Genomic DNA, 70,737 nt, shown 5'->3' on the forward strand with positions numbered 1-70,737 from the left:
GTCATTGCTAATTTGTCCTCTGGGACTCTGATCGGGCACCACTCTCTCCAGGAAATCTTCCTCGATTTCCCTAAGCCAGGTTAGGTGCCCAGCTAGGTACTCCCATGGCACCTGTGCTCCCCTGTAAGCTCACCCTAACCCCACAGTAATGCAACTGCCTGGTCACTGGCGAGTGCATTCCTAGGCTAGGGACCCCTGTAGGGAACAGACCATGTTTTGTTCTCTTAGCATCCAGCTGGGGCCTGGTACATAATAAGCGGTCGGTAACAATTGGATGAGGGAATTGATAACTTAATGACACTAATGCTTGGGAAACCCTGAGGCCTTGGATCTAGAGGAAAAACCCACAAGGGAAGAGGTGAGCCAGCCCACGCGGTCTTCTCTGCCCCAATAGTACTGCCACAGGGGCCTGCCGCCATCAGCTGTCATCGCCAGGGCGATGAAGGACACCCACTGGGGAACTGGTCAGAACATCACTGGGCATTATCAGTGCTGCTCAAAGTGCGCCCTTCCTCATGGCCGTGGGAAGCAGGCAGGACTGCAGTATCAGCCCCTTTGAGGAAAGTCTAAGACCCAAGGTGGTTCAGTGAGGTCCCCAAGGTCCCCAAGGAGGCAGTGGTAGCCTTCCGACTCTCAGCGCAGTTTGTCTGGCCCACCCTTCTCTTACCAGCTGCTGGACCCTGGGGTGCCACTTAGCTCTGTCACGCTCTCCTTCACCTTCTCCAGTTCCCACCGGCTCCTGTCCAGCTGCGGCTACAGAGCCTGAGAGAGCCAGGCCACCTGGCCCACGGCCTTCTCCTCCCCCACAGCCTCCTTCCCAGTCTCTCTGGAGGGACATTGGCCGGTACCTGCTCAGCCAGCCCTGTGGCTTCTGGGAACTTCAGCCCCAGCTTGGCCTGTGCTCTCCAAAGCTTGGTAAGCTCTTAGCTCCAGGAACGTCAGGCTGTGGCTCTATAACCCAACACAGCAGTTATTCATTTCTTTTCTAAGCTTTATTACATTTCATTTTCTTTTTCTGCCGATTCCAGATGGATATTGGGTTGTTTCCAGTGTGTGGCTATCGTAGGAGCCACAGTCCTGCCATGAATGTTCTTCTACATGGGGCATGTATATAAAAGTTTCTCATCTATACTATATACGTAGGAGTGGGATTGCTGGGTCAAAAGGTGTAACTCCTATAATGGTTAATTTTATGTGCGAACTTGGCTGGGATAAGGGATGCTCAGCTAGCTGGTAAAACACGGTTTCTGGGTGTGTCTGGTGGAGGGGGCGTTTCCAGAAGAGATCAGCATTTGACTCTGTAGACCGAGTACAGAAGGCGGTCCTCACCAATGCAGGTGGGTACCACATAATCCATTGAAAGCCTGAATAGAACAGAGAGGCAGAGACGGGCAGATTTGTGCTCAGCATAAAGCTTGACATCCGTCCGTCGTCTGCTTGTGGATACTGATGCTCCTGCAGACTCAGCCCAGGACTTATACCACTGTCTCCTCCAGTCCTCAGTTCTTGGGCCCTCAGTTTTGGACTAGAACTTCAGTACCAGCTTTCCTGGGCCTCCAGCTTGCAGACAGCAGACTGTGGGATGTATCAGCCTCCATGATCCCTCATGATAAATCTCTGGTTCTGTTTCTCCGGAGAGCCCTCACCAACACAATTGCCAAGGTCAGCTTGATCGGGTAATGGCAGATTTTCCCTAATTTACAGCCTTCCCAGCAGGGGGTGAGAGTCCCCATGTTTCACAGTCTTACCAACACCTGAACAGACCGCTGACTTTTGCCAGTCTGATAGAGGTGAAGGGTTATACAGTTGTGTGTTTGATGTTACTATGTGTTTAATTGTGTGTTTATTTTTTTTAAATTTTTTAACTTAAAAATTTTTTTTTAATGTTTATTTACTCTTGAGAGAGAGAAAGAGAGAAAGGGAGAGAGACAGACAGAGCATGAGCAGGGAAGGGGCAGAGAGTGAGGGAGACACAGAATCCGAAGCAGGCTCCAGGCTCTGAGCTGTCAGCACAGAGCCCGACTTGGGGCTCAAACTCACAAACAGTGAGATCATGACCTGAGCCGAAGTCGGACGCTTAACCGACCGAGCCACCCAGGTGCCCCTTTAATTGTGTGTTTAAATGTCATAAATTAGGGCCAAGAGTTTAGGGTTACAAACGAAATTGAACATTTTCCCTGTGTATTTATGAGCCAGTATTCATGCTACTTTTTTGAAGGGTCTAGTAGTTTCTTTTGCTCATTTTTCTCTTGAGATGTTTGTCTTTTTCTCATCGATTTCAAGACACTGACACTAATTACGGGCAATAATTCTCTGACAGATATTTGTGCAGCAAATCTTTCTCCAGCTCTGTGGCTTATTCTTTCACACACTTTGTTGTCTTTGGGTGAAAACACAGCTCTAATTTTAATGTAGTCAAAATTTTTACTCTTTTCCTTTACGGCTTTGCTTTTGGCATCTTGTTTAAGAAACCCTTCCCTACCTCAAAGTAATATAGAAATTTTCCTACCGTATCTTCTAAGATTTATAGTTTCACCACCCAGAATTTGTTTTTATATGTAGGAGAAAGTAGCAATTTAACTTCACTTGGATAACCAGTTGTCCTGGAATAATGTATTAAAGAATTGACTCTTTCCTGTTGATTTATAACGTCCACTGTGTCATAAATCAAGTTTCCAAATAGGCATGTGTCTGCTTGTTCTGTTATTCCTAGAAGTCTATTGATAACACAAAAAACACACTGTTTTAATGTCTGTAGAGGTAATAAATCTTGATAACTGACAGGGCAAGTGTCTTTCTTTTTTTATTCTTCTTCAGGAATGTTTTGACTTTTTTTTTTATTCTGTTCATCCACATAAATTTTAGAGTTGCTTTATTAATTTGTATGAAAAACCCTGCTGGGATTTTTTATTGAAAATGCATTGAATCTATCGATGGATCTGGGAAAAATTGACATCTGGGTAATATTATCTTCTTATCCAGAAATGTAGTATGTCCATCTACCTATGCCTTTAACATTTTTTCGATAAAGTTTTATAATTTCTCCATCTGTGTTTTGCACATCTTCTCTTGGATCTATTCCCAGGTATTTCATATTTCCTATTCTAAAATGATATCTTTTTAAAGGTACATTTTCTAATTGTGTGTAGCTGTTTTATGAAAATACAAATTATTTTTGTATATTATTTCTTTTATCCAGAGTTCTTGTTAAATTCTCTTTTGATCTGTATAATTTGTAGACCATTTTGCATTTTGTATGTAGGCATTCCTATTGTCTATAAGTAAATGCTAGCTTTGGTTCTTCCTCTCCAATTCTTGTATATTTATTTGTTTTTTGTTTTTTTTTTTTTGCACTGGCTTCCTAGCCCAGTGTAATGTTAAGTGTAAACAATGACAGTAGGCATTATGTCTTTCTTCAGCTTTTTTGTTTTTATATGAAATTTATTGTGAAATTGGTTTCCATACAACACCCAGTGCTCATCCCAAAAGGTGCCCTCCTCAATACCCATCACCCACCCTCCCCTCCCTCCCACCCCCCATCAACCCTCAGTTTGTTCTCAGTTTTTTTTTTTTTTCAACGTTTATTTATTTTTGGGACAGAGAGAGACAGAGCATGAACGGGGGAGGGGCAGAGAGAGAGGGAGACACAGAATCGGAAACAGGCTCCAGGCTCTGAGCCATCAGCCCAGAGCCCGACGCGGGGCTCGAACTCACGGACCGCGAGATCGTGACCTGGCTGAAGTCGGACGCTCAACCGACTGCGCCACCCAGGCGCCCTTGTTCTCAGTTTTTAACAGTCTCTTATGTTTTGGCTCTCTCCCACTCTAACCTCTTTTTTTTTTTTTTTTCTTCCCCTCCCCCATGGGTTGCTGTTAAGCATCACACTCTCCAGTTCCATCCACGTTGCTACAAAAGGCCATATTTCATTTTTTCTCATTGCCACGTAGTATTCCATTGTGTATATAAACCACAATTTCTTTTTTTTTTTTTTTTTAATTTTTTTTCAACGTTTATTTTATTTTTGGGACAGAGAGAGACAGAGCATGAACGGGGGAGGGGCAGAGAAAGAGGGAGACACAGAATCGGAAACAGGCTCCAGGCTCTGAGCCATCAGCCCAGAGCCTGACGCAGGGCTCGAACCCACGGACCGCGAGATCCTGACCTGGCTGAAGTCCGACGCTCAACCGACTGCGCCATCCAGGCTCCCCTAAACCACAATTTCTTTATCCATTCATCAGTTGATGGACATTTAGGCTCTTTCCATAATTTGGCTATTGTTGAGACTGCTGCTATAAACATTGGGGTACAAGTGCCCCTATGCATCAGTACTCCTGTATCCCTTGGGTAAATTCCTAGCAGTGCTATTGCTGGGTCATAGGGTAGGTCTATTTTTAATTTTCTGAGGAACCTCCACACTGCTTTCCAGAGCGGCTGCACCAATTTGCATTCCCACCAACAGTGCAAGAGGGTTCCCGTTTCTCCACATCCTCTCCAGCATCTATAGTCTCCTGATTTGTTCATTTTGGCCACTCTGACTGGCGTGAGGTGATATCTGAGTGTGGTTTTGATTTGTATTTCCCTGATAAGGAGCGACGTTGAACATCTTTTCATGTGCCTGTTGGCCATGTCTTTCTTCAGCTTTAAAGAGAATGCTTTCAACATTTCAGCCGCAATTATGATATTTGCTGCAGGCTTTTGTAGGTGCCCTTTATGGACATTATGGATGTTTACTTCTTTTCCTAGTTTGCTAAGAGTTTTTAAAAATCACTAATATAACAGTAGCAAAACGTGTATTACCACGTGCAAGGATTGTTCTAACTGCTTTACATATATAAATTATTTTAATCCTCACAACAAACCTATGAGGAAAGTACTATTATTATCTTTATAGATAACAAGGAAATGGAAGCTCGGAGAGATTAAATAACTTGCCGAAGGTCACAAAGCTCCTTAATGATATAGGCATTCAAAAGTAGGCAGCCTGGCTCCAGAGTCTGTGTTTGTAACACTCTCTAGTACCTGTCATTAGATGTGGAATTTCACTGAACGTTTCTTGTACATCTGTTGAAATGCTTGCATGGCTTCCCTTTTATTTCATCAATGTGGTGAATTACGTTAATCGTTTTTCTGATATGAATCCAACATTGCAACTCTGGTAGAAATCTATCTTGTTCATGGGATGTAAACATTTTTCCTCCTTACTGGATTCAGTTTGTGAATATTTGTTAAGGATTTTGCATCTAGGTTAATGAGTTAGATTGGCCAATAGTGTTCCTCCTTTGCGCTGTCTTTGTGGGTCTGGCACCAGGGTTAGGCTAATCTCATTTACTAAGCTGGAGAGTACCCCTTAGTTTTCTATTCTCTGGAGAAGTGTTTAAAAATTGTAAATGTTCTTCAAACACTTGGAAGAACATTTCACCCACTCAGACTACTGGGCTATGTTTTCTTTGTGGGAAAAATGCTTAGCTACCAAATGAATTTCTTCAACGATATAGGACTATTTAGGTTTTCCATCTCTTCTTTGAGTCTGTTTTGGTGAATGGCCTTTTTCTACAAATTCACACATTTCATTAAAATTTCAAATGTATTAGCATATAGTTTTAAATAGTATTCCTTTTTTCTGCTGAACCTGTAGTGCATCCATTTTCACTCTTAGTGTTTATTTTTGCCATTTCCTTTCCCCCATGATTAATCATAACAAAAGTTTGTCAATTTTATTAACCATTGCAAAAAGATAACCTTTGAATTTAATTATCCCTTCTATGAAGTGTTTTATTTCATTAATTTTTGCACTTCATTATTTTCCTCTAAGTTTTTAAGTACCATTCTGTGTTTTTTTTTTTTTTTTCAGTTTTAAAAAGTTATTTGCTGTGTTAGTGAGGATGGGCTGCCATAACAAACTCCAAACCTCAGTAGCCTAATATGATACAGTTAAGTGGAGAAGCATGGATGAACTTGCTCTATCTGAAGTCATTTAGGAGGTTAAGTTCCTTTCATCGGTTGGCTGCACCATATTGTAGAGCTAGGGAGTCCCACAAAGGATTCTTTGCATCTAGAAAGTGGATGCTTGCAAAGGAAGTTTTAAGGGTTAGACCTGGGAGCTATTCACATTATGTCTGGGCATCCGCCGTTGGCCCATTGATACGGGCACACATGATCATATCAATGGTGGGAGGCTGGATGACTGTCTCTGATATGAATCCTTCTCTCATTGATTTTGAGCCTTTTTTCTTTTTTAGAGTTAGCATATAAGCTATAAATTTCCTTCTACATTTGATTTTCACTGAAGTCTATAAGGTTTTACACATAGTTTTATTAATTTTTATTATTTATTTCTAAATATTTTTTCTTTTCCATTGTGCTCTTTGTGGTTGTTGTTCGAATCATTAATTGTTTAAAGTGTATTTTTAAATTTCCAATTGTGTGAGATTCCTTTCTATCTGTCTTTCATTATTGATTTCCAACTTAACTGCATTGTGGTCGATGTGGTCTACATGATACCAATCATTTAAAGTTTGTTCAAGCTAGCTTCATGACCTAGTACATAGCAATTTTCATAAACATTTTATGCATGCTTTAAAAGAATGCTGTTCTCCATTTGTTGGTCACAATGGTCTATGTGTATCTATTATAACAAGCTCATTAATAGAGTTGTTCACATCTTCTGTATCCTTATTACTTTTTTGTCTGTTTGATACATTAACTGTTGACAGAAGCGTGGTACAATAGCATGATGATTAGTTATTTTTTCTTGTAGTTCTATCAATTTCTGCTTTAGATGTTTTGACACTATATTGAAAATATATCTGGGGGCTCTATGTTTAGGTGCATACCAGTTCAGAATTATCTTTGTACATAATGCTAAGTATTCCAGTTTTTATTTGTTCAAATAAAGTCTTTCTCCCCATCCCCATGGAATTAGGTACATGGCCTCAGTCCAGTATGACTGGAGGTTGCATTTAAATCAAGCCTTTACCTCCATTTCTGTACGTTTGCCTCATTGTCCCTCTTCTTTCATTTTTATCAGTTGAGTCAGGAGAGGAGAAGATATGTGTGTGGTTGAGTCTTTGTATGTGGGTCTATTGAGAAATTGGAAGAGACATTAACATGTTGAAGAATAATCAATAGATATCAATCATCAACAGGAATAATCAATAGATATTTGAGCTCACTATATACCAGGAACTAAGCAAGAAGAGGAGGGTCCAAGAATGAATAAGGGCCAGTCCCCACTTGCACGGAATCAATATCCTAGTTGGAGAGGAAACAGACACATACCTGCGCGGGAACAAAGATAAGAATGATGGCAGACTTCTCAACACAGCTGAAAGTCAAAAGATAATGGAGTGACATCTTTGGAGTATGGAAATGAAAACAAAGAATGACTTAGGATTCTATAGCCCCCAATTTTTTTTCCAAAACTAGGGACTGGGATAATGCAATGTTGGCTTAAGCTGAATCTCCTATGGCACGTGTGGAAAACAGGGTCATTTCTAGACGCACCCCAGCTCTATGGTGAAATCTATACTCTTATTTTTTATTAAGGTTTATTTTTGACACACACACACACACACACACACACACAAGAAACAACAAAAAAAGTCAGTGGAATCTTCAAGATTTCTGAAGTAAAATAGTTACATTTTAGATTTTTTCCTTTTTGAAATGTAATGGGAGCTGTTATATTACATAGTCATTTTGAGTCTTATTACATTCAAAACTAGAATTATTGTTTTAATTTTGATAAGTAATAACATTAAATGTATGAATATTGTATTTGGAATTAAGCACTTGAATTTACTCATTACTTCAGTAACTATTTATTGAGCCTTAGTACGTGCCTGGATTCTATCTACATCCTGGGGATAAGTAATAAACTAAGTTCCTGCTCTCATGGAGAGTTATAATCAACAAATTAACATTTAATTCATTTTATCGGCTCATTTCCCTGAATATAACACCCTGACTTCATCAAGTTTTCTGAGATTCTGATCTAAAGAATTGCTATCCCAAATAGCACAAATCATTTGAAAGAAAGAGTGGTCAGTGACGTATTTTGTCTTTTTACAAAAATTTTTTTAACTTTATTTATTTTGAGAGAGAGAGTGAGTGTGTATGTGTGTGTGTGAGAGAGAGAGAGCGCGCGCAGGGCAGGGGCAGAGAGAGTAGAGAGAGACAATCCCAAGTAGCCCCCTTACTGTCAGTGTGGATCCCCAGGGTGGGGCTTGAACTCACAGACTATGAGATCATGACCTGAGCTGAGACTACGAGTTGGAAGCTTAATCAACTGAGCCACCCAGGTGTCCCTGTATTTTCTCTTTTATAGCTAAAATAACTGTAAAAAAAGAGGAGGGCAGTTCTGAGGGTAAAGATAACAGGTGTTCCAACCTTCTTGCTAGATTGCAGATGGAGTCTCTCCTTTTCCTTTTTTAAACTTTGTTTTGAGAAAGAGAGAGAGAGCATGAGCAGGGAAGGGGCAGAGAGAGAGGAAGAGAGAGAGGGAGAAAAAGAATCCCAAGCAAGGTCCATACTGTCGGCACATAGCCCGATAGTTCAATGCGGGGCTTGATGCAAGGGCTCGGTGCAGGGCTTGATGCCATCAACTGTGAAATCATGGCCTGAGCGAAAATCAAGAGTCAGACACTTAACCAACTGAGCCACCCAGGCGTCCCTGGAGTCTCCTTCTAAATGATGCCATTTACACCTTGTGAAACTTCTCTAGACATTCCCCAGAACAGGACCCTTTGGGACTGTAGATTTAGTTACCTTCTCATGCTTTTGATGGCACTTGGCAGCCCCCTCGTGGCCAAATACTGTAACTAAAAAAATCTTTTGCTATGCTGAGATGCTCAGATGTGAAGTGTACTCATGTTTGAAACTCGCTTTGAGATGTGTAAAAAAATAATAGGATGGATTAATGGATGAGTAGAGAGACGCACAGATGGTTAGGTACGTGATACAGCAGATACAGCAACGCTAATTGTAGAATCCAGGTGATGGGCATATGGATCACAGTATAATTCAGCTTTTCTGTGAACATTTATATGCTAATACATTGAATAAAAGCCTCTTTGGTAGGCTCTGGAAAAAATAAAGGATAAATAAAGACTTTTTTGGATGACTAGTAGCTGAAAAACTACATTGTCAAGAGACCTGCAATACGAGACACGTTCAAACAAGTTCTTTCTGCAGAAGCAAAATGATACCACATGGAAACCTGAACTACACAAAGGAGTGAAGAACACTGAAAATAGTAAATATAAATGGTTTTTCCTCATTAAAAATATCTTTAAAAGACAATTAAGGTTTTTTTTTTTTTTTTAAAAAGTTTATTTATTTATTTATTGTGAGGGGGAAGAGGTAGAGAGAAAGAGAGAGAGAGAGAGAGAGGAAGAGAGAATCCCAACTAGGTTCCGCACTGTCAGCACAGAGCCCAATGGGCGTCTCGATCTCATGAACTGTGAGATGATGAGCTGAGCCAAAATCAAGAGTTGGGTGCTTAACTGACTGAGCCACCCAGGTGCCCTGACAATTGAGTTTTTAAAGCAGAAATAATAATGTATTTGGTGAGAATGCAAACTGGTGCAGCTGCTCTGGAAAGCAGTGTGGAGGTTCCTCAAAAAATTAAAAGTAGAACTACCCTATGACCCAGCAATAGCACTGCTAGGAATTTACCCAAGGGATACAGAAGTGCTGATGCATAGGGGCACGTGCACCCCAATGTTTAGAGCAGCACTTTCAACAATAGCCAAATTATGGAAAGAGCCTAACTGTCCATCAACTGACGAATGGACAAAGAAGATATGGTTTATATATTCATATCTTATCATATATTTATATATTCATATCATATATTTATATATTCATATCATATCATATCATAAATAAATAAATAAATAGACACTACTTGGCAATGAGAAAGAATGAAATCATGCCATTTGCAGCAACATGGATGGAACTGGAGGGTATTATGCTAAGTGAAATAAGTCAGTCAGAGAAAGGCAGATATCATATGTTTTCACTCATATGTGGATCTTGAGAAACTTAACAGAAGACCATGGGGGAAGGGAAGGGGAAAAAAATAGTTACAGACAGAGAGGGAGGGAGGCAAACCATAAGAGACTCTTAAATACAGAGAAAAAACCGAGGGTTGATTGGGGGGTCGGGGAGAAGGGAAAGTGGGTGATGGGCATCGAGGAGACCACTTGTTGGGATGAGCACTGGGTGTTGCACGGAAGCCAATTTGACAATAAATTATATAAAAAATAATTAAAAAATAAAAATTCACTGAAAAAAAAAAAACGTATTTGGGGTTTGTAACTTATATAGAAGTAAAAAGCCATGACAAAACAGCCCAGAAGATGGAAAGAGGAGAAGAGAGTAAGCACGCTATGGTGAGGTTCTTACTCTGTATTTGAAGAGGCATATTCTTTGAATGTAAACTGTGATAAATTAAAGATACGTATTATACCCTAGACAAGTCCAGAATTTTGTTGGCTATGTCAACCCTCCTTTCTCAGGAACTGAGAGAGAAAATGGCAAGAAAATCAATAAGAATATGGCATATTTATAACACCATCAACCAACTTCACCTAATCGATATTTGCATAACACTCCCTGAAACAAAGGCAGAATGCATCTCCTTTCAAGTGCACAGAGAATATTTAACAAGACGGGCCATACTTTGGGCCATGAAACAAATTTCATTAGGTTTTTAAAAAATGTTTATTTATTTTTGAGAGAGAGAGCACGAGCAGGGGAGGGGCAGAGAGAAAAGGGGACAGAGGATCTGAAGCAGGCTCTGTGCTGACAGCAGAGAGCCCTATGTGGAGCTCAAGTTCATGAACCGTGAGACCATGACCTGAGCCGAAGTTGGATAGTCAACCAACTGAGCCACTCAGGTGTCCCCCATTAGGTTTTGAACAGGTTGAATGACAGGGTACCTGGGTGGCTCAGTTGGTTAAGTATCCGACTTCTTGATTTCTTCTCAGGTCATAATCTCACTGTCGTGGGATCAAAGCCCCGTGGCAGTCTCTGCCCTGGGCATGGAGGCTGCTCAGGAGTATCTCTCTCTCCCTCTCCCTCTGGCCCTTCCCTTAGCACACACACTCTCTCTCTCTCAAAAAAAGAATGAAGTAAACAATAAATAAATAAATAAATAAATAGGTAGAATCATAAAAGTGTACTATCTAATTGCAATGGAATTAAGATAGAAATCAAGAAGGGATAGGTCGAAAATCTCACCTATTTCAAAATCAAACAACACACTTGTAAATAATCCACGGGTAAATAAAAAAGTCATAAGGTAAATTAGAAAATATCTTGAACTGAAAGAAAATGAATAACGCATATCAAAACTTGTGGTTTTATAAACCACATAGCTCAAACAGCATTTCAAAGAAAAGAGCACGTTAAATCCAAAGTGAGCCAAAGAAAGGAAATAACAAAGATAAGAGCAGAAATCAATGAAATTGAAAACAGAAAAATAACAGAAAATCAATGAAACCAAAAACTGGCTCTTCGTAAGGATCAATAAAATGAATAAACCTACAGCCAAACTGATTAAGAACAAAAAAGAGAAGACACAAATTATCAATATTAAGAATGAAAGAGGGGGCGCCTCTGTGGCTCAGTCAGTTGAGAGTCTGACTTCAGCTCAGGTCATGATCTCACAGTTCGTGGGTTCGAGCCCCACATTAGGCTCTGTGCTGACAGCTCAGAGCCTGGAGCCTGCTTCGCATTGTGTGTCTCTCTCTCTCTCTGCCCCTCCCCCACTCATGCTCTGTCTCTCAAAAATAAATAAAACATTAAAAAATTAAAAAAAGAAGAATGAAAGAGAAGCTATCACTAGAGATCTTACAGCCAGTAGAAAGGACAATAAGTGAATATTACAAACAACTTTATGCTGATAAATTCAATAATCTGGATGAAACGGATAAGTTCTTTGAAAGTCATAAATTACCAAACATTCAAGATGACACTGATAGCCTGGATAGCCCTATACGCCTATTAAAGAAATTAAATTTGGGGCGCCTGGGTGGCGCAGTCGGTTAAGCGTCCGACTTCAGCCAGGTCACGATCTCGCGGTCCGCGAGTTCGAGCCCCGCGTTGGGCTCTGGGCTGATGGCTCAGAGCCTGGAGCCTGCTTCCGATTCTGTGTCTCCCTCTCTCTCTGCCCCTCCCCCATTCATGCTCTGTCTCTCTCTGTCCCAAAAATAAATAAACGTTGAAAAAAAAAATTTAAAAAGAAATTAAATTTGTGGTTAAATCCTTCCCATAGAGAGAACTCTAGGTCCAGTGGCTTTATTGGTAAGTTCTGCCAAAAACTTAAAGAAGATACTGTATCAATTCTATACAAACTTTCCCAGAAAACAGAAAAGAAGTAGGTAAGACAGATTCCAAAAACAGACCTACCCATATACGGTCAATTGATATTCAGTGAAGGTTCCGGGTAATTCAATGGGGGGAAAGGATAATCTCTTTTTAAAAATGGTGCTAGGCCAACTGGATAATGAAAAAAGAAAGAAAGCAAGCTTTGGCTATTACCTCACACCACATAGAAAACTTAACTCAAAAGGGATAGATCTAAAAGTGAGAATTAAAACCATAAACCTTCGAGAAGAAAACAGGAGAAAATCCTTGGGGCCTTGGGTTAGGAATTATTGTTCTTCATTAACAAGTGAGGAAGGGGGCAAAGACAGGATAAGGAACTGCTGAGGCCACATAACTAGTTAGGTGGCAGAACTAATCTTCAAACCCTAACATTCATGCTCACATGGAATGTACTGGACTGGCAAGGGCTTGGGGGCTTTGTGCGGAAATGAATGAAAATGTCCATGATCTTTCCCTTCTCCTTCACGTTCTGTCCTGGTCATAGAAGTGTGCAACTCCCGGGGCGCCTGGGTGGCTCGGTCAGTTAAGCGTCCGACTTCAGCTCAGGTCATGATCTCATGGCCCGTGGGTTCGAGCCCCGCGTCAGGCTCTGTGCTGACAGCTCAGAGCCTGGAGCCTGTTTCAGATTCTGTGTCTCCCTCTCTCTCTGACCCTCCCCCATTCATGCTCTGTCTCTCTCTGTCTCAAAAATAAATAAACGTTAAAAAAAAAAAAATTAAAAAAAAAAAAAAAGAAGTGTGCAACTCCCTCCCAGGCACACGTGACGTCCCTTGCCCCGGACGTGAGCACTGGTGTCCCCACCGTCAAAACAGACCCCTGCTTTCCACGGTCCTGGGCTGAGTTGTTCACACTGAACCTCCTGCAGTCCTTGAACCCAGCCTGTGCTTTCCCACCTCCAAGCCTGCGCTAATCACGTTCTCATCTCTGCAAGCCCACTTCCTGCTTATCTGCCGAGAAGGTTTCCACCTCCTTTAGGAAGCCCTCCTTGATGCTCTCAGCCTGCAGCTCTCCCCTCCTCTGAGCTCCTCAGGACTTTCTTGGTGCCTTTGTTAGTCTTCTCTCCCTTCCAGAAGGTAGGTGTCTTGAGGGCGGGTCCCAAGTCTGAGTCACCTTTGTACCTCCCTGCACAGCACCTGCTCTGGGCCGTCAAATGGATGAATGTATCTTGAGAAGCTATCACAAGTTGGGGTCTTTTGTTTTTGTATCTCCTTGGAAGGTCAGGCCCCAGCTCCACCCTTAGGAATGCGGAAAGGGCTCTTCTTCCATCTTTGCTATGTGAGCCTTTGTTCAGAGCCAGGCAGGCCGTGGGCACTGGGTCATCCCCTCTGTGGGAACCCCCCTCTTCTCCCTATTGCTGACACTGCGGTCTGAGCTGAAGCCCTGCCCTCCCCACACTGCAGCCTAAAAAGCACTCAGGCGAACAGTTCATACAGGCTGAAGTGTTCAGCCACTGCCTCGTAGTTTCCAAGAACTTCTTTCTTTGCCCGTGGCCCCAGGTTGGCCTGCCGTGGTAGCAAGGCAAAGACGGCAAGAGAAAACCCAAGGAAAACGGCTCTTGTGGGTTTCCCTGGTGGGGGCAGGAGTGAACCACGGCTTATACAAAGTCATCTAGTCTGTCCCCCTGCCTCTGGGGGCCGCTATTGGGCTATTTGGGGTGGACGATTATTTCTCGAATCCAGAAAGCTTCCCCCGGGTCACATAGTCCCACATCTCGGAAAGGAGTTTTTGACATCCACCCTCCTTCATCCCTCCGTGGGGCTTGTGCGCCTTCCTTCCTGCATCTGACTGCAGTTGGGTGTGAGGGGAGGCCAGGAAGATGGAAGCCTGGATCCGGGCAGAGGGAGTGAAGAGCAGACTATGTCAGGCCACTGGCCGGGCTTCAGAGCTGGCACCCTGGGACAGAGTGGGGCTCAGCCTTCCCGGGGCCCCCTCCTTCCTTCTCGTCCCTGGGAACCCTGGAGTATTTCATGGAAGCCCAGGAGGCGCAGAGGCCATGCCTTGGGGACGGAGGGGCACCTTCCGGTGGGAGGTCACATAGAGGTCCTTCCCTGGCAAGGGAGGCGTCCCAGCCTGTCTGTGACACAGGGACTGTGGAGAAAGCGAGGAGGGGCCCACACAGCCCTGGATGAGAGCCAAATCCCCATGCACTTGACGGTCTCTCTCAGCACCTTCTCACGGGGCCCACAGGTCACAACCTGGAGTAGGATTTTTCCCCAACCCAGACTCTTTCTGGTGCCGGGGAGGGACAGGCAAAGGGCAGTCCTGGGTAACACTGGCTCCGTGACCCCTACACTATAACACCCAGGAAAGCCCTTGCTCTGCCGCTCACAGGAGTTTTGCCAAACAGAGGAGCATGGGAGGTCTCTCTACTATGCAGACCCAACAAGTCTCCGCTTTCCTGCCCCGGGAAGCCACTGCTCACAGGCCTGGGCTGCAGAAGGAGGCCAGTCCTCACCCAATTTTTCCCTTGAGCCAGAACCCACCCGTCCTCCCAGCTGGAGCCTGGAGTGAAGGCTCTGCATTGGGAACCTTGCCTCCACCACACCAACCCCAAGTTAACTTGCAAATGATAGGCTTGTATTAGCTTAATGTTTTAATGATGAAAGGCACAGAAGGCACTCCCTCCACACATGCCCTGGATGCCCTGGCCCTCACCCAGGTCCTCTGACCTCCTCATTCTTCCCTCTGGTGTCCACAGCAGGCCCAGCTCTTCCTGCTGTCCCTCTAGGAACCCAGCTCGGGAAAACAAGGACTTGGCCTCCATGTTGCAGACAGGTTCTCTCTGGATTCCCCCAAAGTAGAAAAGAAAGAAGCCCACATAATGAGGGTGGAGGAGGTTCCCTGTCATCTGTTCAGGCACTTGGCTTGGGGTTGAGAGGCTGGATGCCCCCGCTTCTTCTCTTTCTTCCCCAAGGACTCCATGCCCTTCTGGTGAAACATCCCCAGGAAGCCCCTCACTCTGTCTCCCTGGGGCTCTGGGCACTACCAGTGTGCTTCATCCTTTAGGACTGGCTCTCTGGGCCAGTGTGGGCGTCAAGAGGGAAGTTTCAGGAATCTGTCACCATCCGATGGCTGTGGGGCCAGACAGGGCCATCCCAGGGCGAGGTGGGGCTAGGAGCTAGATTCTGCAAGACAAAGCACACCAGAATATTCTGGCTGGTCCCGAAGGAGCAGCTGCCACTTCCCCTCCCACCCCTTTTACATGGTGAAGGTCACACAGAACAGGGTCAGGCCCAGGGGCTCCGCCGTCAGGGGCCATGGGTTCAAATGCAGAGACACCGCGTGCTCTCCGAGCTACGCAAACTCCCTCCCTGGCAACCATCTCCAAACGCTTTTTTGAAAACAGTCTTTTCAGGACTAGGTGTGTGCACACGCTGGGGCGCTTTGAGAGTGGCTTCCCGAGGGCCTTGGCATAAATGCCACAGAGACAAAAGACACGCTGGTTCGGGGCTGAAAGGGCCATTTTTGCCCAAAGGTTGATTCTGAAGAGTTAAAAATGTGTAGGAGTTACTTTCCCCCCCCAACCCCTTCTTCAAAATAGAAGATGTTTAAGTACTATTAAGGAAAAATGGTTTCTTATTAACATATAGTATTTGCTTTACTGAAAAGGAGACTACTGATAAGGAAATCAGTGGGGCTTTTTGGACTTAACGTCTGTATCTGGGCAAATTTTTGAAGGTGCAACACAGAAGGCAGAAGAAGCCTCTTTAGCTCTCAGCTTGAGATGTGTTGCAAGGCCATACTGGGAAGCTTGGGTGGGTGGCACATGGTCCCCTAAGCCAAGAGTTGGTTGTCAAGGATCTAAGTCAATACCTCATTTTGCAGATGGGCAAATCAAGGCCCTGGATGGCAAGAGATGGCCAGCTTAGGTAACAGAGATCCTGGAGAGCCAAGGCAGTTGGAAGAACCTGGTATCCTGACCTGCAGCCCAATCACTCTTGAGGCGACAGGGTGGGCTCCCTGCTCTGACTCTCCTTCCCTTCCCCCTTGCCAGCTTGGCCTTCTGCCAGGGCGGGACGTTTACCTATGACAATGAGGGTGGCGGTGCTGACAGCCTGGCCCAGCGTGTTCTCAGCCACTGCCTTGTACTGGCCGCTGTCCTTGGGGGAGACACTGGGGATGATGAGGGAGCACACGCCCAGCACATCAGTGCTATATACTTCCGGGTTTCCTGCCAGGCTCTGGTCGTCCTTGAACCAGGTGACGCTGGGCCGGGGCCAGCCCTGCACGGCACAGCTCATGCAGCACTCACAGCCCTCAGGCAGCAGGTGGGTCCGCAGGCCCACCAGGAACCGGGGCTTCTGGCTCAGGTCAGGCTCTCGGTAGCTGGGAGCCTTCACCGTGAACCTGTCTGTGGCAGAAACCAGGGCGAGAGAGAGAGAGAGAGAGAGAGAGAGAGAGAGAGAGAAAGGTCAGCAAGCAAGGAAGGGCTGGCTTAGGCGTGAGTCACATGGAATGTAGGCATTTCCTCGGTCCTTTTGCCACATCTTACCTGTAAATTTGGCCCCCACGGCTTGACTCACTTTTTTATCTTTTTCTTAAAATACCTTTTGGGTTTTTTTTTCGACTACAAGCTAATACACATTCACTGTGGACAAACTAGAACGTATAGAAAGTCAAAAAGGGAAAGAATAAAAACCGTGCATAATTTCACTGCCTATCAACGACCAGGGCTAACATTTTGGTGTGGAATCTTCCAGACATTTTTTTTGTGTGTGTTTTAGAAATATGGAATCATGCATTCGATTTCATAATCTGCTTTTTCTAGTAACTACTTTGAAGGCCCACATTTCGTTAACTCTAAAACATACTTGGTTTTCAGAGAAACATTAACCTCTCTTTGCTGTATTGCCTGCAGCTGATTTGTGACCCCGCCCAAAGGCTTCCTGGACACGTGGACACCCACGGCCCTCTGTTCTCTCTGGACCCACCCTGAGTCAAGGACACAGAGGCCCGTAGGCTGAGCGAGGTTCGGAGGTGGTGAGGCGGGGAGTGGGGGAGGCAGGGAGGCGGGGATGAGGGCGGGGCGGCCAGAGATACACTGAGCCGGGCCATACACTGGCTGGGCCACCACTGCCCGGGTTGCCCCCCAGTGGCAGCCCGCATCCCCGAGAGCTCACCTCGCTGCCGGGGGATGCACCAGGGCTGACTGGTGTCTGAGGGCTGGCTGGCCCCCAGCTCGTTCTTGGCCACCACCCGGAAGTGGTACTCGTGGCCGGGGAGCACACCCAGGAGGGTGAAGTGGTTGGTGTGCACGTGGTCGGCCGCCTGGCGCCAGGGCCCGTGCGCCGAGGAGCGTGTCAGCACCTCGTAGTGCAGGGAGACATCCCCGGCCTCATCTGGAGAAGGTTCCCACTCAGCCGTCACTGTCCCAGGCACGTTCTCCTGCAGGCGGATGGGCCCGGGAGCCTTCGGGCATGCTGCTCAAGAAAGCAAAGGGGGCTGAGTTTCAGGGGTACCGAGCAGGGGTCCCCAGGGCTTCTGCATGGCCCTCCCGGAGGTCCCCAAGTCTTCCGAGGTCCTGGGAGTGCAGTCTTGCCATGCAGGCAGCTAGAGCCAGAGAGAGAGCTCAGCTGGGGGTCTGCAGCTCTCCCTAGAGAGTAGAAAACCTTTCCAACATGAATTATTTGAATTCACTCTGGTTTATAAGTCAAATGACACAGGACAGCGGAGGGGCTTCCACAAGACCAAGTTGCAGAGCCCCCATCATTAGCTGTAGGTCACTTCTGTGTTCTAGAAGCTTCTCCAGGGTGGGTGGGGGCTACGTGGGAGTCCCAGTGGGGAGGGCAACATTTATCGTGTACAAGGACCACAGACAATCCTTCCAAGGCTCATTCAGTTGAGGTAATGATAATGACTATCTTTGCTCACTGACCCCAAATGAAGAATAACAAGTCCAGTGAAGGGCTGTGGCTTGACTGTCCCTAAGTTCCTGGGGCAGGACAACGGACCCGCACCCCGCACCCCACTCCAGACTCTCCTTCTGCCTTTTCTCCTTCCTTCAAGCTCTTAGGAATGGCTGGTGGTGTGGTCACCTTGGATTCCCTGGCATGGTAGACGAGCTGAGACTAGGCTAGATGGAGAGCTCCATGCCTTGGGGAGTGGCAAGCCAGTGTCGGCAGACCCTGCCTAGGCCTGCCTCACCTGCCACCCTGAGGGGGAAGCTGTAGGTAGCCTCCTTGCCCTCCAAGCTCCTCAGCACCACAGTGTAGAGGCCACTGTCTGAGAGGCTGGCCACAGGAATCAGGAGCTGGGTGAGGCCATCCTTGGTGAAGGTCACATTTCTTTTAGGCAAGGGCAAGCCATCCTTCAGCCAGGTCACCTCAGGCATGGGGGCAGCCTGGGAAATGAGAGGAAAGAAAAGTAAGCAGGGGAGGTTTTGTGGGGGTGATGGTATTTAAGCTGGGCCTAAGGGGAGAAGAGCATTCTCGGAGGGGAAATGTCTGGGCAGAATCACAGAGGTGGGAAGTGCCTCTTTAGGGAGGGGCTGGTCGAGAGGGAATGATAGAGGATGGTATGGTAGGGGGCGGTGGGATAGTGAGGAAGTAGGACAGGGAGAGTAAGGCAAACCCCCAGCTCCCCGCGAGATCCTCTGGTACTGTACTCACTGGGTATCAGAGTCAAATGGGCATTCCAACAGTAATGAACCTCACGGGATTGTTCTGAGGATTGGAGAAGTTAGTAACACGTGGAAAGCATAGAGAAGAGGGCCAAGGAACACTCAGTGTTAAACACTCAGTGTGTGTTAGGTATTTTTGTCACCACCGTTGTCCTTATTATGGTCTAATTGTTAAGGACATGTAATTTAAAAATTTTTTTAATGTTTTATTTATTTTTGAGACAGAGAGAGACAGAGCATGAGCAGGGGAGGGGCAGAGAGAGAGGGAGACACAGAATCCGAAGCAGGCTCCAGGCTCCGAGCGGTCAGCACAGAGCCTGACGCGGGGCTCGAACTCACGAATCGTGAGATCATGACCTGAGCTGAAGTCGGACGCTTAACCGACTGAGCCACCCAGGTGCCCCAAGGACATGTAATTTAGAGTTATGTCTGGGTTTGAGTCTGGCTCTGCCGCCTATGAGTTCCCACACAGATGATGTTGGTGACAATGATGATTCTTTCTAAAGGCTTTTAAAATTTAATTAGAGAGAGAGAGAGTGCAAGTGGGAGAGGGAGAGAGAAGGGGGGAGGGGCCAGGGGAGAGAGAGAGAGAGAGAGAGAGAGAGAGAGAGAGAGAGAATCCCAAGTAGGCTCCACACTAACAGTGTGGAGCCCAACGCGGGGCTAGCACGCATGAACCAAAAGATCATGACCTGAGTCAATATTGGATGCTTAACCGACTGAGCCACCCAGGCGCCCCGACAATGATGATCTTAATAGTAATCATCATCATCATCGTAATTACTGATGGATGACACACACTGGGCACTTGCTATATGCCAGGTACTGCACGTGCTTTCCATGTATTAATTCCTTGAATCCTCAGAAAAATCCTTTGAGATAAGTTACTATTATCCCCATTTGACAGATGAGGAATTTGGAACACAGAGAGGGTAAGATATTTGTCCAAAGTCAAACGGCTAGTGAGTAATGATGCTAGAACCTGACCCCAGGCAATCTGGGCTTCCAGCCACCACACATTACTGCTACATTACACATACAGAGACAGGTGGTGTTGGTTGGAGATCATCCCGAGTCAAATGCAGGTCATGTGCTTGTACAATACTCATTCTAAGGTTAAAAGGGATTATCCATCCTGCAGGCCCCTGAATTCCCAGGCGAAGTAAGGAGAGGTGGAGGAAAGTGGGCACCATAGCTTAGAGGTGCAGTGACAGAAGCTACCACTAGAGGGACTTGTAGACAAGAGCAGAATGGCCACCCAGTGGCCAGGTGAGGGGCTGTGCCTTCAGGGAGGACCCTCTTCCTTCCTCACTTCTGGCCTGATTTCCAGCACAAGCCCTGACCACTGGCTGGGGACCAAAAGGGAGGGCGGTGGGGAAGAGAACCACAGGGCTGAATCCGGCTCTCTTGGCTGCTCTGGGCTCCCTTCTTCCCCACTCCCCATTAGATATACTCACTTCAAAGGAAACAGGCACACGAATGGTGTCCCCAGCTCTGACCATCAGCAGGTCCTCTGTGCTGGAATCCATGAGGAACTTGGGACAGACTGGAACACACAATATGGCTCATCACCTCCCTCCACATTTGGGCCCCAGCTCCGGGTCTCCAACAAGGCGGAGCTGGAGGGGGAAGTCTGGGCCCGACTAATTGGTGCAGAGATCTATGGTGGCAGGGGAGGCTCTGGAGGAAATGGATAGGGAGCTGGGAGGAGGATCCCGGGGGCAGGGGGAGCCGCAGGAGGTGGTGGGGAGCTGAGAAAGGGAAGCCATCGGGGAGAGGGTGAGGGTTAGGCCAGAACAGAGGGGGACAGTGAAAAGGTAATCCAACTCTTATTTTGCAGAGGAGATAGATGAACACTGATCTGAGCTAGGAAGTGATAGGCTTGGGACCACACCAAGCCGGAGGCGGAACCAGGACAAGGTTCCAGAATTCTGGATTCTGGGTACACGTGCTATTCATTGTACTTGTCTTCCTTATGGTTACTATGACAAGTAGGGCCTGCTGGGATGGCCCAGGTCAGCTGGGTCAAAGACGAGTCAGCTGTTTCCAGGGGTTAAATCCAAAGGAAAAGATCCACATTTGGGTAACAGGGAGCTGTGTGTCTTCTACTCTGAGCACGAACTGTGGGTGCTTAGTAGCACTTGAGTAGCACTTATGCCTTCTCAGGTCATGCTTGGGAAGCAGCAAAGAATCCTGGAGAGAGCCTGGACTTTGGAGTCAGAGTCACCTGGTTTAAATCCTGGCTATGCCACATACCAGTGGTATGACCCAGGGCCAAGGACCTCTGTCTGACCTCAGGTTCCCTATCTGTAAATTGGGGGCAAAAATATGAACCCTGTAGGATTTTTATGAGTTAATGAGAAAACATTTCTGGACGGGCCTGCCTGTTCCAGTGCCGGGCTCATAATAGGTGCTTGATAAATGGCCCTTCACGAAACTGGGGAAGGGGATCCTGGCTCGGCAAGTGCACGGACGCTGCTCAGAGGCCCTCTCAGGAAGGCGGCACAGGAAGAGCAAGGAGGTGGCACTCACCGGTAACAGGCATGGCTTGCACTAATGCATCCAGGGCAGTGGGCTGGCCGTGGCCCCCGTCGTTAACTGCTGTCACCCTCATGAAGTAGCCCTCTTGGGGCCGAAGCCCTTTGACTGTGAAGGTGGTGACCGGCACGGTGCCCGTATGGCATGGGCTCCATTGCAGACTGTCTGAGCCACGCAGCTCCACCACATATCCCTGGGCTTCGTCCCCATCCTGAGCATCCGGCTGGGCCCAGCTCAAGGTGATGCTGGTGTTCGACGTATCTGTGACTTGGAGGTCCCTCACGGGCCCTGGGGGTCCTGGCCAGGTACCACGGGAATGTCAGGAACGGCATCACCCTCTCTTGAGGGAGGCCACTCAGTGGGGATATTCATTAGTTTTCATGTGGGAGGCTGGGTATCTCTTTCACTTAAGGATTCTGCCCCTAGACTTCCCTAGAGCAGGTACCTGGAACCACACCCTTACTCTATCCTATACTCTGCCTCAGCTACGCACCACAGATCCCAGGTCACCTGCTCCAGAAAGCTTTCCCCACCTCAGTCCACTCATTCAGCCACCTGCCAACCCACTTCCCCTAACTGCCCTTCTGTATTTCCTGGAATGGGGTATTTTCGTTGATGACCTCTTGGGCTCCAAGATCCCCGAAGGCTAGAATTCTATCTTTTGGTTCTGAGCTCTAAGTTAGTCAAGACCGCCTTTTGGGCACTCAGTCCATACTTACTCTTCACCTGTTAAATGGGAAGGATAATAACAGGCCCTATGCACCCGCAGGGGTTGTGATGTGTGTAAAGAAAGGGCTCTGTGAATTGCACAGCAGTCTCTCAGGCCTGGTTGCCCACTGGAATCATGTAGGGGGAGCCTTACAAACACTGATGCCTAGATCCCACCCCCAGAAACGTGCATTTCATTAGTCTGGGGTGCAGCCCAGGCAGCAGGATTTTTAAGAGGTGTCCACGTGTTTCTAAATCTGGGCTAGGGCAGTGCTTCTCAAACTTGAATTTGTTTACAAACTGCCTGGGGATTTGGTTAAGACTACAGATCCTGATTCGGCAGCCTAGGTGAGGGCTGAGATTGTGCATTCCTAGCAAGTCCCCAGGTAGTGCTGCTGGTCCATGGACCATGCTTAGTAGCAAGGGTCTAGGACAGGTAGGGACTGGGGTGGCTAATGTGGGGCGCTGCTACGCTGCTTGCGGTCTCCATTCCCTATTAGCGATAAGAGAGGGAGAGAGATTGATAAACTAGGACGGGGTTGGTCCACTTGCAAGGGATACAATCTTCCCCCTCTCATCCCCTCCATTCCACACTCTGCCCTTTCCAGGACTCAAACTTAGATGCCACTGGGTCCATTCAACTTGTACAACATTCTGTTCCTGCTGGGTTTGTTTCAACAGACCTGACACCTACCGTGTGTGCCCTGTGGGGATACAAAAGGACTCTCAAGGTGTGGACCACCTGGCCAACCCAGGAGGTGCCAGAAATGTGCTGCTCCCTCCATGGCTCGTCATTAGCAGACTCATAAGGGGATAAGAGGCTCATAAGAGGTATACAGAGGAGCGTCTTCCAAGTTGAATGTCTTGGGGTGAGGTTTTGGATAGGTGTTTTGTGGAAAAGGTATTCTCTCATCAAATTTGGGAAATCTGGCTCAAACTAGAACAGGACCCTTTCCTGTAGGACTTGGAAATATCAGAGGCTAGATGTTATAAATATCTGTTGTTGTTGTTGTTGTTATGCACATCTTTGATCACAGAACTTTTTGGCTGTCTGTGTTGTTCTCAACATCATGATGCTCTGACATCTCTCTGTGCATGGAGGTCTGAAATCACAGACAGGGAAATGCTGTTCGAGGCTGAATGTTTCTCAAGGGCAGAGACCAGGATTTATTTACCTAGTTGCGGGCACAGTGTTAGCCACCTTGAAGGGCAAATATCTGCTGTTTGGAGAGTCAATGGTGAGGTTCCACTGTGACCTCCCACCTGCCCCACAGAGATGACGACCCTTCCCTGGGGTGGGCGGACAGTTATAGGACTGGAATGAGTCCTTGAGAGCTGACCTTCTCAGAACCTGAAGAGTGAGCAAAGTGATCTTAGGAAGGGCTTCTTCTAATCCCCACTGCCTGGCCCCTGGGCCTGTCTGCTCTCAACTTGGGGGCTTATGTCTCCCCTAGGCCCCTAAAATATGCCTCACCCCAGAGGCCTTCCGACCTTTGTCTTCCAGCCTTCCTGACCATTTCCTTCAGGACTGGCCCTGACCTACGGTCCCAGTCCTGTCCCGCGGGCTTCAGAGCTGTCCCCTGCTCCTCACCACCACCGCCCCCAACCTGGGTTGGAGCTCTACTCACTCATGGGGTCCCGAGCAAAGACAGCATCTGATGGGGGTCCAGGCTCTCCGGGGCCAGAGGGAGCCACAGCCGTGACCCGGAACTGATATTGACAGCCCTGCCGCACGTCCACCACGGTCCACTTCCTGCCTGTGAGAAGCCAACCCCACATTAGTCCCGCCGTGACAGGACCAGGTGATGGGGACACAGATGGCGCCACCAAGCTCTGGAAAAGACCAAACCTAGGGTGCTAACACCTTCCTCCTCTCCAGGCAGCCAGCTACCGGTGACTCGGTTCTCTCCAAGGTGAAAACAACACTACTCAGGATGTCAGAGGCCCTAATCCTTGTCTGGTTCTGTCACTAACCTCCTGGTGGTCTTGGACAAGTGCCTTAATCTCTCTGGTTCTCTCTGCTTTACAGAGTTATAAGAGTTGTTATAAATATATATATTTATAAATAAGACAGAATGACTAAATAGGGAAGTTGGAAGAATGCCCTTAGTTCCAAACCCTTTTTCCAGAGATGGGGAAACTGAGGCCCTGAGAGGCCTCTGCTCCTAAGTGGCACAGCCCTGGCTAGAAACCTGGTCTCCTGACAACCCGCCTCGAACCTGGTCTTTCTCCTGCAAACTTGGCTTGGACTTTTCTGAGTTCTTTCTGATCTCAGAAAGCAGTTTCTTGGAAACCGTAGGGAAGTTAATGGGATAGGGGACACTTCTCCCCATCTTATGGATGAGGAAGGTAAGATCTAGAGAAAAGAGTGCATTGCCCAAGGTCCAGGCCCGAAGGAAAGGGGTTAGTGCTAGCAGCTCCATCTCTGGCTTCCATCCTGAGACTTCTGGAACCCTCTCCAGGGTTTCCTAACCTTGGCACTATTGGCATTTGTAGCCAAATAGTTCTTTGGGGGCGTGGGGATGGGGAGAGGGGCGTGGCCCTGTGTATTGTAGGATGTTTAGCAGCGTCTCTGGCCTCTACCTCCCACCTTCCCACACTTCAGTTATGACAACCCCAAATTGCCAGACAATTGCCAAATGCCCGCAGGGGGCGAGACCACCCCAAGTGAGACCCACTGTACTAACGGGATCGGGCACGATGGTGCCACAGGACCCTGGAGCCCGGAGGTCACGTAGGGAAGCTTTGGGCCAGGATAACTCAGAGCGCCCATTCTGGCCCACTCACCAGGCACGGGCTGCGCATTTACTGCTGTCCAGGTGTTACTCCCCTTCTTGCGCTTCTCAATCAGGTAGCCCAGGATGTGGGCACTGCCGGGGCCCCTAGGTGCCGTCCATGTCAGTGTGATGCCCTGGCTGGAGGCTGACTGGATGGCTGGGGTGGAAGGGGGCCCGGGAAGAGCTGGGGGCAGAGAAGGTGCAGATCAGCCCAGCGGCTGAGGAAAGGTGCCAGCTCACAGTGAGGTCCTGGGGGCCACACTCTGCTCTTTCCTAGGGAGGATCAGGGGGCTGAGCCAGCCTGCCCTAGGACACTGTTCTGGCTGTGGCCTGGGAGCCTAGAGGCTGCCCTGAGGCCCCTCAGCTTCAAGTTCCCTCCAGATGGAGGGCATCTGCTGGAGAATGGGGCTTGCCCCACCCACGCTCCTGAGAAAGCGGGCTCTGCTTGTCCACCCCTTCTCCCAGAGAGCCAGGGCCGCGAGAAGACCCCATAAATCTTGCTTCCTGATCGCCCGCCAGATCCCCAAGGAAGCTGACGTCAGGAGTCTCCGCAGTGCTCTAGAAGGGCCCCAAGACCCCCAGTGTCCCTCAGTGTCTGGGGCAGCCCCGCCTACTCTCTGGGCACAGCGGAGAGCCCGGGAGTGTTAGAGCCCTCTTACCCTCGGGAGCCACCAGCACCTCTGCGGACTCCAGGCCCTCCCCGGGCCCCTCAGAGGTCACAGCCCGCACTCGGAAGGTGTATTTCTTGCCCTGCTCCACGTGGGTATCGGTGAAGGTGGTGCTGTCTGCGGGGGGCTCGCCCACCTTCAGCCAAGTGCTTCTGCCAGCCTGCCGCCTCTCCACCACGTAGTGCTCCAAGGCCCGGCCCCCGTCGTCCTGGGGGGGCCGCCAGTGGAGGCAGACACCAACCCCCTGGCAGTCCTGTGCCTCCAGGGGACCTTGTGGGGGCTGGGGCTTGTCTGGGGTCCCACCGAGAGGAGCAGGAAGAGAAGGGGGGGTCAAAGGAGCTGGAGGGGAGTGGCGCTAGACTGCCCCCCTCATCAGCGGATAAGCCTGCAGTGGGGTAGAATGTCCAGAGAGCCTTGGGCATTACCTGGAGGTGTCCCCAGTCTCCACCCCCAACACACACACACAGACCCACAGGGGTGACGTGGAACGTGCCACCGTGGCTGCCCCTGCTCCGCGCTAACTTGCTGCCACCACTCAAGGCCGGGTGCGTTAGCTCCCGGGGCCAGGCGCATTCTCCCGGAGAAGCACAACCAGAGGGAGCCCAGCCCTGTATTTATCTAAACTGCTTCTTCCTGACCAGTCTGAGAGGGGGAGAAAGGACAAGGCGGAGAAGGTCTGGATCTTAAACAGCATGCAAATGAGGATCTGAGCCCGGGGACCACACTCTGGGCCTGCTCCTCCTGGCAGGGAGGTTCCAGAAGCCCAGGACCCTCAGGCCTTGGCTGGGGAGAAGGCTGGGGCTGGCACCTATAACTTGCAGGGTGAGCTCGGCCTGGACGGAGCCTCCCTCGCTCCTCAGCGTCACGCTGTACTGGCCACGGTCCTTCCTGCCAGCGCTAGGGAGGCACAGCCGAGTGAAGCTGTCCCCCAGGGCCACCTGGACCCCCCGGCTGCTGCCGCTGCCCACCAGCTCAGCTCCGTCCTTCTTCCAGGCAGCCTGAACTGGGAGGTGGCTCTGGAAGGGGATCTTCACTGTCACCGGCTTCCCAGCCTTGACCACCAGGGGCTCTCTCAGTTTCTCTGTCACATCTGGAGCGATGACGGGGCGATCTAGAGACACAACGGGGCAAGGGCGTCAAACGGCAGCCTGGGCACCGTGCACCTGGGGGGTGGGGACACAAGGACCCAGAGAAGGAAATGTGGCCGAGAGTAAAGACCCCTCCCCAAGAGGACTAACAAGGGGATGAATGGGCTTCATCTGCTGCAGGAGGGACTAGGATTAGACCTCTCTTCCTGACAGAGGGTAGGGAGAGTGTGGGTCGGCTTTTTAGAATCACCTTCTCAGACTGAGGATGAGATTCGTCACTGGCTGCAGACAAGCACACAGTCAGGTGTCTAAAGGGGGAGCATACCACCTGGCGCAAAGGGGCTGCTGAGCAGGGCAGGGCGGAGCCTCACCATGGACACTCAGGGTGGCCTCGCTCCGCTGGTTGCCGGCTACAAAGGTGTACCTCCCAGCCTGGGGCCCCTGCACGTGGGCAATGAGGAGCCTGTGCACGAGACCATCTTGCTCAAAAGTGACTCCATCCTGGGCGCTGAGCTGGAAACAAGGGCCACAGAAGAGCCTGTCATCCCCACCCCTGCCCAGCTCCTCCAGGCCCCCCCCACGCCAGGGTAAGCAGAGGCCCCTCCCACAAACTGGCTGGAAAAGCACGGGGGCAGGCAGTACCTTGACTTCATCTTTAAACCAGGCACCGGGGCCCAGGTCACGGGTGAGGGTACAGGAGAGGACAGCGGCCTCTCCCTGCTGTACTTCCAGGTCTGCCAGGCTCTTGGAGAAGTAGCTCATGGGGCCTGGAGATACACAGAGGGAGTTTGGGGGGGCTAGCCACCCAAGGATTCCCCCCAAGGCCCAGCCTCCCAGACCGTGGCCTACACTGTGCCCTGGGAGGCCACCACATCCTGCCAGCTGGGCTCAGCAAAGCCAAACCTTCCATTTCTTCTCAGCAGGACCTAGGCTTGTATGGGAGACCTGGGATGCAAGGTAGATGAAGGGGCCCCTTGAGTCACATGGGTGGGAAGTCTGAGGTCTGAGTGGCTCACACAGAGCATTTCAACAGCTCTAGTTCTTTGGACATAGGATGTTAAGACAGAGACCCAGAGACCTCTGGGCCCCACGCAGCCTGGATCCCACCTGCACAAGGAAGAAGAGGCTGCTTCCTAGATGGGAAGAGATCCCTAAAAATGGGGGGAGGGGCGCCAGCAGGGACAAACTCCTGGGGCTGGAGACAGAATTGAGACCGACCCAGTCATTCCAGTTGCCCTTGGCTCTACCCCACTGGAGCCATTCCCCTGAGAAATACTTACCTTGGGCCTCCTTGGAGAAAGCGTCAGTGCCACGCTTGGATCTGGATCTGGTACTCGGGGTGGCATCCCTCCCCTGGCCATAGATGTCTGACCTGCCGTCCTTGCCACCTCTCCTGCTGCCAAGATGACTTGGGGGCTCCTGGCTCCAGTCTTCGTGCAGAGTCACCCCTCCGCTCCCTCTGCTGTCTCCTCCCAGTGGCTGCTCCAAGCCTCTGCCCTCCTCTGCTCCCCTTCTCTTTGCTGTTCCAGCCTCCACCCCTGACTGTCTCAGGGACCTGCTTCGGAGCTGGCCAGGCCTTCTGTCTGACCCGCCACACTCTTCTGCTCCCCATCCCTCATATTCCTTTTGGGCACCTGGACCCTGGGCCTTGTCATTCTCAGCCTCCAGGGACCCTCTTTCTCCTCTATGTCCTTTGTCTAGCTGAAAGCCCATGCCCTGGATGCCCCCTGATCTGTCTACAGAGTCTTTTCTGCCAAAGGGCCCATCTAGGCTATTCCAGGCTCCCTGAGGCCCTAAATCCCCAGGTTTTTGGGTGAAACCATTCTCCCTATAAGTGGAATTCTCTTCCTCCAGGACACCTGAGTCCCCTGGGCCAATAGACCTGCCCCTTCCAGGACCTGATCCTTTGCTATCCAGGAACCATGGGCCTTGACGCCCACCAGCTCCTTCTTGGCCTGGAGCACCCTTCCTGCTCCTGGAGCCATCATGGGTCCCACTGAAAGTGGGATCTTTCTCCTGCAGAGATCTGGAAGCTCTGGAACCTGGGGACTGATTCCCAGCACCTATGCTACCTTGGCCAAATCCCTGGTCTTCCCTGTCTAGGGCCCCAGTGTGGCTTACACCTTGTCCATCAGCAGAACCTGATGCTGATTTATTCCTTTCTCCAGGCATCCGGTTGCTGTCCAGAACCTGGCCTGTACCCACTGAACTCCTCCATGCAGCTCCCATCCTTCTGCCTTCCACCTGTGAGTCCCCACCTCCCCGAGGTGCAAATCCCCCAAGGCCAGCTGCTCTACCCCTGTCTGATGTTCCTGGGCCTGCTTTCCAGAAGTCCTGCTCATGTCCGCATTCCAGAGCAGCCACATCCGCCCACGTCTCACCCTCCATTGCGCCCTGACCATCAGGAAACCCAGAAGCCCCCATACCCCCTGCTTGATCTGCAGACCCACCCTCCCTACTGGGAGGCTGTCTGCCCCCAGGAGACCCTGGGATCCCAGCAGCATCTTGCCACTCTCTGACACCTGATTTTCCCATAGAGCCAACAGCCCCCAGTGCCTCAGGGACCCCTGAGGTTCCAGAGCCCCTGAGACCCTTCTTGGAGTCCTGCCTATCTGAAAGACTCTGTGACCCTCCTTGAATCCCCAACACCCCTGCGCCCGAAGGGTCGTCCCTGCATGCTGCACCATCTGTAGTTGCTGGCAGCCCAGTCGTCCTAGAGCCCAGTCCTGGACGTGCCCCTTTCAAAAGCCTCATTCCTCTGCCCCTCTCTGAGCCATCTTTGGAGTTTGTGCCACCATCAGCCCCTTCTGATGCTGTCCAGTATCTTGACCCTTGCCCTATGGCTTCTTGGTCTCTGGGTGCACCCTCATACCACACTCCAGCCTGTGTGCCTGTTACTCTGAAACTCCCTGAACCATCTCTGTAGCCCACCTCACCTTCTGACCCCATTTTTTCAGATACCCCTGAGCCTCCCCTATAATCTGCCTCATTTCCTGATCCCAGTCCCTCAGTACCCCCCAAATCACCCCTATGGCCTGCTTCACCCCCTGACCAGATTCTGCCAGAACCTCCCAAACCATCCTTATAACCTGCCTCATCCCCTAACCCCATTCTCCCAGAATCCCCCAGACCATCCCTATAATCTGCCTCACCCCCTGATTTGATTCTCCCAGAAACCCCCAAATCATCCTTATAACCGGTCTCATCTCCTGACCCCATTCTCCCAGAACCCCCCAAGCCGTCCCCATAGCCTGCTTCACCCTTTGACCGAATTCTTTCAGAATTTCCCAAGTCATCCTCATAGCCTGCCTTACCCCCTGACCCCATTCTCCCAGAACCCCCCAAGCCATCCCCATAGCCTGCCTTACCCCCTGACCCCATTCTCCCAGAACCCCCCAAGCTGTCCCCATAACCTGCTTCACCCTTTGACCAAATTCTTTCAGAATTTCGCAAGCCATCCTCATAGCCTGCCTTACCCCCTGACCCCATTCTCCTAGAACCCTCCAAGCCATCCCCATAGCCTGCCTTACCCCCTGACCCCATTCTCCCAGAACCCTCCAAGCCATCCCCATAGCCTGCCTTACCCCCTGACCCCATTCTCCCAGAATCCTCTAAGCCATCCCCATAGCCTGCCTTACCCCCTGACCCCATTCTCCCAGAACCCCCCAAGCCATCCCCATAGCCTGCCTTACCCTCTGACCCCATTCTCCCAGAACCCCCCAAGCCATCCCCATAGCCTGCCTTACCCCCTGACCCCATTCTCCCAGAACCCTCCAAGCCATCCCCATAGCCTGCCTTACCCCCTGACCCCATTCTCCCAGAATCCTCCAAGCCATCCCCATAGCCTGCCTTACCCCCTGACCCCATTCTCCCAGAACCCTCCAAGCCATCCCCATAGCCTGCCTTACCCTCTGACCCCATTCTCCCAGAACCCCCCAAGCCATCCCCATAGCCTGCCTTACCCCCTGACCCCATTCTACCAGAACCCCCCAAGCCATCCCCATAGCCTGCCTTACCCCCTGACCCCATTCTCCCAGAATCCTCCAAGCCATCCCCATAGCCTGCCTTACCCCCTGATCCCATTCTCCCAGAACCCTCCAAGCCATCCCCATAGCCTGCCTTACCCCCTGACCCCATTCTCCCAGAATCCTCCAAGCCATCCCCATAGCCTGCCTTACCCCCTGACCCCATTCTACCAGAACCCTCCAAGCCATCCCCATAGCCTGCCTTACCCCCTGACCCCATTCTCCCAGAACCCCCCAAGCCATCCCCATAGCCTGCCTTACCCCCTGACCCCATTCTCCCAGAACCCCCCAAGCCATCCCCATAGCCTGCCTTACCCCCTGACCCCATTCTCCCAGAACCCTCCAAGCCATCCCCATAGCCTGCCTTACCCCCTGACCCCATTCTCCCAGAATCCTCCAAGCCATCCCCATAGCCTGCCTTACCCCTTGACCCCATTCCCCCAGAATCCTCCAAGCCATCATCATAACCTGACCCGATTCTCCCAGAACCCTCCAAGCCACCCTTATAACCTGCCCCACCCCCCATCCTCATTCTCCCAGAACCCCCCAAGTCATCCCCATAACCTGCCTCACCCTCTGACCCCATTTTCCCAGAACCCCCCAGACCATCCCTACAACCTATTTCACCCTCTGACCCAATTCTCCCAGAACCCCCCAAACCATCCTTATAACCTTTCCCACCCTCCATTCCCATTCTCCCAGAACCCTCCAAGCCATCCCCATAACCTGTATCACCCTGTGACCCCATTCTCCCAGAACTCCCCAAACCATCCTTATAACCTGCCTCACCCCCCATCCTCATTCTCCCAGGTTCCCTGAAGCCATCCCCATAACCTGCCTCACCCCCTGACCCCATTTTCCCAGAACCCCCCAGACCATCCCTATAACCTATCTCACCCCCTGACCCCATTCTCCCAGAACCCCCTAAGCCATCCCCATAACCTGCCTCACCCCCTGACCCCATTTTCCCAGAACCCCCCAGACCATCCCTATAACCTATCTCACCCCCTGACCCCATTTTCCCAGAACCCCCCAGACCATCCCTATAACCTGTCTCACCCCCTGACCCAATTCTCCCAGAACCCTCCAAACCAACCCTATGATCTGCCTTACCCACTGAACCCATTCCCTCAGGAGCTCCCAAATCTTTCCTATAGCCTACCTCATCTACAAACCCTATTCCCCCAGAGGGCCCAATACCATCCTTATAACCTTCCTCACCCCCTGGCCCGATCCCCCCAGGCCCAAGACCCCCTGACCTTTCTCCATAAGCTGTTCTCCTTCCAATTTGCTGAGGCCCTCGAATTCCTGATTCACCCCCATAACCCAGCACATCACCAGAGCCATAAGCCCCCTGGCTCTTGGAACTGGCCCCAGCATGAGGAGCTAGTGCCTCAGGGAACCTGGTATCATCCCAATGACCAGCTCCAGCTCCAGAGGCCCTAGCACCAAGGTCCCTGGTCCTACCCCCGTCATTCACTTTACCTCCTGCCTTCAGATACCCTGGCTCCATGGCTCCTGCTCCCCCAGAGCCATCTTCATGGCCTCCTTCTCCAAAGGCCCCCAGAGACCCTGAGGCTCTGAAGTCCCCATAGTCTCCAGTCTGACCCCAGGGTCTTATTCTTCCAGAGACCCCTGGTTCTGCTTCCGCATGTCCCTCCCCAACAGTCTCCACTGTTGTAGAGGCCCCGTGGCCACCTCTACCTACAGACCCCACTGTCCCAGGACTCCCTAGGCCACCATGAGAATGATGCCTTCCCCCAGGGCCAGTATCCCCTTGGCCTCTGGATGCATCCCTGGCCTCTGGATGTATCCTGGCTTCATCCATGGGCCCTCTTTCAGGGCTACCTGAGCCACTCTTGAGACTAGCAAGTTTCCCAGACCCCCTTATTGCAGGACCAGAACCATCTTTGTTTCCAGACCACATTTCCCCAGGTACCCCTGAGCCATGCCTATAACCACCCCCTTCCTCAGACTCTGTTCCCCTAGGTGTCCCAGAGGCAACTCTACAACCAGTGCCATAACCAGATCCCATTTCTCCTGACGTCACTGAGCCATCATCAAAACCAGCCGCATTTTCAAGACCTAGTTCCCTGGCATACCCTAAGCCACCACCATACCTAGATCCTATTCTCCTTGCACCTCCTAAGCCATCCTCATAGCCTGTCTCACCTCTGGGTCTTTGTCCTCTGGAGGCCCCTGACCCATTCCAGAAGTCTGGTTCAGAACCTGTTGTCCCTGGACCTCTTAACCCATCAGGGTCTCCTAGTGTCCTCCCAGACCCCTGAGCACCCAGGCTTGGAGACCCAATTAGCCTGTGGCTTCTGGTATCCACCCCCTGACCAGATCTCATCAGTCCAGCCCCTTGGGCACCACCCACACCACCATCCCCTACACTAGACCCCAACATTCCAGGTCCATGGTGAGCCCCAGTTTTGCTGAGGCTGGACCCTGCGTCATCCCAAGGACCTGTGCTCTCAGACTCTATTCTGCTACTACCCTCTGCTCCCCACTGCCCTGCTGTCCAGCTTTGTGAATACTGGAGGCTTCCGGAGTCATGCCCTGCCTCACCCAAGCCCCCTGCTGTCTCCTGGCCCTCCCTTCCCCGGAGTCCCTGTAGGCCCTTTTCCCAGCCCCCAGGACCTCCTGGGCCTCCAGGGCTAGTTTTGTAGCCGTTTCCCCCACCCACAGACTTCCCTGGGCCACGATCGTCTGCCTGTAGTGAACCCTCAGCTTTGTCCTCAGGCCCCTCTCGTCCCAGGAGGAATTTTCTGCTACCAGATATTGATGATTCCTGGAAGTTCTTTCCTAGAGATTCCTCTGGCCCCCAGAAACCCCTTGCTTCCCCATTATGAGCATCTCTACCTCCCTGAGAGCCCCAGGACTCAGGGCCTATGCCTGCCTTGGAGCTAGAAGCTCTTTCTCCAGAGTACTCCTGGGCCCCAGGACCACCTGCCCTATGACTGTCTCTGGCTTCCCCCAGGTCAGTCCCACTACCCCACACTGCCCTATTTGCTCCTTTCTGCCTTTCCCTGCTCCAATCACCCCCTCCGTCCACCTCACCCAGGCTTCCCTCCTGCAAAATCTCCATCATTTCCTCTTCTGACCAAGAGCCCACAGGACCAGACTGGGATCCCCTCAGAGCTGTCTTTCCTCTCCCAGGTCCCAGATGAGCACTGCAGAGTTGTTCCTGGCTATGCCTGTCCAGGGGACTCTGATGATCTTCTCTGTATTCCTTTCCTTCCCCACCGCTTCCCAGGCCTCCAACCTGAGAGTGCCTGGACTTAGCCTCCCAGCCTCCTGCTGTCCTACCACATCTGTCCCCATCACTGTCCCTGCCATGATCTTGCTGTTGACCTTCCGTGAGGCCCAAACCTGATTCCAGGCCTTCTCCCTGTGTATAGGGGCTCCCTGGAAGGCTTCTGTCCCAGCCTCCCTCCCTGTGCAGCTGATTTTCCCCAGGGGGAGTGACTGTGTATCCCTCTGCTTCCCCAAAGCCCTTTCTTGCCTGTCCAGGGCCCCAGGCTGAGCCAGCTGCCCCATCACCCTCCATCAAGGAATAGCCATGCCCACCAAGGCCACCTGTCTCTGAGCCAGCTGTGAGCTGTAGCTCAGAAGCAGGCCTGGCCCCATTAAGGGAGCCCTCCAGGGGGCCCTGTTCTCTGGGTTTCCCTCCCTTGCCACCGACGCTCCTGGAATCTTCTGCTTCTGAAGTCTGGGCTCCTTGTGCTTGCAGCTGGTGGTAATCACTTGTGGTCATAAGGCCTTTATCCTTCCCAGCTTTGGTGAGAGGTCAATGGCCCCACAGAGAGACGAAAGAAAAGACCCGTTAAATCAGGCCAAGGCACCTGTCTGACCCCAACTGCTTTGACTGACCTTCAGGTTCCCCAGTAGAGAAAAAGCTGACCATCTCAGAAGCCAGGGTGTGCCAGCTCACTGATAGATGAATCCTATCACCACCTCCCCCAGCCCTCAAGCCACAGACCATCCCGCTGCTGCTATGTGCTTCATGAGGATTTTTGGAGAAAACACATAACCCCAAACTCATCTCCTTATCAAACTGCCACGAGCAGTTGCATGGTTTTTAAAAGATCTATTTGCCCCACCATCTGCCTTACAAATGCCCAGTTTAGTTTCCTGAGATCACCTTGAGCCCACATCCCTAGGGGGATTTAAGGGTGTTCTTTGGCCTAACCCAGGGACTTCTCACTCATACTGAACTTGGGCCAAGCGCTGGCCAGGACCCTCAGGCCATCTTGGATCTGCACCCCCAGAGTAATTCCAGAGGCCTCGTGGAGGAGATATAGCTGAGGTCGACCCGGCTGGCAGTGAAGGGCCTACATCACAACAGCTCAGGAATAGATCTCGGGAGCCTTCCTCATTCTCTGACAGGGAAGGAATCCTCAAAAGCAAATGACTGACCAAAGGGAGCCCCTACTCCTGACCTTCTTCATGCCCTCCTCGGCCCTGAGGCTTGCCTTGGTAGAGGCAGGGAAAGACAGAGGTGTGAACCACTCACCTTCAACCACCAGCCAGGCGCTAGAGCTGTGGAACCCAGTGCCAAGCGAGTAGAGGCCCATGTCTGAGAAATGGGCCCCCCTTACCACCAGACGGTGGGTCAGCCCATCAGGAGACACAGACACTTCATATTTGTTGCTGAGTTGGAGTGGCCGGTGCCGGAAATTCCAGGTGGCATTGGGGCAGGGGTTGGAGAGAACACACTCGAAGACGGCGTCACCCTGCTCTTCACAGTGGGCCTCAGCCAGCGGGACCACCACTCTGGCGGGGATGGCTGTCCAGGAGGTAGGAATGGGGGTGTCAGCTTGGCAACATGACGCAGTGTGACCCGACACGGTGGGGCTGCTTGGTCAGAAGCCCAGGTTCAGACCAGCTCAGCCACAAACCCCTTGTGTCATCTTGGACAGGTCACCTCCTTACCCCAGGTGATGGTCCCCCCCCCCCATAAAATGAGGGATTATAATTAGGTTATGAATAGTAAGACTGTTTTCAGCTCTGGAATTCTGTAATCCTAAATCCAGAAATTGTATCTCGGGGTAAGATGGGTACATGAAGAAAACCTATATGCTGACTGCCAGTGCTTTATATATGTTATCTTATGTATTCTTGTGACCACTTCCAAGGTAGGTATTATTATTTCCTTTTTATAGGAAAGGAAACAGAGCCTTCAGAAGTTCAACGATTTGCCCCAGTTTTACCCAACCAAGAGGCAACCTGGTCAGAATTCACACCCAGGTCTGGCTGATTCCAAAGCCCCTGCCCCTCTCCCCTATACCAGGCATACCAGAGATCTCATGCCCTCTTTTTTCTCAACCTTGATTTAGAACCATGTTCTTTACACTCTATCTGCCCAAAGCTTTCTTCTCCAGTCTCTCCTCCTCCCAGGAAGCCTCTGGAGCTGTCAAGTGCTTCGGTGGAGGGGGGCGGGGGGGTGGTGGAGATTGCATACACAGCTACTTGTGGGATGGGGCAGAGTTTAATGAGGGAGGAAGGGACGGTTCCCGGGTGAGGTGTGGGCACTAGAGGCAGGGAAGAGGTCTGTACGGGAGGGGGGGGGTGGGGGGGGCACAAGTGTGCCTAACCTGGGTAGAGCTTCTTGCTGGGGGGGGGGGGGGGGTCTGGGAAGTGAGAGTCTGCATCAGAAAGGAGTGATGAGGGAGGAGTGGTATTAATTTGGACCTAATCTGGAAATAATTGGTTGCTGCAGAAGGTCTGTGAGCAGGCGTATGGCATGGATATTGTATGTCTGTGGCTGGAACTCAGCACCAAGAGAACATAGACCTTGGACCAAGACTTTTGGAAAGCCGAGATCACTTCAATTTAACATCTGGGTGTATCTTCCTCTTCTGAACAGTCTTGGCAAGGCAGGGGTAGGGGGCACATCACATTTCTCTTCCCCCCAACCATGGCATGAGCCCCCCTCCTCACGGATCTCCCCCATTCGAACTTCTGAGGGGAAGAGCACCCACCGCTAGCATCCAGATCCGTGGAGAAGATTTCCACATCCTCCACCTTGACCTGGTAAATGCCAGCATCCTCAGGATGCAGGTCCCGGATCTGGAAGCGGTAACGTTTCCCCAGCTGCCGCAGACAGTGCTTGATCTGGTTGTCGAAGCCGTAGGGGATCATCTCACCATCCTGAGGCGGAGAAACGAAGAGGAGGGTTCAGGGCCTCAGTGGGTCCCCAGGACCTCCTGCCCCAACCCCATTCTGACAGCTTTCTCTCACTGGCCCAGGCACCAGACAACATATTGTTGGAACCACACGGGGGATGGGAGGGGGACAGGAGCAGGGGGTGGAGAGCAGGGCTCAGAGGCCTTGAGAACAGGGAATGCGAGGTGAAGGGGAATAAATGTCCTAGGAGTGTCCTTGACTCTCACCATGGAGTAAATAATCTGTAAGTGTTACCCAAGAGGCACCTGAGAGTGGGAGATCTCAGCTGAGATTGAGTAGAGCAACTACCAAGTGGCCTGAGGGGGTTAGCAGGGGGCAGGGAGGCACCACCAGGAGCCCGGGGGGGGGGGGGGGGGGCAGCACATTTGTTCCCAGAGGGTCGCGAGAGAGTTCTATCAGATACCCTCAGGGCTCTACAAAACCCTTCCTTTTAGCTAAAGCCTGGATAGATTTGCTATGTGCCAGATACTAATAATAGCTCATCTTCGGTTGTCTACTGTGTGCCAGGCACTGTTTTAGGTACTTGGGGTGCATCAGTGAATACAACAAAGATTCCTGCCCCCAGGGAGCTAAAATTCCTTCGAGGGACACAGACAAACAACCAATATCATAAGCAGGCAATATAACGTATATTAGAAAGGGATAGAACTAGGGAAAAAAAGAAAAGAGAGAGGAGGGTACAGATTCAGGAAGGCAGGATGGGGTTGGGGGGGCACAACAGTGTCACACAAGGTGGCCAGGGGAAGCCTGGCTGCGGGGAAGACCATAGACGTGACAGGCAGCAGGACCAGTTGGAGCAGGGAAACCAAGGTGAGCCCAGGGGAGGGGGAAGGGGGCAGGAGGAGAACAGAGCTAAGAAAAGTGGTAAATCATATATAATCTCATTCATCTTTTAATTGTGCCATGAGATAGGTCCTACATGACCCTCACTTTACATGTGAGGACCCCGAGGCACAGGGACGGTAAGCATCTTGCCTGGGGTCCCACAGCCAGTAAGTGGTGGAGCCAGGATGAGTCTGACCATAGAACTAGAATTGCTGTGCTCTGTTTCCTCCCCCAACACACACATCTGCTCCAGTTCCCACTTTGTTGACAGGCAGTTACTATTGGAGCCCATGCAAGGATGTGTCAGATCTCTGGAGAGAGAGCTAGATGGATGGGGGTGCAGAATTGGATGGGGGACTTCTCAGAATCCTCTTTTAACCCCCGCCGCCGCCTGTCCCCGTGCCCTGGCTGGAGAACTTGGCTGCGTAATGAGAGGTAAGAGCACTCTGCGAACTGTCCACACCAAAGTTTGACCTCACCCGAACCAGGAATTCCATACGATGCAGGACTCACCATCTGTGGACCTGAATTGCTCCCAGAGGAGAACCCGTGGGCCCCTATTTCCTCCCCGCCCAGGACCTGCAGCATCCCTGCCAGATCCCTCCCCCTTCAATGGCTCCTCCGGCCTCACCTTATACAGGTAAATCTTGCTCCCAGAATACTTGAGGTCCAGCTCCAGGTCAAACGTTGCGACCCCCTCCTTGCTGACCTTGATGTGTCTCAGGTTGGAGATGGCGTTGACATACTACGGAAGACAAACCCGCCCGGGGAGCTGTCTGAACTCTCTAATCAGGGCACTCCAAACCCGCAGACCCCAGCCCCCCAGTGCCCCACTGGAGCATGCATTTGCCCATTTTACAGGTGGGAAGAAATTTTCCAAGGTGAGACATCAGGTCAGCAAGGAAAGCGAGAAAGGACCCCAGGTGTCCAAGTGCTCTGAGAACCTGGGAGGGCTTTTCTGTTCATCTGTTATTCCGTCCAATAAAAATTTAGTTGAGCTCCCACTGTGTGCAAAACCCTGTGATAAGGTCAGTGAGAAAGCTTGGAGGACAGAAACTGAGTCCCAGGATGTTTGATGAACCACCTTCAAAAATGATAAAATACTATTTTCAGGATGATGGAAACTAGTTGTTTTGCATTTCCAGAAGACAAAATCAGACTGATGCTATAGTTAGGTTAGACCCAGGGCAGAAGTTCCTGCAGTTTATAGGACACTGTGGAATTCCCTCCACTGGAAGCTTTTAGAAATAAGACAGGTGTCCAAGGTCTGGGGAGGCCGACAGCTGACCGGAAGACCTTGCAGCACCCGGCTGGGTGCCGTAAGAACCTTCCCTCGTTCATCCTCTCACTAAGCCTAAGAGGCAGGTATGTCTAGAACACCCATTTTACAAATAAGGAAACCAAGATACGGAGGCCCTAACTTTCCCAAAGCCCCAGATTTTAGTAAGTATCAGAGCCAGATTTTAAAGCCAAGTCGTGGACTTTGAGGCCTGGGTCCTTGGCCTGACACCGGGGTTGGGCGGGGACAGTGCGGACGAGGGCGGGTCCTCTACCAAGCGCAGCTCCAGGAGGGGGCGCCCGCGAGGCACCGGGCTGCGGCCCAGGAGAGGGTACCTGGGCCATCTTGTCCTCGTGTTCCTTGCGCATCTCCCGCAGCTTGCGCAGCATGCCGCGGTAGTCCACGATGCCGTACTTCAGGCAGATCCGCTCGTAGTCCTTGCGGTCGGCCGTCATCAGCAGCTGCCACACCTGCTCCAGGTCCGGCTTTTTCTTGGTGGGAGGCGGGGCCCTGGGGAGCAGGGTGGGTGGGTCAGAGGCCAGAGGAGCCCTGGGGGAGCCCCAGGAGCTGGTCTCCCGGGCCTGGCCCCCCCCCCCGAGGGGCCCGTGGGGAGCTGCTCTCTCTGCCCTGGAAGAAAGGGACAGGGAAGCTGGGCTCTGGGACTGACCACTGTCAGGACACGATGGACCCAGAGATGGGTGCGTCCGCCTTCTCCCCACAGTGCAAACTTGCTCGCAGGAGAAACACCACTCCTAACAACTTTTTTTTGTGTATTTCTGAGAAAGATGCGCAGGGCGGGGGGAAGGGGGAGAGTGCAGATTATTCTGTTACTTTAACACTTTTTTTAAAATATCATTGTTCTAGCGGAGCATCCCACTTTACAAAGGAGTAAATCAGGACCCAGACAGGACAGATGATTAAGGACATAGAGCTTAAAGGCGGCGGAGCTCCCAGGTCAGTCCTCCACCTCCTCCCATTGGCCACCTGCAGTCTAGCTTCCTAGCCGGTGGAGTGGAGAGCTGAGCCTGGCTTGCCCATGGAAGTAGCAGGGAGCCTTCACCCCTGCCCCTGGAAAGCCCAGACCCACCTCTTTTTCAGGAGATTTCGGTAGTCCATCAACTCCTTCCTGAGGTCTAGAAAAGGAGCAGGAATGAGGCCCCAAGCCCAGGATGGGATGCCCAGGGGCTAACCCGGGGCTACTCCGTAGCAATGGGAGTAGGGTGGGGTGGGCAGTCTGAGGACCTGTGGTCCATGGCTGACAGCCAAGCTTTTGAACAGGCTCTCCTGGGCACTGGTTATGCTCCATAAGGTAAGGGTTTGGCCAGGTAGGGAGCACCAGACAAGGAGTAGCCCATTCCCCCAATCCCAAGGAGATTTCTGGCTACCCTTCCACCTACCCTCCTGGGGTTCCTTGTGCCTCTTCCGATTCTTCCGAAAGCCAACTGGACCATCAGGAGGAGAGGAGGGAGTTAATGTGGACAGATGGGGAGAGAAACAAGACACATTGGTGGTCTTCCTGAGAGCCAGCTGAGTGCCAGGGCCCTGCCCTCTCCACTGACCTCCAAGTCACAGCAAGGGCTCAGCAAGAGGGCTCAATAGGGCGGATGGTCTGTCTGTCATAAGCTTTGGTACCCCAGGGCCTTAGCATGATGGAGGTGGAACTCACCTGATTATCATCGCATGCAGGGGAGGCCCACTGACATGGCTGCAGGGACAGGGAGGTGGCAGAAGTGAGTGAGGTGACCGTGGGTGACGGCACACTGAACTGTCTCTGGAGGGGCTCTTCCGGCACCTGGGAGCTGCCGTTTCGGGGTACAGGCCAATGTTGCCAAAGAAGTCAGACACTGCCGTTTGGCTGACCCTGCAGCCATTCCCAATCCTTGTCCTCATCACCTATCCACTCCCACTAGTAGGAAGGAGGCCGGAAAAGCTAAATACTGGCTTCCCTTGCAACTAGGAGTGGCCGTGTGAGTGACACGGTTCTGGCCAATGAGATATAAACAGAAGTCTCCAAGGACTTTCTGAGAATGCTTTGGCTTTCTTGATAAGAGGGCCAGATGTACCCGGTGCGTCTGTCTGTGGATTCAGTGTGGGTCTGCAGCAGTTGTTTTATGACTCTGAGGAGATAAACCAGCCTCTTCGGGTAGCAGAGCAGCGAGACAGGAAGAGTCTGGCTGTCCCGTGACAGCCCTGAGCTGTGGTTTGATCCCTGGACTCTGACCTCAGGACTTCTTATCATGTGACATGCTGAAGTGTCTATTTCTTGGGCTATTCGTAGTAGGGTTTTCTGTTACTTGTATACAGTATAGCCAATTGAAAGACTATATCTGCTTTCTCAAGAGACATGTACCTTCCCGTTATTACCCGTGGACAAGTAACTTAAAATTTGGAAACATTGTGCAAGCCAAAGCAAACAAACCGACCCCACATATCTGACTGTCACCTCGGACGTAAGCCTGTACAAAGGATCCTTTGTACAGTGGAGAACTGAGGCCCAGAGAAGAAAATGAAGCCCATTGAAGGAGTGAGCAGAAGGTTCAGGACCAGACACCAACCTCCAGCTCCTGCCCTCATTCCAAGGGTTTAAGAGAATATCATCCAGAGCCTCTGCCATGGGGCATCTGCTGAGTGTGCGCCTTTTAAACCAGATGCAGAGTTAGCGCGGAAGTGAGTAAAGTGAGTTAGCGCTCTGGCACCAGATGGGGCAGCAGCCTTGGTGTCCCTCTCTCCTTTTACCCCACCAGCTGCACAGCCTCTGAGGTCTCTGAGGGGAAAAGCAGGGCCAACATCCAAGCACTGACGAGACAGGAAGAGGGGGAGGGGGACAGGCCCACCTTCGATGACCATGAGCCTGGTGGAGCACGTGGCTTCTCCGTACATGTTCACTGCTGTGCACCGGTACACGTCTGTGTCCTCACCCGTCAGCTTGTTGATCTGCAGAGAGGCCAAGGCCAGGGGAACAGGGCTAGCACCTCCCTTTCCTCCACTTACTGGACATGGCTATAAGTGTATAAAGATGAACAAGACACAGCCCTTTCCTTGCGGAGCCCCCAGTCTTCATCAAGAAAGTCAGAGCCCAAAACATAGAGCTGGATCATGACAGAGAGCAGATGTACCAACTCTCTGCCATCAGAGGCAACGTGGCATAGCAGAAAAAGCTCGCGTGTTTTTTTTTTGGATCGGATGGATCTGGGACTGAATATCATCTCTGTCATATATTATGGGCTACGGCACCTAGGGTATATTACTTCACCTCTTTGAACCTTTGTTTCTTAGAAGGTGAGGATAACATCTCAAGAAGTAGTGAATGGTCAGGATTGAGTTATATAATCTATGTCAAATGTGTAGCCCAAGGCCCAGCGCATAGTAGGTGTTCCATGACTGGTAGCTGTAATTATTACTCATATTGGCCGGCACGGACAGAGCGCTCCCTGGAGGCCAGGACTGAGTAGACACTTTACATCAACCTTTTGTATTCATAACAACACCATAAAGTAAGTACCGTTATCACCCCCATGTTACAGGTGAGGAAACAGAGGTACAGAAACAGAGAAGTAAGTAACTTTCCAAGGCCAAGGTGGTGGGCCTGGGATTGGAAGCCAGGCTGTCACACTCCAGAGCTGGAATTCTTAAGCTCCAGCCTCTGCCACCTGCCAGGTTATCAGCAGAGGTACCCGCAGGGCAGCCAGATCCACATCTGGCTCAGGCGACCTGGAGCCACAGGATGGATCTGATTGGACTCGTCCCCAACTGGGACCATCTCCTACTCCTCTGGGGATTGGAGGCCACCAGGGAGACCTTCGAGGGGACAGGAAGAAATGAGTAGACCTGGGTCAGGGGGAGAACTCAGATCTTACCTGTAGCACGTGCTCCTTGCTGCCAGGGGCAGAGGAGATCTCGTACTTGCTGGAGTTACTGAGGTTACCTTTGGTGCACTGCCAATGCACTTTGGGTCTGGGCTCCCCACAGACCACGGCCCGAAAGATGGCATTTTTCCCTGGGGCAGGAAAAGTGGTCAAAAGATTGGCAGGTTAGGGGAGGGGTGACAGTGTACTTTATTGAGATTTTCATTTATGTTACTTTCACTGCTTTAGGCATTTCAACTGCCTTTTCCAAAAAAGGTGTCAGGCCTTGGTGCCCTTGACTCCAAGGCTCTTATGATGCCAGGCAGAGAGCAGGAATTTCCAGACAATGCCTGCTTGGCTTCTGTATCACAGAGTGTGGCTAGACTGTCCGTGTGGAAGGGGAAGCAAGCAGGCTTGGGGCAGAAGGGGGTATTTCTTTGCAAGTGGGTAAGGAAAGGAGTCTGAAGGATTCTCCCAAGACTGGGAAGGGGATGAGTCTTTTGTAGGTTCCATGTCCACTCTCGAGGTGGGATGGTCCCGAGACACAGGGTTCCAGCCTCAGAAAAGCGCCCGAGTTCCATGTTTGGCCTGGAAGGCTGGGCGCTGTGTACCCTCAAGGAATCCCTTGGGCTCCTGCCAGGAACATCTCAGTAGAGATCAGTGAGGAGTGAAGAAGACCCAAGGGCCCTCCCCAGTGATGAAAGACAATTTCTCATGACTTTGTTGAGTGGTGACTTAAAGTCAGATTTAGAAAAATAAAGTGCCATTCTTTTTCTTATACCGGAATGTTGTAAACTCAAGGTATTGCAGGAAGCTGTGTTGGGAAAAGAACACCAATTCTCATCCCTTCCCCCTAAAGCCTTTGCTGCCATCACTTTCCTGGGCACTTTTCTCACACGGCTCAAATTAACTTATTTTATTTTATTTTATTTTATTTTATTAAGAGAGAGAGTGCAAGCGGGAGACGGGCAGGAGAGAGGGAGAGAGAGAATCCCAAGCAGGCTCTGTGCTTGGCTCAGAGCCCAACGTGGGGCTTGATTTCACCACCATATCACAACCTGAGCTGAAGTCAAGAGCCAGGCGCTAACCAACTGAACCACCCAGGAGCCCGTTAACTCCTTTTTATAGTGTCTACAGTAGCTGCTCGGAGGCAGGGAGAGGAGAGGGCGCTAAGAAACACCACCACCGTTCCCGCTCCACGGTTAGCATCCCCCAATCTTATTCCCAAATATTTCTTGTTTCAGCATACTGTAGTATGTCTTCACTCCCTTTCTTCGTTCGGCTCCTCAGGTCCCTTGCCCTTCGGGGGATGCAGGCAGGCAGGCACCGCACAAGTATAAGGAAACACGGCGTGGCCTGGTGCTGGACTTGGGGGCTGGGAGGCAGGCTGGGAAAGACAGCGCCCAAGCCCCCTCCACTGCACACACCCTCAGCAGCTCCCCTCCCAGGTCTCACCTTCCTGCAGTGCCATGGGGACGGGCTTCTGCTGGAAGTCTGGGGTGCTGAAGCCTTCGGGGATCTCCTCCACCAGCTGCCGGATGCTCACCCCATGAAGGCGGGATTTCTTGAGGGGCTTCCCTGGGAAAGGTGGGGGAAAGGGAGATGAGCCCTTCCTACTCTTCCTCATGGGTGGCCCTTCGACACAATGGAGCACTGACCCAGGCACCCAAGGACCATGAACCCATCCTCACTATCCTACCAGGGGGCAGGACTATCTCCCAGAGCTCCTGCCTGTGAGCAGGGCATTTGAATTTTCTAGTGGAATCTGGCAGTCCTCCAGCAGTGTGAATGGAGCCCCTGGGAAGTGGGCAGGGAGCACCCAGGGAAGACCCTGGGAGCGTCATGGGGGTAAAGCTGGAGAAGGGAGAATGTGAAGGGATTCCCCATGGGGGGCTTTATTCAGGAAAACAAGTTAAAACCCAAAGCCGAGACTAAAAAGAGCCAAGAGACAGGTGAAGTCCCAAAGACCTCTGAGCCCTATCCTTCCCTCTTCTCCACCCAGTGAGAAGCCCAGATGAGGGGCAGGGCAGGGGAGGGGAGGTCAGCTTTTCTCTCACCTGCCATAGTTTGGGTGCCTCTTTGGTTACCGAGGGTGGCAGCTGATCTCCTGAGAACAGAAGACAGAATTGTTTATGAGAGGTGCAGGCTGGTCTTACCCCATCTCTCCCACACCATCGGGGCGTCAGTCGCTCTCTGGCATGGGAGCTGGGTAGAGTTGTTGTCCCTGAGAGCTTCTCTAACCCCACCTAATGACACCGATTTGTGTCCTGCAATTCCCTGCCCAGAGACAGGGAGAAGGCAGGTTGGTGCTTGGTTGTACCTTTCCCAGGTAATGGAGACCACAGGGCTGAGCCTGTAACTGGTGAGCTTGTAACAGCCTGAGCTGGTGGCTTGGCCTTTGAGTGCGTCCCCAGGCCTGATGGCCACTCAGAGGGTGAGACATAACCTCCCCGAAGCTCAGGGAAAACAAATTCCTGGCGTTTGGGATTCCTTTAGCTATTTAGTGGACCGCCCCCTCTTGATTTTGGAATGTCAGTTTTCCAGGGATATTCTCTGGGACTCCTGGCTCCTCCCCTAACTCTGAGATTTTCTAGCAAGACCCGGCAGCCTTCTGCCTCCCACCCTCAACCAATCTGGAATCCTACTGATGACCAGATCTGCAGGGGGGAATCCCTTAGTTGTCTGTTCTTCAGCTCTTTTTGACCCAGGCTGACAGGATCCTCATAAATCCATCTGGCCCCCCTCTGAAGCCAGTGAGTTATAGTGTCAGGTGACCAAAATGTTCTCCAGCCTTTTGCAACCACCATTACCACTATCTCCCCCTGATTTCTTCACAATTGCTCCCTTCCATTATGGCTGATGGGGAGTGCCACCCAGGAGAGAGAGGGGGCTTGGCCTTGGGCTGGGATGAGAGCCTTGATGAGAGCCATGAATTGAAGGGCAGTGGTGGGGGGATGTCTTGAAAGAATTCTCCAGCAGTCCCACCCCCTGTGCGCTTGGCCCGTGGCCGAGGGGTTCCATTTTGAAGATGCCATTCCCTTCCCCAAGAGCCTTGTGTTCAGGATAGAATCACACATGACAGAGCAAATTCTTCCCTCCAACTGACACTTCCATTTCACAACTGTCCACTTCTGGCCTCAAGGTGTCCCCTCTACAGCCCAGCGGCTGCCCCCCAGCGCGCTGGAATGCCATGGCGCGCCAACTGCGTTCTGGAGCGGTCACAGGGCCACAGCCGCTGCGCAGCAGGGAGTCATGAGGGAGGGCGAGGGATGATGGAGAGCAGCCGCCAATGGAGGAGGACGCAGCCGATCATGAGTGGCGGGAGCTGCAGGGGCCTGTGTCCCACCCGTTCCCCAGTCCCATGCCCTGGCACCTGTCTACGACCCCCACCCCGGAGTAGTCAGCGTTCAACAGGGACACCTTCGTTGTCATCTTCATTTTCATCACCCCCCGCCCCCATCACCCTCACCACCAGCTCTCAGTCCCTTACTCCGCTGTTTGTCACACATGAAGTGTAATGCTAACCGCTGCTCTCCCTCTGGCCTCCTGCCTTCAGGTCCCAGCTGAGAAGGGAGAGAGAAGCAGAACCCCTACAGGAACTTAAGGGTCCGAGATTCGGCCACCTTGCCCTCTGCACCCCCATTCTCTCCAGGAAGCCAGATTTGGGACAAGGTTAGTGATAAACGGGCAAGAGATCTGCTTGGTGGGAGACTAGAGGGATATGGTCTCAATCAGAGGGGAGGAGGAAGGAAATGAATTCTCTTCCCATGAATTCTCTTTGCCCTTTTGAGAAGAAATCCCAATTTTTCTCAGCACCAAAGAGCAGCCGTGTCATGCCTAGCCCATCATGACTCTCAGCCCTGGAGCCCAGGGCAGTGTCTCCTGGTCTGTCCCGGAACAATAGCCCTCAACACTGCTCGCCCCTGCCCCTACCTGCCGTCGTCTTGCGTCTCTAGGTAGCTGCTGCCTCTACCTTCCAAACTGGTAGAATTGAGGCAGGAAGAGTCAAATGGGGTTTGTCTCAACTGCTTTGACCATGTTATTAATCAAGATGTAACAAGCCCCAGACCTGAAGTCCTTATTCTAGACAGCTAGTCAGATTTTTAACCTGATCATTTCACACTCTAAGCCAAACAGTGCCTGGAAAATCAGAGCCAGGACAAAACTGCTCAGACAGGACTCACTGAGATTCTCTCTTCCAAATATCCTGGAGTCCTCTAGAAGGGATTGTACAGGCACCCCAGGGTGGAATCAGCCAGCCAGCAAACGTGCCCCAGGCTGATCCCATGCCCACTGCCTGCCCCTTCCTGAGTAGAAAAGTTAGAGAGCATTCCAGCATCCCCATCTCTGCCCTGCTCTGCCATGGGTGGGCATCCAGGTACCCACTTACCTGGGCACACCGCCGACCTCCAGCCTCCTGTCTGCTCCCTCCTCCCTGTTTCCAGCTGCTGCACACTGCTAAAGGCTCTGAATGGACTGCTGGTGGACAGACAGTGCCGGGAGCAGATGTAGGTCACTGCGGACGCCCCAGGCTCTCTCTGCCCCTCCCACTCACCCCGCCTCCCTCCTCCGGCTCCAGCTCAGGCTTGGCAGGGCAGCCCCCCTCCCCCAGGGTTAATGCCCTAGCCTCTGAGGAGGTCAGAGATGGAAGGGTCCTGTGACATCAGCTCATCCACCTCCTCGGTTTGCAGACCTGTAAGCTCTTAACCAGATTGGCTTGGTTAAGTTTGTTCCATTTGCCTCATTCATATAACCCCTTTTAGCAGGGGTGGGGTGCCTCATCCAAAGCCCTAATTTTTCAGCTAAGCTGATTCCTTGAGACCCTTGACACCATAAGTCACACTAATACATAAAGCCACTGCCCTCTTGGGAATCACAACCCAAAGTGGCACCAAATAGGCAACAGACTTCGGGAACTAGACAAAAGGGCATGATCCCAAAGGCTACACCGTGGAGGTGCACTTCAGTGACAGTGTGGGGCGGGGGGAGACCCTGGGAGTCCTACAGCCTCGAGGCTTGCTGGGAGAAGGTAGGTTTTCTTGGGATAGAAGGTGTGACCCAGCCAGCTGGGCTGGGGGCTGAAGGTGGCAGGCAGATGGTTGGGTTTTTGAGGATGTGTGGACAGAAAATGGGAATTGGGGCTAGGATGGCTGGTAACATTTTCTTTAAAAAAATTTTTTTTAACGTTTATTTATTTTTGAGGGAGAGAGAGAGAGACCGAGCATGAGCAGGAGAGGGGCAGAGAGAGAGGGAGACACACAACCTAAAGCAGGCTCCAGGCTCCAAGCTGTCAGCACAGAGCCCAGCGCAGGGCTGGAACTCACAAGCTGTGAGATCATGACCTGAGCCGAAGTCGGACGCTCAACCGACTGAGCCACCCAGGTGCCCCTAACGTATTTTCTTAAGGAGAGTGGAGTGGAGGCGAGGCCCAGAAGGAGATAAGATGAGAAGCCCACCTGGTCTGCTTTGGAAGAGCCACCTGCTGTCTCCTTGAGGACAGAGAACTGGTTTGCTGCCCCCAATAAGCAATGATTGATCCAGAATTCAAGTGAGGTAGAAGGGAAATGGGGCTAATGTGTCCTTCGAGGGGAGGGCATTGGATATTTACATGTACTCATTAACACACTGCCAAGTCTATAGGAGCTACCTCTGCATATGTTCTTAGAAGGGAGATGTTTGACTTCTTCCACTCCAGTGTGTGTGCGTGTGTGTGTGTGTGTGTGGACACGCGCACATGCAGATGTATTTGTCGCTCTGTGTGTTCCTAACGCTAGGTGTCAGAGGCTGGTGTTTCATTTATTCAAGAAGTATGTGTTGAACACCTGCCCTATGTCAGGTCCCAGGTCTGGCCCTGTGTGAGGCATTGGGAATACAAAAGTAAGCAAATGACAGGGCCTTTCCCTCGTGGGGGTTACAGTCTAACGGGGCAGACACATGATAAATAGCCAATTACGAACTGCAGCGTGTGCTCTGAAGGAACTGATAGAGGGCCGGGGGAGCTGGAGCTCAGAGACCTGGGGCAAGATCCACATGAGCTGAGCTTGGACAGGTGGGCTTGAGGAACCATTGAAGAATTGATCTCTGTCCTAAGGGCTATTGAGGCTTATTTAAGCTGGAAGGGTGACAGGACCCAGTTTGCATTTATTATTTTATTTTTTTATTTTTTAATGTTTATTTATTCTTGAGAGAGAGAGAACAAATGGGGGAGGGGCAGAGAGAGAGAGGGAGACACAGAATCCGAAGCTGGCTCCAGACTCTGAGCTGTGAGCACAGAGCCCAATGTGGGGCTCGAACCCACAAACCACAAGATCATGACTGGAGCCGGAGTTGGATGCTTAACCAACTGAGCCACCCAGGCGCCCTTCCAGTTTGCATTTTTAGAAACTCACTCTGGTGCAGAGCGGAAAAGGAACTGAGGAGGGTAGAAGTGAGAGGGAGGAGTCCAGGTCCCAGGAGGGTGGTCCAATAAACCCAAGATGTTCTTTCCGAAAGTGGAGCCCTGGGCTCCAGGGGACCTTCTGCACTGCAATGCTTCATTGTCCCAGGAGGGGAAGAAGGAGGCCCAATACAGAGCCCTTCAGCATTGTAGGTGCCTCCATTGGCCCCCAAGTAGCTGGTAGACTCTTCCCTGAGGCCTGGGAATGGCCCAAATACTACCATAGGCATGCCTCTCTGCTCTGCACTGTCCCATACTTGGATCCTTCTCATTGCAGTAAGATGGAAATTTCAGGACTCCATGGAACTAAAATGGGTCAAATAGTTTTCACCCATCCCTCAACTTCTGTTTTTATCCTTTATCCTTTATCAAATGGAATGCCCAGTAATATTTAGCCATGGTATGTCTAGCATGTTCAGCCATCTGCCTGAAGGTGAGAATCTTCAATGGTATGAAAGCTCCTGGGCCAGAAGCTCGTGTTGTTCCTTGTGACTGGCAGTAGATACAAAGGGGGGGTGAAATGGGGGTGCTCAGCCCCTTTAAGGGATTTCCTGGCTGTCTACCACCCAGGCCAATGATAGGGTGTTCTGACAATTCCCCAATGAACATTCCCAGTGCCCAGATTTTATCCAGTGGTGAAATTTTCACACCGCCTCTCTCCATAACATAACCTCATTACACCTCCTGATAGATTTTTTTTTTTTCCTTTGGGAGATAAAGGAATAATTTTGGCCTACATTATTAGGGGAATGTCCATGTTAGAAGAGCTCTAGGCAGGATTTGTGTGTATCCATTCTTTCACAGTGTCTTATGGGAAAGGCTCAGTGACTTTGGGTAGTGAAATGATCATAATTTATTATTGTTCCCCTGTCCCCACAACAGGGAAGGGCATTATTATATGGCAGGTGCCAAAAGGCTCAGGCCCCCTACAAGCCTCCCTCTGGGGACCATTTTAATCCTCATGGCATGGGTTGGGTGGGATGATCTCTGAGATCCTGGCCAACCTGAATCTTCTAGAGTCCTGTGATTTGCTGAGTGGGTTCCATGGGCAAGGCCTTGTGGATTTGGAAAGCAGGGCTATTTCATGTGACTCAGGAGAGAATTTGAATTCATTTGCGGGCTGCTACTGCCTCTATGTCTTAGTGTGAAAAATGGCTCTGCTCTAGCTGGGCAAAGCCCTGAAGACATTTTCCATGGGACCGGGTCCTCTTGTTCCCATTGAGGTCCAGGTAGATGGGATGGGAGGGCATCGTTCTAATCAAAGACATGTATGTACCTGTGCACATATGTGCGCGCATGCACACACACACACACACACACACAAATGTCACCAACAGAACTGGACTTTCCAGAAAGATAGAAGGCCGCATGCTGTCCTGTGGGGATGGCTTCAGGGATTTGGGCCCATTTCTGGGCTTAGGGCTAGGGAACAGGACTCTATTCCCACCAGTCCTTACCCAGGAAGACAGGGGGTGGGGGCAGACAGCACCCTTCCCGGTGCTTCACCAGCCTCCCTGGGACACTGTCAGGGCTGTCCTTCCGTCGGCCATTCTCAAACCATCCACACCCCCCTCCACAGCTGCCCACCTGGCAGTATGCCTTCCCATCTCCAGCCCAGCCCACGGGTCAGCCTTAGTTCATGTCTTTCTCACCCACCTGCAAGTAATGAATGTAGCCTTTTGTAAATGAAAATCTTGGAGACCCCAAGGGCAATTTCATGCTTGCAAAGCCAGCTTTCATCATCAGAAAGATGTGGGTCAGGAGCTCATCCTTTCATCTGAAAGGGTCTAGCCCTTTAGGTCCTGCTGACCTGAGGGCCACAGAAAGGGATCTTTGGACCCCCCCACGGAGCAGAGGGCGAGAGGATTCCTTGCTCCAGTGTCTAGGAGGGGTTAGGCCACAATGGGCATCCGTCCACTGGGTCAGTACAGAACCTTCCAGAAGATCAGAGCTGGACAGAACCTTTGTTAGCATTAACAATATCAACATAATGACAATAATAATACTTAACTCTTACAGAGCTCTTGCTACATGTCAAACATTCTTCTAAGTCTTTAGATACATTAACTGTTAAATCTGACTCTCAACAACTGGTAATCTGTGGATCTACTCTGACTCCTTCCTTTCTAGAGATGGGCTCTGTTCAAGCCTCAGCGCCCCTCTCTGCAAAGGAAAGAGGCAGAGTAGGTCCACGGATCACTAGTCGTTAATGGAGACGAGAGCGACCCGTCAAAAGGCCGTGGGCTGGGGCGAAGCAGCAATTGGTAAGTCATCCCAGAAAGCCGCTCCCTTGAGGTGTCAGTCAGCTGGTAAGGAAGTGAGGAAGTAACTCTCGCTCAAGGATGCGAGCCCGCTCTGCTCTCTAAGGTTGCGTTTTCGTATGGCTGGCTATCTCATGAGGTCCCTGTTTGTTCTCATCTAATCACAGTAAAGTTCAGCACTTCCCGGGTCCAGAGATGCTGCGTGACGTCGTTACCTGAGCTGTTCTGTTTAGCCGTGTAACAACCTTATGAAGTAGACACTTACTATGGTCCACTTTACAGAGAAAAAAGCTGAAGCTAAGAATGGTTAAATACCCACCTCCTGCTTACACAACTAGTAAAAGACTGAGTAGGAGCACTGGGGCACCTGGGTGGTTCAGTTGGTTAAGCGTTTGATTCTCGGTTTGGGTTCGGGTCGTGATTGCCTGGTTCGTGGGTTCAAGCCCTGTGTCAGGCTCCACACTGCCTTCGTGGGGTCTTCTTGGGATTCTCTCTCTCTCCCTCTCTACCCCTCTCCCTCTCTATCTCTCTTTGTCAAAAAAAAAAAAAAAAAAAAAAAAAAAAAAGACTGAGTAGGAATGTCAAGCAGGCACTCTAACTCCATTACACTTGCCTCCTGGCCCGGCTCTTCAGAACTTTAAGAATTAGATATAATCCAACATTTTGCAGCCTTCATGGCTGTATTCTTTTGACCATAAGCCTTATCCTCAAAAGATCTACCAAGGCCTATCAGAAGTTGAGAAGGGTCCAGCCACTTGCAATTTTTGAGACTTCTGGCATTTTTTAAGGAAAAATAATAAAAACAGGGTTAAAATATGAGTAGTGTACTTTAAATATTTGCATTTAGCCACTTTACACTTTTAACACCTAGACACAAAGTACCGTGCAATGTAATCATGCACTTTACAGTTATTACAGGGCTGATAAAATGGCTAATTCTTGGTGTTCTGCCAGTAGCACGATCTGGGAATGAACAGTTTGTGCTTAAAAAAATTAAAAGGACTGTCCCTTTCTTTCATTCCTGTCGGTGTTTCTCCTATGACCGTGTGGAAAGATCATTGGGCGATAATGTTGAACCCTTCAAGAAACACCCTGCCGTCACTGGTTACAGGCTCTGCTGGGGCAGGTGCCGGAAGGGGAGGGAAATCCATGGGGTTCAGAGAACGCTCTTTGTCACCCCTTCTCCAGTCCCCCCACCTCTCGGAAAGTTGTCCCAGCTCAATGTCCTTAGCAGCCCCACCCGATGACGGGCAATGCAGGACGGGTTTGCAGGTGGCAAACCGACTGGGGAGAAGACGCCCTCCTGGCATCTCTCCAGAGAACTCTCATGGCATCCAGGCCATGTGCCCCTGACAACCACAGGCCTCACAGCAAGAGGCTTTATGCTGGCAGAAGAGGGGACACGGAGGGCAGGAGACCCCACCTGGGCACTCCTCTGGAATCCTGACCCAGTTCTCTGTCAGAGAGCTCCCTGAGCAGAACTCAACTCCCCTTTCTCAGGTAGAGAAACTGAGTCCAGAAGGCAGTGGGGAGCTGGGAAAGCAGCAGCGAAGCAATCTGGAAGAGGAGCCAGCCACCTTGAGCTGGGACATGGGGCAGACTGGGGTAGGGGGAGCTGGGAGCCTCAAGTCCTGGAACTGCCCATGGAAGCCCCACAGGGCAACCTGACTCAGACTCTTGTATTAGAAGCAGGCTCCATCAGGGCTAGGCCCTAGTGGAACCTCCATGCTGGGCAAGGATTCTGCTTGTACCAAATCTAAGCTCCTCGTGGCATTCAAGGCCTTTCCACCAACCAACGCCCTTCCCAGCTGACCTCCTGGCTTATTCTCTCCAACTCAGACATGCTGGCCCTTGTCCTTCAATTCATTCTCCCCCACACCCCAACCCCATCTAGAATGATGACTTTCTTGCCCTCCTGTGACACCCATATTAAGTGACATGTCCGTGTGACCACATTAATTCACCTCAGCTTTTATGTCTCAGGCCTGTCCTGGGGATACGTTCTGTCCCTGGAATTTCCTAAATGCCAGAGTGTGTCTTTCCTTTCCCCACACCCACTGTGTCCCAGGACGGGGCTCTGCTCCCGGCAGCTTTATCACAGGGCAGTGTCTCCTGAACCTGTAGCCTCAGGGGTTAGGAGCCGGTCAGAAGCTCTCTCTTCTTGGTCCCCGTCCCACCCTGCAAAGAAACATTCCCTTTAAGCAGAAAAGAGTTCTGGCTAAACCTGAGTTTAGCACACCCTTGAAGGAGCCTTTAGGCAGGTCAAATTCCTTGACAAGGCAGGAAAGAGCCCTTCAGTAAAACTCCCACCTACCCTGAAGGCTTCATACCCAGGGAGGTTGTAAAGTGCTTTTTGTGCCTTGCAGTGGAGTTTGGTCTTTATTTGGGAGTGGATGAGGAGCCATGAGGTTTTTAGGCAGAGAAATAATAGATTTGTCTTTTCGAAAGAGCTTTTGGGTATTGTTTCTTGGTTAGATTGGAGTGGGAAAAAATTCAAAGCCAGAACCTATCTACCCCCTCTCCCCTTAGACTGATATTTTTGAGAGTAGGGCTGTGTCTCCAACATCAGACCAGGGGCTTCCAAGGTCAGGGACAGGGACTTCCAATCCCTGCACCTAAGCCTGGATACATACCCAGGGAAAGCTCAGTCTTGTGGACTGGTTTGCAAAAGGTGGAAATCGAGGCCCAGATGAGGTATGACTTGTCCCTAGGAACCTCCACTCCCACTGGCCAGCTGAGATGAGTACCATGGAGATGAGACCCTATGACGCAACCCCCCGGCCTCAGGTTCCAAGGGTAGTATGGCTCCTTCCCTGACATCAGCTTGCCTTTCTCTGGCATCAACTTTCCGAGTTCCCAGCAGCCTGACCACATGCAGCTGGTGGTAAAGTTCAGGCTGAAACCCCATCCCTGACCAGTGGCTTGGCCCTGGGGTACCATGCCAAAACACCACTGGCAGGGGCCTGGCCGAGGGCTGGGCAGGGAGCGAGGCTGGGGCCTGCGGGGCACTTCAAGTCCTTGTGAGATCCAGCCATGGGGAAGGGAGGTACCTGTCAGTCTCCTGCTTAAGAAAACCTGAGGTCAGGACCTCCCCTGGGGACTGGAGAGGAAACCAGTCCTGCCCTCAGGGGGCTTGCTCTCTGATGGGGAGACAGCCCCTGCCTTCTACACATGGTGGCAGAGGAACAGCCCCAGTCCTCAGAGACTCTCGTCTGATTGGGAAGACGTAATCTCCACCGTCAGGGTCACCAATAAATGGTATCTGTCATTGTGGTTGGCTCTGACAGTTCTCCATGACAGAGATGGAAACTAGCGCGTTTGAAGCATCCACAATGGGCGACTGAGCTAGGCACTTGGAATCATTATGTCGTTTAATTGTCTCATTTCCTCTTACAGTTTCCACTGTGGCTTGCAGGGAGGTGTTTGTACATGCTGTTGCCTCTGCCTGGCTGGCTCTTGTCACTGGTTGGAACTCCTTCTCTGATGATCCAATGCAAAGTAGCTAGAATTTATTGATACAGAACTGATCCAATCCATGCCTTTGTTTGTTGGCTGTCTCCCCAGTTTGAAATAGAAACCCCATGAGAGAGATTCTGTTTTGTTTACTGAGTTGAGAACAGTGCTTGGCATTCATTTGTTGAGTGAAGGGCTCCCAGCCAGAAAATGTACAAATTATTTACCTGACTCTAACTGGGGGGAGTGACAAGCAAGCCCCCACCACTATTTGATTTTAGGTGGGCCCGTTTGGAGACCCCAGTGTAACTGAGATGATTAAAAGACAGGAAGAAGATACCTCTCACGGCTCTGTGTAATGGAACCGGAAGATGGGGAAGGGAGAGGTCCCAACAAAAGGCAACAATGAGACTCAAAACAGGGATGGGACTCATTGGGAATTACACAGCCATTTAGGTGCAGGTTGTGAGAAGCATGGTTGATCATAGCCTCAAAGTTAGGGGCTGACAGATGAGGGTCAGGATGTAGGATTAACAGAGTGACAGGCCCTTGACTCAACCCTAACCACAGCATTACCAAACTCTTACAGTCATCCAAGCCATCCTCCTGAGCAATTCTGGACAGAGATGGAGAATCAGCTAATGTTTAAAGACACAAAGGAGCCACAGTGAAAACTAACTCCTCTTTATTGGCTTTGGTTCAGAAAGATCAGGGGCTCGCCTGCCCAAACAGAATTTGAGATGCGAAGTGTTAAAACTCAAATAATTAAATATTCTCAAAGAGTAGAACAGCAACAGGAAATAACCATTGAGTACAGGAGGACTTTAGCCTCTATAAAGTAAGATCGAGAATCCATAGCTTATGTGTCTCCATGCAGTGTGGCAAAGCCAACCCTGTGAGATCTTATTGTTTGAGATAAACATCAACTCTTTGACCTCCTCCAAATGTTTTCCCCACAATTGATCCCCACCCATTTAATTTCTCAAACACGGCTCCAAATGAAAGTTTTATTTCTTTTTCCAAAGATTAAATTCAATGTTCCAGGAGGTATGAGCTGCTGTCAGAGGCCAGTGAATGATGGAGTAACCAGGTGGACTTGAAAACCTTCACCAAGGGCCTTGACTTAGTGGCAGACCCCATCCTTGGCTCTTACACCTATGGACACCTTTAATTCCACAACTAAATTATCCCCATTTTACAGAGAGGGGACCTGAGACATTGAGAGGTGAAGTAAGTTTAGGTCACAGAGTGAGCCTTAACTGAGAGCTGGGAATAGAGCTGGGAATAGAGCCAGGCAGACAAACCTCTGTGTCCCTCAAAACTTGGGCTTCTCCATTTATAAAACAAGAGAGGTTCAGGTCTGCTTGACTGCAACCCTGTCCGATACCACTCTGGAAGTTCCTCCTCGAGAACTGGAAAAGACAAAAAGAAAGAAAGAGAGGGCAGGAGAGAGGGAGGGAGGAAGACAGAGAAGACAGAGAAAGAAAGCACTCCCATCCCCCTCAAAAAAGAAACATAGAAAAAGAGAATTCCGCCACAGGAATTCTATTAGTTCCAGTCACAAGGAAAGGTGACAAACCCCTTTGGTTTGTTTAGCTCAGCGACACATTTTCGTGCTGTTCCTTCCAAAAGCCCAGCCTGCATCAAGAGACTGCGGGACCCCCACCTATGTTCCCACTTTCCTTTTCCTAAAGCTCTCATGCCTCCCACCCTCCCTGCAGTTAATTCTGGGAAATGCCCTGGACAGTTCCTGGGCTCCATTATAGACTACATCCCAGGGGGCCACCTGTCAGCCTAGGTGGTTAGATGTTTGCTCTTGGGAGATTGACAGGAGGCGGCTGGATCTCATTAATGCCCAGGACAGAAGAGGGATTTACTGCCTGGTGGCTGACTTGTGCCCCTGGAGGAACTCAATCAGGAACCACTTGACAGAGTGCCAGCATGATGGCTACACAGAACCAGGAACCTGAAGATCCCAGGTCCCTACTTGGTCTAGTCTTGTGTCCATGCTGGAGACGGTAACACCAGTGTTCATCTCTATTCTGGAGAAAGTTCTCCAGGACCCTCTTGCCCATTTCATCTCTTTGCCTGGTTCTGATCTGACCCACATGAAGGAGATAATGGTGCCCTGAGCCTCTTGGTTCTCTCCAGGGTTACAGTGTCTGATGGGCTTTCCTCTGTTCCCCCACAATGATTCCACTGACTATACAGTGAAGGATTTCACTGGCTTCTCCTGAAACTTGCCCCGAGGACCTCTCTGAAGGAGGCTCTGAAGCAGAAGATGTGATTTCAGACTTCCTGGATGCCACCCTCAGCTTTATTTACAAAAATCATGGGGATAAAAAATTACCTTTACATTGAGGGTAGCATGACAATTTAAGGAAGAAAACTTTTCATTTCCTGGCTGACTTTCTGAGATCAGTTTGAAATGACCTTAGGCTTAAAGGATCAAGATCACAGCTCCCTAGAAATGAAAATCAAGGGAAATTTTGTATGGTGGAAGTCACTTGAGTTGCCAATGATATTATTTCCTGGTCTACACTGGTGGACACTTATGATTTTCTAGAAGAAGTGGTAGGGGGTCTATCCTGGATTTGCAATTATGCAGGTAACTGCAGATATAATTTGCAAAGATAGTCACATTTCTTAATCATGTGACTCTAGCCTCATCTTAAACTTATTGAGCATCTGTCTCCTTGTTTGTAGAAAGGGGATGATAATATTCTTAGTGGAGGGGGCATGGACTCTTGAATCAGACAAACCCAGGTTTAAATACCACTTTTGCTATCCGGAGGCTTTCAGCCTGGAGGGCTTGAGCAGAGGAAAAGTGGGAGGAAATATGTCACAGAGGCAAGGGGTCAGCAATCACACTGGGCCACTGGCCGTGATAATAACTTACCTTTTACTCTAAGATGGCTGTTCTCAGCAGAGGGATCACAAGATTTGGCTTATGTGATAAAAGGACCACTCTGGCTGTAGGGTTGGAAATAGACTACAGGGAAACAAGAGTGGAAGAGGGAGAGCAGACAAGCAGCACCTGCAATAATCTAGTGATAGATGAAGATGCCTTGGGGCATCTTATAGCAGTGGGGCTATGGGCAGTGGTCAGATTCTAGATGCATCTGCAGGTAGAAATGGCAGGATCTGCTGACTTGTCATCGTTTATCATTATATATTTGAGCAAGTATTTTTAAGCCTTTGTTCCACTAGACTGAAAGCTCTATGGAGCACGAATTACGCGTGTATTTTATTCCTTGATGGATTTCCCATGTTGAGCCCAGTTCAGCAGTATTTGAGGGAGGAATGGAGGAAACCCGGGCATCTTCTTGATAACCTGTGCCTGTTGTGCCCCTGAGCAGGTGACCTCTTGCCCACGCTCCCTTCTCTTGCCAGAAGTTCTCTGATGCCACAGTGAAAGGGCAGGGTGGGCTGGGACGGAGGCTGGAGTTGCACCAGCGGAGGAGATGATGCGGCAGCAGGAAGGGACGGGGGGTGGGGGGGGGTGGGGAGAAGGATACACTCATCCAGAAGCCTGAAGAATCACATGGCCAAAGAGAGGGAGCTGCGATGGGAGAATGAGTCAGGGGGAAGGAGGAGAGAGACGGACTTTTCTAGTAGAGTTGCATGGCCACACACGTGCTCCCCTGAGCGCATGGGGTCACGGGCATGGTGGGGATGGACTTCACAGCAGGAACCCCGCAGCCGTGGAACTGGGGGTTGTGCTCCTCCCTGGGCACCAAGGTCAAAGGTCTGCCCCTTCGGTAGCCCGGTGGCTCTGGGGCAGGGTAGAGGTGGTTGCAGGTGGATGGAGATTCCGAGGGGCAAAGGTGAGGGAGGAGGAAGGGGCATGCGGAGGCGCAAGGAGAACCACGGAGGGAGCCAAGGCGGGAATTTGAAGGAGAGAGCAGGAAAGAGGGGTTCACTGGGAAGGGGACCCAGAGGTGCAGCACTGCCCCTCTTCTGCCTGATATTCCATACTTTTATTTTATTTATTTATTTTTTTTAAATTTTTTTTTTCAACGTTTATTTATTTTTGGGACAGAGAGAGACAGAGCATGAACGGGGGAGGGGCAGAGAGAGAGGGAGACACAGAATCGGAAACAGGCTCCAGGCTCTGAGCCATCAGCCCAGAGCCTGACGCGGGGCTCGAACTCACGGACCGCGAGATCGTGACCTGGCTGAAGTCGGACGCTTAACCGACTGCGCCACCCAGGCGCCCCTCCATACTGTCTTTTAAATTAGCGATCCTTCCGCATGGTGCCAGGGTCATTACTTCTGATCGCTGTCCTCCGGGGCCGTTCACACGAGCTCACGGGCTCACTCTCACCTCAGTGTTCACACGCAGCTCGCCCTGGTACCTGCAGCACACACATGCCACGTGACTTGCTTCTTCCACCGCCCTAACCACAGAAGAATCTATACATCGGAGTGTCCAAAGTGCGCGCATGCGTGCGCGTGCACACCCACCCACAGACACACCCACACCCATACACACACAAGTACCAGGACAACAGGCGCCAGGCAACATAGTCTTACTATCTCTATGTCTGTCCCTGAGATACAAAGCCTTTCTGGCCTCCTCATTTTTCTCTAGGTCTGATCTACAGAGGGAAAATTTTCATGGTACTGTAATTTTATCCTAAAGCCTCTGCCTCCAAGGACTTTATTCTAGTCCTTCCATTCAAAGGTCCCCTCTGCTGCTTCTGAGCCTTGTTTCTAGGTCACTTAATCTGCCCTGAACCTGGATCTCTGCCTTTCTGTCAAGCATTGTTCAAAGCTTGTTGAAGGCCGTTCTCTGCCAGAAACCTTCCCTGCCCTCCTTTCTCTCCTGCCCTCCCCTGCCATCTGCTGCCATTCCAGCATCACACAGATGCAAGGAAGTTTGCCAAGGTCGGAGCCCGTGTGTCTTTTTTACACCCCCTTCTCTCCCTCCGCATATTTGCACACAATCTCTGTGAACTCTCCAAGGAGAGGATGATGTCTCCTTCTCCCTCTGGCTATCCTTGTACCACCCGATCCTGAGTTCTGCCCGGGAATTACTCAGCCTTGGGTGTTCTGCCAGGAGATGGGATCCTTAAAGCAGAGACCTGAGCAGACTAAGCATATCACATGTTTGCAAGTGACTGCATGGGGCATGGGGGCGGGGGTGCAGGGTAGAGGGGGCAGGATGGTAAGAGGGTGGCTCCTTCAGGACTGTAGGTGCTGGGGTTAAGCTCCCCACCCAGCAAGGCCAATCTCAGCACTTGAAACAGATCTTTCCTACTGAACGACCTACAGGCGGTTGCCCTTGACTGGTTGGAGAAAATTTAGCACCTCTCAGCTCTAGTATTTAATGAGCTGCCCAGGCTGTTAATTGCTTTGTCAGCTTTCCTGCCAGAGGCGCTCTCTGGTGAGGAGAGAAGGTGAGAAGAACCTGGAACAACCTGGAATAGGGAGGGCAGGTGTCCTGTGGCAAGGAGCTGGGGACTCAAAGGGAATCTGGGCAAATCAAATCTAACGCGCCCGCCCCCCCCCCCCAGGTATGACAGCAGAGGCAAAGGGCCAAAATAGAAAGAGAATGAGATATTGGTTTGCAATCTATTTTTAATATCCCGTCAACATGCCTTGCTTGTAAGCAAGTCCTGGCTAAGCTGCCAGGCAGGCTCATTCCAGTTGCCCCCCAAGAATACCTCAGAAGTTATCCCATCAAAGGCACAAAACCCTGAAACGAAGAGACGTAGCAGCTCCCGAGGCACAGGCCTGGCAGGGCCCAAGGGCTGGGACTGTGGCCATTCACAGCTAGCTCTAAAGCAAAGGGTGAAAGATCAGAACAGGTTTTCCAAAAAGTTGGGGGGAGATGAGCATTGAGATGAGAAAACCATCAGGTTGGAAACTGCCCTCTCTGCCTCCTCTCCCCAGTGCTCCTGTCTGACTCCCCCACCACATGGAGCTGCAGCGGAGTGAGTCTGGCTGGGCACCCAACGGCCTGGCGCCTGCACCACCCTGCACAGCCACAAACCCTCCACGGCCACAACGGGAGGAGTGGGGGCGGCGGGAAGGAAGGGTGGGCTGCAATTTGGATTCAAATTCTCATTGACTTTCTGACCTGATTTCCTTTAGCCTGTGTCCCGGTTTCCCTGGCTTTCCAACACCCATCTCTGTCTCTTCCCTCCCTTTGGGGGGAAATTGGGAAGGCTGGAATGGTGATATCTGGCAAGTTCTTGTTCTTTGGGAGACAGTTGCTGGGCCCCAGGGGTATTATCAGAACCCTAGACTGCAAGCCTGGCCCATGTTGCCCCAGCTGGTCGGGAGGGGAGGGGTCGCCGTTAATTTTCAGCGGTGTGACTGTCCTAATCGCTGTTATAATTGTTTTCTGAAGACAGTGCGAGCTCAGAAACTCCCCTTTCAAAAGAAAACCCCTCGGGGTGCCTGGGTGGCAGAGTCGGTTAAGCGTCCGACTTCAACCAGGTCACGATCTCACGGTCCGTGAGTTCGAGCCCCGCGTCGGGCTCTGGGCTGATGGCTCAGAGCCTGGATGCCTGCTTCCGATTCTGTGTCTCCCTCTCTCTCTGCCCCTCCCCCGTTCATGCTCTGTCTCTCTCTGTCTCAAAAATAAATTAAAAAAAGTTAAAAAAAAAAAAAAGAAAACCCCTCAAACTGCTCCAGAGGTAAATATTCACTCTCTCAAGGGTTCCCTCATTCATTCACCCCTCCCCCCCACAAACATGGCACCTGCCTATTGGAAGTCCCCCTTCTAGACAGAGTCCAGGAAAATATTCCTCCTATCAACTTCCCTCCCCAAACGAAGGTCTCTTAAGACAAGATGTCTGCCTCTGTTCAAACAACTCTTGGAACATGTGATGCACATGTGTTTGGCCTTAATTAACGGAAACGGGCGCTGAAGGGGAAAGGCTGGTTCTATGACCACGGGAAAGGACCTTTGCTCCCTCAAACCTCTCAGGAAGTTTATAGAGAACGTGATGGACACACGTATTCCCACGAGAGTTAAGGGAGAGCTCTGCCCAGTGACAGGTGAGATAAACTCATCCCTTTGATACATATTTGATTGATCAGCTACTGTATAAACATTTATTGAGCAGCAGGTCTTATGCCAAGTGCTGAGATCCCTCCCTTCACAGAGTTTTCGGTCTAACCCCCTTCTAGCAGAGGATTCAGGCAAGCAAGCGGTTACAACGAAGCACAATAAAGCTACAGTAGGGGACTGCTGGGGTTTTAACAGGAGCACATGTGGCAGGCCCGGCCCAGACGCGGGAGACAGGAGCAATCTGAGGAGGCTTCCTGAGGAAGCGGACAGGATGGGCAAGGTAAGTGAAGAAGATGGAGGAAGAGTGTTCCGGATAGAGAGAACAGCACATGTAGTGGCATATAGAGGTGGAAAAGAGAGGGGTGCCCGGGAGGAAGTGAAATGATTCTGTCACATCTGGGATGATTCCTCGCAAGGCTCGTCCCCATCAAGGTCATCCCAAAGGTCCCGGACAGGAAGCATGTCACCAGCCGTACTCAGCTCAATGAGGATGTGCTTTGGGTGTTCTCCTAAGTGCATCGGCCTTGGGCTGCTATGGCTCCAGCAGCAGAATACATGGGTGTTAGTCAATGACAAGGCCTGTGGAGACTGCCCCCTTAGGAAGAAAGCTGTCTCTGCACAGGTGCTAGAGAAGGACTGAATACAGTGGTCAAAAAGCCTGGGGAACTCCTCACTCTTAAGACAGCATCCCAGTGCCCCATTCTAGGCTGCTTCGAAGACAGCAATCCTGACCCTCAGTCAGTGCTCTCCCTGGGCCTCTGTCCACTTATGACCTCTGGGGGGGTGGGAGAGGTAGGCATCCCTGCTTGTGTAGGTCCAGGGTGGGAAGTATGACATAGAAGCTGCCTGCTGCTGCCTTTTATCAGGGATCAACAAACTACAGCCGATGGCCTGTTTTTGTAAATAAAGTTTTATTGGAAACAGCCAGACTTACTACTCATTTACTTGTCCTCTCGAGGTACTTTGGCGTGACGACAGCACAATCGAGTAGCTGCAACGGAACTTGTGCGGCCTGAATAAAATATTCACTGCCTGGCCCTTTGCAGAACCCTGGCCTAGATGAATGGAATACTTTAAATCTGTGTGTGTACCTGCAACATTTCTGGAGGCCTGCCCCCAGAAATTCCATCTCAGCAAATGCCCTGGCCTCAGGGCAGTACAAAGAACATGAAGAATTTCCTCCCATGGAGATTTTTGAGACGAGCTCTCAGGTGGGCATGGAGGAGGGAATATCCTGCAGAGAAGCAGGAAGTACACTTCTTAACCTTCTAGCCCTTTCTGTGAGCTGAGGCTGGATGACAGAGGGATAGCTTTGAGGGTCTGACAAAAAATTAATGAAAACCGCAGCTGCAAGAGAAGGGGGGATGGCAGCCAGAAGGGCTGGGTCACAGGGAGGCCAGGGCAGCCAGAGGGGCAGGAAGAGGGCTCCACACTCAGCCCTTGTGACTAGTGAAATAGAGAGGACTGTCAAGTGATGCTGTTTTCTGATGGCTGCCTCATCAGCATCCCTAATCCTGCAGGGGTTTGCACACTCCTCTCCTGGTCCCACAGCGACAGCTGAACTCAATCAGGAGCCCCAGACCAGCCTGTTGGACCGGACAGAAAGAGAAGCAAGTGAAGTCCAGAAGGGAAGAATTCTCCAGGGAGAGTTTGAGTCTCCTTGTCTGCAAGGGCCTTCAGAGGTCATCTCTCTCTCCCCGCTTCTCCAGAGCGGGCTGCACACACCAGGCTGGAGGGGCAGTCTTGCAGGTGGGTGACATCTGAGTCTGACAACCACACTCCTAGAAGGTTCTTCCCAGGCCCATCCTTTCTAGGTGGTTAAGAGCATAGACCCTGGAGCCCAATAGCCTGGGTGTGAAAGCCAGCTCGGCCACTCCCTTGCTCTGTGACATTGGTCACATAATTTAATCTCTCAGCACCTCTGTTTCCACACTTGCAAAATGGGCATAAAATAATATCTGCTTCACGGGGTTGTTGGGAGTTCTAAGTGAGGTAATACTTGAATAACATGTAAAAGAATGCCTGGCATAGGGTAAGTTCAAAATACACAGCAGCTCCTAGACTCAATCAAGTTATTAAATCTTTTCCCTCACTTATATTCACTTGCTCTTGTAGGCTCAAGCATTAAAATAAGTAGTTGGCAAAAGACAACAGATACTTCCTCTGATTCAGACCTCAAGGGGCCTAATAGTATGTTGGGTCCTGTTGATTCAGTGTTTGGCTCCAGGGCACAATCTAAAACTGGGATAGAACATTCCAGAACGCGATAGCTGGCCTTCCTACCTCCTCAGCGCTGAGCACCTAGAACTCTGTTAGGAAGCCTGCCGAGAAGGCTAGTCCACCAGAATTCTGGCCCTGAGTAAATCCAAAAGAGTCTCCAGTTAGAGATGTTATGGATGTGAAGACTCAGAGCAGTGTGGGCCCCACTAGAGGCCACAGAAAGAGAAGCAAGCTCTGTGACATGAAGCTAACATCTTGAGCCCACTGCCCCCTTGCAAGGAAAACGCTGTCCCTGAGCTACCTACCCAGTGGCAGCTTCTATCACCCTGGAGACGAATCACAGCAGGTTTCTGCCACCCAGATGACAGTTGAAACCACCATAACTTCTCCCTCCCTCTCTCCTGATGCTTTGGGGCCAGTCCTCCCAAACACCAGACTCTTTAAAAGTACTCAGTAAGTACCTGATGTGTGCCAGACACTGTGTTAGGCATTTTACTCAAGTTCAGACATTTGGGGAACTTGCTGGAAAGAGTGAGTCACCAATCATATGTGCCCATGGCGCCATGTTGGGAGCATTTACTCCACTGCCTCCTTCTTGGGACAGATTTCTGGGTCTTGGGGGTAACTGAAGGAGGCCCTTCCCGGTGTACTCCTGCCTGCCCCGCCCAAGGATGGTGAGCCATCCCTGTCCCAGGCAGAGCCAGCTGCAGTTGGCTGTGATTAATGGCCTCTATTAACAGCAAGCTGTAAACTGATCGAGTGCACGGTGTCTGTGAACATCTCACCCCTGCTGAATTCCACACCAGAGACTACTCTTTAACCCCTGGAACCTCCTGCCTCCCCCAGTTTGAGAGACATAGGATCAGAAAATGGCTCGGGGGGGGGGGGGCTGTTCAAAATGCTTTGGAATCAGGGAGCAACCCTAGGAAATGCTTTGGAATCAGGAAGCTAACCCTTTGGGGGAAAGGTCCAAACCCTAAAACCTGAAGGTAGGGGGAGGCAAGACTGATGTCTGGGTCAGGGGAGCCAGTTTCAACAAGCCGCAAAGAAATTCCAGAGCTGACTCTGGCCAACACCTGGGTGACCTTGGGCAAGCCACTTCCCCTTGTCTGGACCTCAGTTTCTTTATCTGTAAAATGAGGGGGCCATCTGCTCTCATCAGCCAACTCAACAACACCGGCTGTGATCACAGGAACGTTTACAGAAGTCACAGGTCAGGCTTTCCCCTCATTCCTTCATTCCCTGAGAGAATTCTTGCACATAAACAGTCCCTCCCACACCATTGCCCCCCACCCACCTCTGACCCTCATCTGACCTAGCCATTAGGTTGATTTCCTTCAAGTCAATTACAGACTTTTTAAAAGAAAACAAAAGATCAAATTGGCTTTCCTTGGTGAGCAAACACACATGCCAGAGAGGCCAGTGAAATTCATAGACTTCCATCCCATTTTAACTTTCAAACACTCTTTGGATTCTCTTTTTTGTTCTTAAAAGGAGGTAAGATGTGCCAGGTTTAGTTTAACCCATTGAACAGGTACAAAAACTGAGGTCCAGGGAGATGCTGTGGTTCAGAGTGAGTGGCAACTCAGGGATCAGAGTCAGGGCCCCTGGTCCCTCCCTGGGAAGCTCTGCCCCCAAAGGCCCCTGAGAACACGAGCTGAAAGCCTCTAAAACCACCAGTCCTTCCAGCTATGAGTGCAATTTGAGGTACAGGTACTTAATCTCTGCCGTCTGAAGTGATTATGTGTAAAAACTGCGGATTAATGTCTCCCGTGCTGCTGTGCCTCCTGGGATCCGCTGGATCGAGCCTCCCCACCCGCCGCCACCCGCGTCCCCCGCCCCAGGAGGCTGGCGAGGACGCAGAGCGGTCACCTCGGGGCTGCTGGCGCCGTGAGCCCAGTAGCCAGCACACCCCCTGCTGTGGTCCAGGCTCACTTTCTCTGACCTTAGCCTCGTGCTTCTAGCTCGCCGCCTGGTCGCGGCACCCGAATCTGGAGCCCCAGACGTTCCCCACGGGATTTGTGTCAAGTCCTCCCACCCGCACCTCCTCGAGAAAGGGAGGGGACGCCCCCACCACTTGATTTCTTCCTGAAACCTTCTAGGCTCAGGCCCTGTCTGGGAAAAGCCCGAGCGGAGCGAGTGAGCGGCAGGCTGGAGGGCGGTTGCCCCAGGGATTTGTCAAATTTTTTTTCCGGGGTTAATTACCTAGCGGAGGGAATCTGAGCTGTGCCTGTCTCGGGTACAACAAGCCTTGTCGCCGATGGGGGGATCTTAATCTTTCTCAGGTGACAGCTGCTGGCCGGGATAGAAATGTCCTCATCCTGGGGGCGTCACCTCCTCCAGAGGGCTGCAAAGGCCCAGGACCGGCTAGACCAGGGTGGGGTGATCAGCGGTTGGACAGTTGGAGCGTGAGGTCACTTGTGGGTGGGGCTAGGGCGGCCACATTAGGGCCGGAAGGCCCGGGCCTGTAAGGTAACCCTCCTTGGCCAGCCCCAGGCTGTTTAGCTCCAATGCATTGCACTTGCCCTTTGCATCTACGGGGCAAATATTTAACCTTTCCATTTTTGCACTGGCTTAATGAGTCTTGGTGTCTAGTATAGGGCTTGACACATAGAACGCATCTGATACCTGTTTGTTGATGTACACGCCTGTCAGCTTGTCTGTCTCCCCGGGGGGTGTCGTGGTCTCAGGCCTGCAGGCTTGTCACCACACAGTGAAGGCATGTGTCACATGTGCTACTAGTAAAAATGTAAGCCTCCAGAGGGATGCATTTTTCCCTTTCAATGATAAATTAGAATCGGCTGAAGATTGTTTTTATCATAATAGATCAAATGCTCTCTAGAGCTCTGTTGTGCTGTCCTGAGTAGGAGAGAAAAGGGTGAAGTATGCAAACACTATTGTTTGCCCCTTCTGACAATAGTTTCTGATTTCATCTTGGGAGATGACCTTGGGCTGACAGTCAACGTGTCCTGAATTTTCTTGCCAGGGGGCAACTGTAGGACCCAGTTAGGTCCATGGCACCACTCCCTCTTCTGGACTTTGAAGACTGAGTAGCAAGCTAAGGATGGGAGTGGAGGCATCATCTACCGCCATTTCACCCCAGTGGCAAAGATGTGAGAGGATGCACTAGTTTTTTCCCTCTTCATGCCTTATTTTTCAGCCATCTCTTAGATTATATAATATTATATGGATTTTCCTCTTCTTTCCAACAAACTCCCCTTTTCCTTAGGCAAGTCAGTCAGTTTCTGTTGCTTACAACCAAAGCACCCTAACAGCCGGAGTCGCAGCTACTGATTGGGAATACACATAACTCACCACCTGGCCCCTGTGGGAAGCCACTCACAATGAACTGGCTTTGGTGTTGAAGAATCCTTAACTCACCCTCTGTTTTACAGATAAAGAATGGAGGTTCCAGGAAATCCAAAGTCACACAGCCAGACTCGGGGGATCTCAGAGCTAAAAGGGAACCTAGAGTCATTTGTCAAACTTTTCATCGTTGTGAGGGATGAATTTCCCTCTGAGGTAGCTTCAGGAAGTAGCTGACCTAAAGATATGTGAACACTCCTTGTAATAGCAAAACGGTCTCTCCGGGCAATATATTTCTTCTCTGGACATCCTTGGTAAACATCCTTCCTGACACCAAACTGAAAGTTTTCTCTGTTAGTGTTGACCTTTTGGAGTCATGCACTATAAATTCTATTCCTCTTCCACATGACTTTCCCTCAGATGGCCAAAGACAGCTATCATACCGCTGAGGTGTCTCTTTCCCAGAACAATGTCCCATTTCCTCCAGCTGTTCCTCGTGTGGTGGGGTTTCAAAGCCTCCAGCCTGCTGGCCACTGTGTGCTCTGAATGCATTGTGTCTGTGCTCCTCATAGCATATATCTCTAAAACAGAAGAGCCCAGAAGTGGGCTTCTGGTACAGAGCAGAGCAAACATAAAATGTTCTGTTCTGATCAGAAGGACTCCTTCGGTCTTAACTTCTGCTAATTCAGCCTGAGTCAAATGAGTTTGTCAGTCACTTCACACTGTATTAGTGCGAAGCACTAACATATCTTGTGTTACATTACGTATCTCTCTCATCCTGTATTTGTGTAAGTGGGGAAACAGACCCAGTCTTCATTACAGTGTTACAAGATATTTTGGACCCTGACTCTATCCTCCAAAACATTGCCTTTTCTGGGACCGTCCTCCCTACTCCAGCTCTATGCACACACACACACACACACACACACACACACACACACACAGAGCTTTGTGGTCTCTGCAATTTGCTCAGGATGTGGTCTCTCTTCATCCAAATTCTTTACCCAAATGTGTCCCTACTAAAATCCTCCCTCTAAGGGCGTGTTTACCAGGACACTAAAAACTCCCTTTTGAGTCAGAAAATCCCTGCAAGAATCTGAAAAGGTTTGAGATCATCTTTATCCACCCCACCACCAATGCACCTCCTTATATTCATACAAGATTTGACATAATAACACTGAGTGTTGGCAACAGTGTGGGTCACCTAAAATCCTCATACACTGATGGAGTGGACATTGGTACATCCAGTTTGGAAAACTGGTAGTATATACAAAAGCTGAACATATGAGTACTCTATTACTCAGCAATTCCGCTCCTGGAAACATACCCAAGAGAGATGAGTGCATATATCCCCCCAAAGACATTTATGGTATAGCAGCTTTGTTCACAATAGCCCCAAACTGGAAATAATCCAAATGCCCGCCTTCAGTGGAACAGATACATAAGCTGTGGTACATTCGTGCAATGGAATACTGTTTGGCAATGCACATGAATGACCTTCCACTACCTGCAGCAACGGGGGTCATTTTCACAGACATAGTGATGAGAAGAACAGCCAGGCAGAGATGAAAAGTAGATGCTGTGTAATTTAACTACATGAAGTTCAAGAACACCCAAAACCAGTTAATATTGATGGAACTCAGAAAGCTGGATGCGTGCGAGGCAAGGAAATGCATACTAACTGGGCTGATGCACAAAGAACTTTCTGAATAACTAAAAATGGTTTCTATGTATTGTATGTTGTATACCTAGATAAACATTCATTGAACTGTTCAATTAAAATTTGTGCATTTTATTGTATGCGAAGTATAGCTCTATATGGAAGTTTAAAAAAAGAAACTACATACCTATCAAAGCAAAAAACCACTCTAGAATCATCTTGCATATACACAGCACACTTTGTGGAATAATGATCTAGTTTAATACTCTTGCCTTATAGTTGGGGCAACTGAAATTCAAAGGGAGAGACGTGCCCCTTCAATCATGCAGAGATTTAATGGCAGAGCTGAGGACAGAACCAGGACTCCTGACTCCCAGGCCTGAGTCTTGCATACGAAAAAAAAAATTGACTTAGCTGTACACTTTATGTACTTTACTATAGATTTGTTACGTCTCCATTAAAAGAAAGTTATAGAAAAAAACAAAACCTTTGGCGGGACGAGGTTTTTCTTTTCTCCCTTTGGACTGCTAGTGGAAGGAGAGTCCCTAATAAGAGAGTAGAGTCAGAGACCTTATTACGACATAATAAACCTAAAAATTATTCTTCTTCTGACAATACAAATTGTACTTTTACAACTTGTGCTATCATCCCGCAGTTGTCTAAACAACCAAATAACCTTCTACTATGCTGATCATTCACCACGAGCATTAGACCCTGGGACCCAAACAGCAGGCCCATCCCTTCCTCCACCTCTAAGTTACAAACATAGCTTTGTAAAAGAGCCCTTTTTGAGTATTCTTAGAATTTTTGGCAGACTTCATCCTAGACTTTACTTTTTTGTAAATATCACGCTGGGAGTAATGAATATATACATTTTCTCCCAAAAAGTGATACCATGTGACCCATGCTCATTAAAGAAAAGTGAACAGGGAAATTTACTTTTGAAGTAAAATAAATTCATCATAGTCCTTCTCTTACCCCCCTATGAGAAACAAACAATAAAGAGAAATGTGTATATTTGTTATTTCTTTCCCATCCATCCATCCACTTAGGTAGAAGAGTAGACATCTGTCATTTTGCCTTCTTGGTATTCTCCTGGTCCTGATAGGAGTTAATCACAGGGCTTCCCCTTCCCACAGAGGTGGGCATCTGAACCAGGCTGGACAGAGTCACTCACCACTGTGGCCCAAATGATTGGTTGATGGATCAACTTGTGACCCAAGCAAATCCAATTAGAATCTTCCCTAAAATCTGCTACATTTATGCTGTGAAGAGATGGTCACTTTTGCTTTGATGTCTACAGTCATGAAGATGTAGGCCTAGGGTCATTAGCAGCATCTTTCCAACCGTGTGCAGTGATCCTGAGAATAAAGCCAATTCACAGAGGAAAGCAGAGCCAGAGACGAAGAGAGTGACAGAG

At 50.5% G+C, this 70,737-nt stretch overlaps 1 protein-coding gene across 2 annotated transcripts; it reads right to left on the minus strand.

Annotated features, from left to right (window-relative positions):
• Positions 1–14,968: 14,968 nt before the first annotated feature.
• IGFN1 (immunoglobulin like and fibronectin type III domain containing 1) lies at positions 14,969–47,458 on the minus strand. 2 transcript variants are annotated; one of them, XM_045456542.1, is made up of 25 exons: positions 47,348–47,458; positions 45,015–45,064; positions 44,413–44,535; positions 42,970–43,109; positions 41,947–42,046; positions 40,510–40,554; positions 40,200–40,245; positions 39,448–39,622; positions 38,465–38,578; positions 36,804–36,972; positions 35,336–35,608; positions 34,547–34,596; positions 28,072–28,189; positions 27,434–27,558; positions 27,163–27,304; positions 26,512–26,814; positions 25,695–25,994; positions 25,046–25,219; positions 23,887–24,015; positions 21,545–21,847; positions 20,470–20,558; positions 18,538–18,733; positions 17,514–17,813; positions 16,418–16,744; positions 14,969–15,518 (listed from the first exon to the last, which is right to left on the minus strand). In XM_045456542.1, exons 2-25 carry the CDS (start codon positions 45,019–45,021, stop codon positions 15,505–15,507), a joined length of 3,762 nt encoding a protein of 1,253 aa, XP_045312498.1. In that variant the 5' UTR covers positions 45,022–45,064; positions 47,348–47,458; the 3' UTR covers positions 14,969–15,504. The 2 variants fall into 2 exon arrangements, with proteins under 2 accessions (XP_045312498.1, XP_045312497.1); XM_045456541.1 differs by lacking the exons at positions 14,969–15,518; positions 16,418–16,744; positions 17,514–17,813; ... (13 more) ...; positions 45,015–45,064; positions 47,348–47,458 and adding an exon at positions 21,871–23,609 and having other exon boundaries at positions 28,072–30,031.
• Between the last annotated feature and the right edge of the window lie 23,279 nt (positions 47,459–70,737).

The sequence above is a fragment of the Leopardus geoffroyi genome, chromosome C3, assembly GCF_018350155.1.
Source record: "Leopardus geoffroyi isolate Oge1 chromosome C3, O.geoffroyi_Oge1_pat1.0, whole genome shotgun sequence".
NCBI classification, from domain to species: Eukaryota; Metazoa; Chordata; class Mammalia; order Carnivora; family Felidae; genus Leopardus; species Leopardus geoffroyi.

Bases quoted from the DNA above. Each gene is read 5' to 3' on its own strand.
- IGFN1 (XM_045456542.1), bottom strand. The intron at 34,597-35,335 runs GTGAGTGGTTCA...CTCTCACCAAAG, and splicing joins CGCCTGGCTGGTGGTTGAAG to CTGGGAAGGATAAAGGCCTT. The intron at 27,559-28,071 runs GTAAGTATTTCT...GTGTATCTCCAG, and splicing joins TTTCTCCAAGGAGGCCCAAG to GCCCCATGAGCTACTTCTCC.